The sequence below is a fragment of the Monodelphis domestica genome, chromosome 1, assembly GCF_027887165.1.
Source record: "Monodelphis domestica isolate mMonDom1 chromosome 1, mMonDom1.pri, whole genome shotgun sequence".
Classification (NCBI taxonomy): domain Eukaryota; kingdom Metazoa; phylum Chordata; class Mammalia; order Didelphimorphia; family Didelphidae; genus Monodelphis; species Monodelphis domestica.
Window position 1 is genome coordinate 101,617,800 of NC_077227.1, and position 72,089 is coordinate 101,689,888.

The 72,089-nt window shown below is 38.4% G+C and overlaps 2 protein-coding genes across 4 annotated transcripts in view; one reads left to right on the forward strand and one right to left on the reverse strand.

Moving 5' to 3' along the window:
- Nucleotides 1–3,702: 3,702 nt before the first annotated feature.
- Nucleotides 3,703–54,611, reverse strand: CASP7 (caspase 7). 2 transcript variants are annotated; one of them, XM_056803780.1, is made up of 7 exons: nucleotides 54,294–54,611; nucleotides 36,411–36,523; nucleotides 10,655–10,800; nucleotides 8,902–9,030; nucleotides 7,163–7,338; nucleotides 6,550–6,679; nucleotides 3,703–4,355 (listed from the first exon to the last, which is right to left on the reverse strand). In XM_056803780.1, exons 2-7 carry the CDS (start codon nucleotides 36,521–36,523, stop codon nucleotides 4,132–4,134), a joined length of 918 nt encoding a protein of 305 aa, XP_056659758.1. In that variant the 5' UTR covers nucleotides 54,294–54,611; the 3' UTR covers nucleotides 3,703–4,131. The 2 variants fall into 2 exon arrangements, with proteins under 2 accessions (XP_056659758.1, XP_056659763.1); XM_056803785.1 differs by lacking the exons at nucleotides 36,411–36,523; nucleotides 54,294–54,611 and adding an exon at nucleotides 25,543–25,872.
- Nucleotides 54,612–71,622: 17,011 nt separating this feature from the next.
- The window catches only part of NRAP (nebulin related anchoring protein), an 88,179-nt gene continuing 87,712 nt past the window's right edge, over nucleotides 71,623–72,089 (forward strand). For both annotated transcript variants that reach the window (XM_007478982.3, XM_007478983.2), the window contains exon 1: nucleotides 71,623–71,895. In XM_007478982.3, the coding sequence (XP_007479044.1) occupies nucleotides 71,824–71,895 (72 nt within the window). In that variant the 5' untranslated portion in view covers nucleotides 71,623–71,823. The remainder of the gene's footprint in view (nucleotides 71,896–72,089) is intronic.

The window sequence follows — 72,089 nt, forward strand, 5'->3', positions numbered from 1 at the left end:
GAATACACTGAGTCAATGGATTGAGTAAATTGATATCTGTAGGACAGGTGTTTACTATAACCAGGATGGTATTCTTTTTTGCCAGGGAACTGGAACTCTTTTGATGGCAGTAACAAATGAGAATTAATAATTTCCTTTAAGGCTTAGCTCAAATACCTCTTGCTACATTCCTCTAATTCTTTGTGTTCTCTCCATATCTAATATTACCTTATTTTTTTAAATATAATTTTGCATTTACTGGGTGAATTCCTTCCTAAAAGCATAAGCTCCTTGAGGGCAAGGACTGTTTTTGTTTTTCAATTATAATAGTTAAAATTATGAGGTTGATAGTAGCTTAATAACTTTATTAAATCAAAGTAGTCATAGTAAAGAGAGGGAAAGGTAGGAAAGAGGTAGAGAGGTACTTAGCTTCCTAATCTATTGGATGCCATGATAGATTGAAGCTAAGCACTGACAAGAGTTCCTCCAGGTTCCTTCCCTCCAGCCAGAAGACCCTAAAGACTTCCTGATCACCTCCACCCACTAGCTCTCCCACATCACATCTCAGGAAGCAACTAAAGTCTCAATTTTCCTGGACCATCCAGAGGGGCAGTGCCTGTGGGATCAGTTTCCTATTTCCTGGTTCCTTGGTTCTTTAACTTCCTTTCTCTGAGGGCTTATCTATACCTGAATTTACTCAGTTTACTAATTTTGAAATTTACTAATTTTGAATTAAATTTTATTGAATTAAATTAAAATTTACTAATTTTGAAAAAAAAGGGATGACATTAAACAAAGTGACATAACATATGTTAATCACTTAGGACTGTAGCTAGCATATAGCTGGGGCTGGATAAATTCTTGTGGGATAAATTTTTTTGCTTTCTCTTCCAGTGATTCCCAGGCATCAGTCTTCCCCTACAGAATGAGAATGTTTAAGTATTTGGGTATGATCCAAACCAGTGAGAAGACTACAATAAACCCATAGCCTGCTGACAGCAAAGCCTGTTAGCACACAATTGATTCCAATTGTCCATCATCTAGGTAGGATAAGTCATTTAAACTGTTTAGGCCTTACTTCCCTTACCTGTAAAATTAAAGTACTGGATTAGATGGTGTCTGAGTCAACTACAGCATTTTGATCTTCTAAACCACAATATTACCTTAAGGAATTGATTTTTGTCAATATGGAAACTTTATCCTACCCTCCTGCAACTTAAAAGTCTAAGAAAGGTCCCTGAGACTTAGGAAAACTAAGTAATTGGCCCCTGGTCATTCTGCTATTAAAAATCTGGTAGAATTTGAATCTTGGTCTTGCTGACTACAAATCTAGCACTCTAGTCCCTGAAACATGGAGCTGCTCATAAATATGTATTTTTTTTCCTTTCAATCAACAAACCTTCAAGTGCTTACTATGTTCTGGACACTATGCACTAGTAAGTAAACAATTTTTATTTAATTTTTAATTCTTATTTTCCATTAGAAATTCTAGCTCCCTTCACCCTCTCCCCCAGCCATTGAGAAGGCAAAAAGCACAATAACCATAATATATATGAAGTTGTGCTTATGCCCTCTTAAAAAACTATTTATTTGCTTGAGCTCTGTACCTACTTGTATTGTAGATAAATTATTCCTAATCTTAGCAAATAGAAATGATTCTAACTCTGATGTCTTAGGATAATTTTTCTGTTTACAAATATATCTTGCAAAGTACTTGAGCCCATTTTATTGTTTGTTTCCATTTATAATCCATAGAGACACATTTCTTTCTGTACAAGAGGGAAATTTAATAGGAGATCCTAATATCCAAGGAGGAACGCTGTGTGAATTCTCAGAATGGTAGGTCAGATGTTTTTGGAGTCTTCATTTATTTTCATCTAAGCTTTAACAGTCAGTATATTTTAGATGGCAGCCAACCAGGGATGGTGTAATAAAGTGAGCCTATTAATTTTTTTTTTTATTGAAAAAGGCTACCTGCCAGTATCTGATACCACTGACATCCTCAAATATGGCTGTTCATTACAAACAGCCTTATGAGCTAGTTAACTCTGTAGGTGGACAACCTCATTTCCCCAGTGAGTTCTTACTTTCTCATTTTATGAGGCTCCTATTTACTCTATATTGGATGCAAGTCATCAGTAGGGTCTTCTCAATTCCTTGGAATGATAAAATGCACATTCAATTAAAGGGGAAAGGAGGGAAGGGCAAATAGAAAGGAAGGATAGGCAAGAGAACAGGGTGGGTTGAGGGAATTAAACTACTCAAATTTATTTTTCCAAGTGTGAAAATTTGCTTGATAGTCAATTACTTAAGGCAGGAGTGATTCAGTATCCAGACAAAACTTCCTCAGAAATCACATGGAAAATACTTACAGATTCTTTACTAACTTCCAGAATTAGAGAGACCAAAATTTACTTCAAATCAAGGAAGTTGCTATGATACGTTTTTAGGAACTGAAGGTTATTTCAGCCAGCGAAGAGACTTAATTGGGGATATCATGGCTGTCTCCAAGTATTTAAAGAGTTAGTATAAGGAAGAATTAAATTTGTGCAGCTGTCACTAGCAGTAAAAGTAGAAACAATGTTTGGAAGTTGTACAGGTACATTTAAGTTCAATAAAAAGGAAAGACTTCCTAATAGGAAAGGATGCCTTAGGGGTTAATGGTCCCATTGACTATGCAAAGCATGGAAGACCATTTGTCATGGAAAATGGAATTATGGTGTTGGATGGAATCTCAGAGGGTTCCCTATCCAGTTTGTATCTAGCACAATTTCCTTCAAAAAGAGAGAAAAACTGATCAATGCAATAAGCAACCATGATTCCAGAGGACCAAAGATGATGAATGCTGCCCACTTCCTGATCGAGAGGTAAACAGATTAAATATACAAAATGAGAAATGCACATTTTGGAAATAATAATGTGGGGACTTGTGTTGAGTAAGTATGTGTGTGACTCCATATTCATTTCAAAAATCCAGTTATTATTTTTTTTTCCTAACAGAAGGCAGAGTGGGAAGAAGGGAAAATAAGTGCTTGTTAATTGAAAAAAAATTAATATAAACTATTTAATGAACATTGGTACATACTGAAGGGAAAAACCATGCCCAACAAGTCTTCTAGGCATTACTTGAAAACAGAAGATATAAAAACCAGAAATTCTTTTGTGGGTAGAGGCTAAACTGGATGGCCAAAAAAACAGCACCTGTTTAGGCATTTTATCCTATCTGCCTCTTCATGACCTTATTTGGGGTTTTCTTGGCAAAAATACTGGAGTGGTTTGCCATTTCCTTCTTCATCTCATTTAACAAATAAGGAAAATGCGGAAACAGGGTTAAGTGACTTATTCACGGTCACATAGCTAAAAAAACGCTGGGACCGTATTTGAATTTATGAGGATGAGTCTTCCTGATCCACTGCAATATTTAGCTGCCTTTCTCTAGTTGTGGACCCTTTTAACTCTTAAATTCTGTAGCTTGGATGCTGTGCTTCCAACATAAGGGCTGCTTAGTATATATTAGTCAACCAATTGTCTGGAGTGAGGGCATTCAGAGAATTGCAAGGGAGGGGAGAATTCTTTTTTTAAACCCATATTAAAACCACTTTCTAGAAGTTTCTCTTATCTCTTAGACAAATAAATATATGTGTGAAAATTGTTTTGAACCAACATTAAATGCTAAGTGCTTCTATCCATCTCAGATAAACACAAATGAATGATTCTTTCCAAGACTGCCAGCAGTAATTTTATTTGGTAATATAGACATGTTTTTTTTTTCCTGTGTCCATTTACAATCAAGAGGCACATGTTGTGAGCAGTAAACAGTGAGGTCTCTTGTGTAATTTGCATCCCATTCTAGAATGGTTCAAAAGAAATCATCAACAAACCCTTTGCCCCATATTTCTGAATCCTGAGATGATTATAAACAGTCATTGAAACAAAACTATAATTTAAATATTATAGTCCCTTTGAAAATTGATGAAAGCACCAAGGATCACTGAACAGGTACTGCGCCAGGTTGATGGTTTTCCCTGCAATTCAACACTTCTGGAATTTAAGATCACAAGTTGTGACATTAAAACAAATTAAAATTAAAAAAAAAAAAAGAAAGATCCATAGCTCCCAATTGAACTGTCCTTAGTGTAGTTGGCTATATTGTCAAAAGTAGAGTTCTTTGGTGAGCATGGAGACCATGCATGGAATCTGTTTCTTCTCATTGAAACACGGGTTGTCGGACTGAGATTCAAAGTCCATGGCCACCATATAGTTCACTCTCGTTAGAATTTGCATGATCTCCAGGCTTTTTCCATGTTCATTCAGGACTGAGCAAAGGGCCTGCACAAACCAAGAGCCCTTTGCCTGACTCCTCCAAGAATAATAACCTACAAAGAGGGGAGAAAGTAGATCAAAGGGGCTGATTTTTGCAGCTAGTTCCCAAATAGCCATTGGGAAGAGAGAAGCTTTCATGGATCAGAACAGTCTTTTGAATCTGCCTTTTGGAAATAATCTGAAGCGGTTCTAATGATGCTCTTGTGAGTTACTGATGATTCTATAATCCCAGATTTAGAACTGGAAAGGATTTCAGAGATTATCGAGGACAACCTCCTTATTTTACAGATAAGGAAATGGAGAGCAACCTTCTTATTTTAATTATAAGGAAATAAGAGTCCCAGAGATGACAAAGCTAGTAAGGATTTGGGGTGGGATTTGAACCCAAGACTCCCTGACTTCAGTTTAGTGGTGTATTATATTGTGTTAGACTTAGAATCAAGAAGAAATGAGCTCAAATCCTGCTGAAGATACTTTTAAGATGTGTATCCTGGGGAAATCCCTAAACTTTTTGACCCAGGTAAAAGCCTTGGCTCCATAGCTAACTGCCCCAAAATCTCACCTATCTAGGACTCTTTTTCCATCTGTAAAATAACTACATGATCCCTAAGACCATTCCAATCCTAAATTTTGAAGAGGCAGAGGAGGCTACTACTGAAGACGGATTACTTTCCCTCAACCTTCTCTCACTGTGGATCAGTTTCAATGAATGTGTTCCAGAATCTCTACTTCCAACTTTAAAGAGGGTAGGGGGTAGGTGACAGAGACAGAAACAACACTGATCTAGAGATAATTTTATAATATGGGTGGAGTGAGAAAGTAGTATGGTTGAGTGGAAGGACTTCTTAACTCAAGTATTCTTAACCTTTTTGGTTTCAGGACTCCCCAAAGAGCTTTTGTTTATTTGGGTTATCTCAATAGATATTTATTGTATTAGAAATTAAAACCAATAAATTAAAAATATTTATTTTAAAATAATACTAACAAACCCATTAGATTGAAATATATTTATAGAACTATAGAACTACATTTTCCAAAATAAAAAAATCTAGTGAGAAGAGTATAAGTTTTATTTTTTTTAAATCTCTTAAATATTTGGCTTAATAAAAAGCAAGTGGATTCTTGTACCTGCTTCTGCATTTAATCTGTTACAGTAGGTTGTTTTGGTTGAAGTACCTCTGGAGAAAATTTAGTCTTTCAGAGATATAGAGTTATGGCTTAGTATGATTAAAAAAATAGTTTTGCTCTTGTAAGACCCCCAGAAAGGGTCTTGAGGAACCCTAGGTCCACAGACAACACAAATAATAGGGAGTTCAGAAGAAGAGAGGTTTTTTAGAGGGGAGAAATGAGTTCTATTTATGATACGTTGAGTTGATATGGGACATCAGTCTAAACATTTTGTAGACAGCTAGTGATGAGAGGCTAGACTTCAAAAGGAACTCCAACTAGATCCGGCTATATCTAGAGATATATAGAAATGATAGTTGGCGAGGTGACCACACGTGAGAGGATATGGAATGACCAGAGGACGGAGGACAGAGATTTGAGGTAAGCCCAAAGTTCTTGGAACTCTGCATCTGATGATAAAGTAATCTTGTGATGTGATCACCTCCTCCTCCCTCTCCCCACTGGCCATAAAGGATGAAAGAAGACATGGTAGGGCAGGTGTGATACAGACAGATCCCTCCAGAGTAGTCAGACTACAGAAGAATTAGGAAAGAAAGGGCAATGTTTATGAAAACCCAGAGAAGAAGGAGAATCTGGGACAGAGCCGTCCACCATACAATACTAGAGAGACTGCCCTCAGAGTTATAAGAACTTAACTCAGATGATGTTTTTACTAGAAACAAAATAAGGGCTTTCATTCCACAAGACCAAGACAAGTTCTCTTAACTGACAAATAACAAGTGGGCTTGCAGATTGCTGGAGTTTGAGTTTTTTTCCCCCATACTTGTTGTTATTGTTCTTGGTTATTTTTGTCCCCAGTTAAGTGAGAAGTGGCAGTAAAGGGTGATGAACACCAGTGGGGAACTAAGAATGGGAACCCTGCTCTTTTTTATCCATCATAAATTCTGACAAATGCATCTGAGCAAATGTTACCTAAATCTCTGTACTGGATGCTCACAAATCGTAAAAAATAAAAGTGTTTCTACTCGTGTAAATATTAATAGAATTGGGTGAAAATACTTTTGAACCTGACATTTTGGCCTGAATAGTACATTTAGTGGAATTCAGTTAGCTTTATACCTGGAACTGTGGAATAGGCAAAAAGAAAATCAGCTTCAACCGGTATTTTGCATCCAGGATTGGCATTTGTATCATTGATAGGTCCAGAGTCCGTCTGGATCCCATCATCAAACTCAGTACCTCGGCAAGCCTGAAAACCAAAGCAGAATCCAATCAACAGAGTTAGAAATTAAAACTAATATGCTGATCCCTTATCCAGTTATGATAAGGATAGAAAATGGAAGTGTTAGCTATTTCCACAAAGTCCACAGTGAGGAAGCAAATGCATTATCACTTCAAAAAAGGGGGCAGAAAAACCCCAACCACCTTTTTAAAGAAACAAACAGAACAACCCCTTCCCTTCTATCTTAAACTCCATACTAACTATTGGTTCCAAGGCAGAAGAGTGATAAGGGCTAGGCAACTGAGGTTAAGTGACTTGCTCAGGATCTTATCTGAGGCCAGATTTGAACCCCAAAAGTCTGGCTCTCTATTCACAGCGCCACCTACCTGTCCCTCCCAACTACCTTTTAAAACTCAAAGAGAATAAATACGTGAATACACGAATATAATACAGTCCAAATGTCTCTATAGGCAGTCAGTCTTTTTTCTGTTACCTTTAACCAGTCATTACCTGAATGAAAAATAATTTAGGTTTCCCTAAAAGGCTCTTGCATTTATCTCCCCTGAAGTGGCCAGTCAAATCTTTTATTGGGGTCACTCCATCTGTCCCATAAATTAAGTCCTCTTCCCCATGGCTCAGAAGGATACAGGCAAAGCAGGCCGACTCAGTATGGTCCTCTTGAGAAACTATAATCAACAAATATTTCATAATTAGAAGACGAATGAGTCCTCAGGCTTGCCTTTCTTCCCTCCCTAGCCCCACATTCTATAACATTTCCTCAGGTTTGATATTTATTTTGGGGTGGGTGGGCACCCTCAAAGGGCAGCTCCAGTGAAAAACATTGAAACAAGGGAGCAGCTGGCTTTTCTTCATGCTCATTCTCTCCTCTGTGTCCAGGCTCTTCCTGGAAGGACCGAGTACTGACTGACAGATATGGGTATGGACAAAAGGGGAAGGGTCTTTCCCATTAAAATTACCTGAAACCTTAAGACTCTCAAAGCTCTTTGTATAGCTGGAGGAAAAGGGGGGGGTAGAGGGTGGTAGTGAGACGATAGCACTTAGAACAGTGATGCTTTCCAACATCATTTTAAGATTAAAGTAAGATGATTTAAGTAAGTTTGGGGACATCTTGCCCTCAATTGCTGCCACCAAAGCAGTTAAAATTCATAGCAGAAACACTGTCGATCTGAGATGCCAATAGGAGAAAACTCTGTAACTAATATCTGTTCCAGTTTTTTTTTCTGGGATGATACCACACTGGTCTGAATAAATAACAGATTTTTCTCCCGAAATATGACTTGCCTAAAACCTGAATGTGGCCTATCATTCCATTGGTCATAACCAATAAATGAACTTTGATGGTTTTCCCAATAGCTCCAAAAACAGCAGCAGTGATTTCCCTACCAGTCCATATATATTTATATGTATATATTTAAATATCATATAAACATAAACAAATATATTAAAATAGATATTAAAATTTTTAATTTATTTATTTTCAATTAATTTTATAATGTATAATTATGTATATATATATATATTTTTTTTTTGCTAGATATGGGAAAAAGTTTAATAGGATTGCTGCAAGGTGTGAAAGAGGCTGATTCTTCTGACTTGTAAGCTCCCAATGTATGCCTTAATCCCTTCCCCACATCCATAAAAGAGGCATTCCACATTCAGCAATTTTTGTTTGTTTGTTTTCTCCATATCCCCCAATTTCTCTCAGAAAGATCATTTGAAAATAGGGTGAATTTTCTTATTTCTTACTTTGAGTCTATATCACAGTTTCTCTGCTGGTCCCTAACCCATATCAAGATTTCCAAAAGAGGCAGAAATGCCCTGTGGGTATATACAATGAACCCAGGTATTGCTGACTTTAAATCCAGCTCTCTATTATGTTAGTCAGTCAGGCAACCTAATAGGAGGAAAAGGTCTGAAGTGCATCACTCCCTCTGCTCCGCTAAGGGCTCTTTTTTTTTTTTTTGTTAAATAGTTCCCAATTAGATTTTTAAAGTTTCTAATGTTCATCTTTTAAAATTGAGCTTCAAATTCTCTCCTGCTTCTACCTGTTGAAAAGGCAAGCAATATGGAGTAAATTATCCATGTAAAGTCACACAAAATCTATTTCTATAAAAGTTCTGTTGCAAAAACACCCACAAATTGGGCAGAGACTTTAAACACTTCTCATGCTTGGTACCATTTACTTGCATTAATATTCCCTCACTGGAGAAAAAGACACTCGGGCTCACCTTGTTTGAGCAGGTTCCGCATGTCGGAACAAGAGCGGTTGTTATAGACTATCACATCAAAACCTAAGCTTCTGAAGCATTTGGTTAGTCCTTCCGCATCTTTATCAGTGCCATTTCTTGTGCCCATGCCTGGTGTTGGAAGGGAACCAATCAATAATTAACAAATCTGATACACATAAAACCTAGTGGAATTGCTCATCGGCTCTGGGATGGGGGAGAGAAAGAACATGAATCATGTAGCCATGGAAAAATATTCTAAATTAATTAATTAAAAAATAATTAGCAAATCTATTTTAACCAACATATCAATTTTATTGAATCAGTAAATTAGTTAACTAACAAATCTATTTCACAGAATCAATAAATCAGTTAACCTACAAATATTTCCTGTAAGTCCCAAGTCTGGCAGGAATATTAAATCAAGCCAAAGGCTATCTAACACTCATTCATTTATAATTTCATTTCCTCATTTTGGGGCCTTTGAAGGTTCAACTTTTAAAGGAACAGCAAAACCAAAACCAAACTGAATGGATCAAAACACGTTCAAATGAACAAAGGTCAGATAATCTTTTTGCATCAATATTCTGGTCAAAGTTGAGTAGTTCCTGTAATAAAAACCTGTTTGTACCAGTCTTTTGGGTAATCTCACATCTTCTATTAGAGGGAGTTTTGTAAGAAGCTAGATGTTGATTGTTGGGTATCTTAATCTAAGACCTTATCCTGTGAATAACTGTTAATTTATAAGAAGCAGCATGACATAATGGATAAAATATTTGACTTGAGAGTCAGAAGATGTGAACTTAAGTTCTTACATTATCATCCACCAGCTATATAGAATCTTGGGCAAATTGCTGAAACTGCTTCTTCATCTGCAAAAATGGATATATTCACATTTGCACAAAACAACTTCCTGGATTGTTTTGAGGACCAAAGAAGTTAATATATGCAAAGCAATTTAGAAATCTTAAAAGTACTCTATGCCAGGGGCAGGGAGGTGGCTAAAGTGGATAGAGCCAGGTCTAGAGTCCAGTGGTCCTGGGTTCAAATTGGACGTCAGACATTTTCTAGTTGTATGACCCTGGGCAGGTCGCTTAACTGCAATTGCCTAGTTTGTAGCATTTTTGCCTTAGAACTAATACTTAGTACTGATTCTAAGACAGAAGGAAAGAAGAAGGGGGGAGGAGGAGGAGGAGGAGGAGGAAGAAGAAGAAAAAGAACTACTAGAACTACATGTCAATTGCTGGCTATTAGATGGGGTTAGGACCACAAGCTGGAATCTCCAGTTTGTCAGGTCTCTCTCTTGTGCTCTCTCTTTTTTTTTTCCTTTCAATTTTTTTTCAATTTTATTTTATTTTCAATTTTTTAATTTTAGTAAAAAATTTCCATATAAGTTTTCCAAAGTTGTCTGATCCATAGGGTCTCCTCCATCCTCCTAAGGCTGTTTGTCAGATCTCTTTACAGAGTTCTTGCATCTGGATTCAAAAGATACCTTAGAGGATATCTAGTCCAACCCCCTTGTGGTACAGATGAGGAACTGAGCCCCAGAGAAATTGAGTCCTGTCTAGAAGTCATAAAGCTAGTAAATGTCTGAATTGTATTTTAAAATTTATTATTTACATAGTGCTTTCAGGCTTGCAAAGTGCTTTATAAATTTAAGTCATTTAATATTATCTTTATTATTTCTTTTAAGTTTTCTGAAGATTAGATATTCCCAGTTTCTTTATTCAATTTTCTGACTTCAAGTAATACTTACCAGTTTTACTGTCAAACTGTTTGTTATTTATTATGATACATTTGCCAACCTTCTTGTAATCCATATTATATTGGAATGTGGGCATAACAATTCGCTTATATTCAGGCTGGGGTTGGTTTGATTTCTCCGGAACATTTTTCTTTTTCCTAGGGAAAAACAAAAAAACCAATTACAGGCTATGAAAGGAAAAAAGACATACTTTGTGGTTCTCTACTTTACCGTGTACCTATGTAAAGGGCTTTTCAGCACACCTACCTGTTTATTTGTACAGAAAAATTAGCTAGGGTATGAAGATGGCTGTACCACCTGAGAGTCAAAAAGCACCTACCAAGTGCCAGGCATTGTGTTAAACTCTGAGGATACAAAAAAGACAGTCCAGTCCCTGTTCTCAAGGGACTCACTGTTTCATGTTTTATTTTTGGTTTTGTATCCTTAACATCTTGCATATTGCCTAGAAAACAGGAGGAGCTTAATAGTTGTTGATTGATGCCTAATTAATATATTAAAATTAAATAAAAATAAAATTATATAAATACAATATAAATAAAAATAAAATTACATAAAATTATTATAGAAAATTATATTTTAAAATATAAAATTCTATAAATAATATATAAATATTAAAATTAATATATTAAAAGGATAAAAGATATTACAAATGAAATAGGGACAAGTTCCAAAACCCAGGATGCTATCTGGGTCTATAAACATTTGAAACATAGTATAGTCATGGATGCATGAGAAATGTTACCTTATGCTCTAAGCCTTTGATACTGTGTACCACCCCCTCCTTCCTCTGGGATAAACTTTTCCCTTGGCTTTCATGAAACTGCTCTCTTCTCATTCTCCTACCTTACATAAAATTTGCTATTTTATATCGTCAATCTTGATTGATTGAGCTTGACAGTTTCTGTTCTTTTTATATTTAATTTTGTCAGTTTTGACAATCCCATAACAGTTTAGATCTGGCTAAATTCAGTATAGATTTTTGTATGATCCTATTTATTTAACACCTTTTTATGGGATGCCCAACAAACACCACCACCTAACCATTTAGATAAGCGAATAAAGAATATGCTCTCTTTAAGAGAAAAGAAACAAATTCATTTGCACATCTGGCCTTCTCTTTCCTATTGTTTCTTTATGTCATGTGTTAGGATATTTTTGGTTTTCAGCGCAATTGTTTTCTTTGCCTAACATTAAAAACATCAGTCAGGATTATAAACTCAGCAACCCACTGTGCTTACAGCAGTAGAGAATATTCAATCCTTCAGCTCAAGACTCAAATCTGACAGTAGCAAAAGTCACAAGAATATTTTCAATAGAGGGGCAGCTAGGTGGCTCAAAGGAGAGCCTGGAGTTGAGGCAACCTGGGTTCAAATTTGACCTCAGACACTTCGTAGCTAGGTGAGCCTGGGCAAGTCCTTGAATCCCATTTGCTTAGCGCTAGCCCTGCTGACCCAGAGTTGTTACTAGGTCATAAAGTAAAAAGTTGGGGGGGGGAAAGAGAACACATAGCAACAAATCAAGGATTATATTGCTATGGACCAGGGCAAAGAGGAGAAGAAGCAAAAATCTATTTCCTCGCAACTACTTGGCCAATAAACTAATTTTTCCTGAATGACTGCTGTTCTGGTGTTGGTGGTGATCCCAGGTACTATTTCAGCCTAGCCTTTCCAGGTAGCATAGTACACTGAAGAAAGTCCTGGTCCTGAAGCCAATGTGACCTCAAATTCTAAATCTGGCAATGCCATTCATTTTATCTCTTAGATATTAGACAGCTCATTCTACTTCTGGGTCTCTTGGTTTGGACCTTGTGATTTCCAAAGTTCCTTTAAGTGCTAACATTTTATATACTCTAATTGATAAATGGTCAAAGAATACAAAGTCAGTCTCCAAAGGAGGACATCTAAGCTATGAATAACCATATGAAAAAAAAAAAGTATGCTCTTAAAAACCAGAAAAATGCTCTTTGAGGTTCTGCCTCTCATATCCATCAGATTAGTAAATTGACAAAAAAAAGGAGAAAGGCAATTATTGAAGGAACTGTGGGAAAATGGGCACACTGGAGCATTATAAGAGGAGCTCTGAATTGGTCCAGTCATCCTAGAAAGAATTTGGAACCATACCTTCAAAATGTCTAAATTGTATACCCCTTTGACTCAGCAATGATACTATGATATGATACTTAATTTTTCTTTAGATTTGAAAATTTTTGTTTTATTTAGAATATTTTTCCATGGTTACATGATTCATGTTCTTCTTCCCCCAACCCCCCACCATTACCAGCTAAGGGTTCAAGATATACAAAATTTATTTGTGTAGGAGAGCGGAGAGAATTCAGAACTGAAAATAAAATACAACTGAATTAATACCCCAAGCCCCCAAATTTATTTGCTAACTAGATTTTTTAAATTAAGTTTATTTAATGACTTTAGAATATTTTCCCATGGTTATGATTCATGTTCTTCCCTCCACTCCTTCCAACCCCCTCAAATAGTCAACAAGCAATTCCACTTGGTTTTACATGTGTCATTGATCAAGACCTATTACCATATTATTAATATTTGCATTAGGATGATCTCTTAGTCTATATCCCCAATCATATCCCCATCGACCCATGTGATCAAGCAGTTGTTTTTCTTCTGTTTCTACTTCCATAGTTATGATATGATACTTTAAAAAAATCAAAAAAAGAGAAAAGGACCCACAAACCCCAAAATATTTATAGTATCTTTTCTTTATGTAGTGGTAAATAACTGGGACCAAGGGCTTGCCCATCAATTGGAGAATAGCTGAACAAATTACAGTATATGAATATAATTTGTATGAACTGATATAGAGCAAAGTGAATAGAACCAGGAGAATAATCTGTACAATAGCAATAATATAAAAACAAATAACTCTGAAAGACTTGAGAACTCTGAGGAATGCAATGATAAACCATGATTCTGGAGGACCCATGATAAAACATGTGTCCTATCTCCCGAGAGAGCTACAGATTGAGATATATATTATGTATAATTATTTAAAAGGGGGATATTTTTCTCCTTTATTTTTTAACGGGTAAGGGAGACAGAGAAGAAAGGTGGGAGGGAAAGAAAACACTGAATGTTTATTAATGGAAAAAACTATAATGTATAATCTGTCCCTAACCTCTTTGCAAAAACATTTTGATAAATCTGTGTTCTCAATGATGTGGGTAATTTTCCTGGAGATGATGCAGGTCATCCATGTTCTTTCATTCTGTGCGACATTCATCTATGTTCTCCCCCAAAAACTTCCTCGGGAGATGGGGGGTTCACCCAATGTGCTAGTTCTCTGTAAGGGTCTCATTCTGAATGATGGGGATACTATTCCATTATTAACTGCTGGCTGAATATTTCATTCTGGATATCCCATTGGCATTGCAAACTCAAGATTTCCAACAGAGAACTCACTGTCTCCTCTCAAGAAGCCGACCATTCTCTCAATTTGTCTATTTTTGTGGAGAGCATCACTATCTTCCCACTATCCTCCCAATTATCTCATATTTGTAACCTCAGACTCATTCTTGAGTCCTTTCTCCTTCAAGATATGGAGATCCAATCAGCTGCCATTTTGCCACTTAGTTATTCTAGTACATCCCTAAAATAATATGGTGGTTACATGAATGGAGAGAAGAGTATGGATATAAGAGATTTTGTGGAGGCTGAAATGACAAAACGAGAACCAAGGGTTTGCCCATTCTTTGGGGAACAGCTGAACAAATGATGGCAAATGAATGTAACCTGTATGAACTGATACAGAGTGAAGTGAGCATTTGTCATATCATATCATTTGAAAGCCACCAGAGGCTCTTCACTGGGCTTATCAGATAAAATAATAATGGCTACAATATGAGTTAACACTGGCAGAGCATGTTAAGCAATTTGCATTATATGTTTATTTCTAATTTGATCCTCATTTTCATTTGAGCCTATCCTGTGATATAAATGCTAATATTATGCCTGTTTTATCAATGAGGAAGGTGAGCCTGATCTCTCAGTAGTATAAATATTTTTATTTAAGTAGGTCCTTTCCCATTTTTTTTAAACCCTTACCTTCCATCTTGGAGTCAATACTGTGTATTGGCTCCAAGGCAGAAGAGTGGTAAGGGCTAGGCAATGGGGGTTAAGTGACTTGCCCAGGGTCACACAGCTGGGAAGTGTCTGAGGTCAGATTTGAACCCAGGACCTCCCATCTCTAGGCCTGACTCTCAATCCACTTAGCTACCCAGCTGCCCCCCTTTCTCATTTTCTAAAAACAGACCTAGTCACATACCTGGGAATTTTAAAGTAACAAGCAGATTTTTAAAGAGTCTTCCCCTATGCCTGAAACACATTCCTCCCTCAAACAACACATTTCTAAATTTGGGTCTTCCTTCAAGGCTCCTTCATCAAACCTTCCACAATATACATATTATGGAAGGTTTGAGATATATATAGATATAGACATATATAGATATAGATATATATAGATATAGATATATAGAGAGATACACACACATAAAAATTAATTTATTAAATATTTAATATTTTTAATTTAATTTAATTTAATTTATATTATATTATTATAAATTAATTAAATAATTTAATGAATATATATAATATATTTAAATATTTAATAAATTAATTAAATATATATATATATATGTGTGTGTGTGTGTGTTCATGTTGTGACCCCTAGTAGAATGCAAGTTCCTTGAGAGCAGGAGCTCTTTCATTTTTATCCTTGTAAGCCCATTTCCTAACCCAATGCCTTACACATCATAGACATTTAAAATCAATTGCTGTTAAACTGGACTGGATGGAAACAAACATGGAACACTGGAGAAGTGAGTTAGTGTTTGCTAATGAGAGCCAATTTTGTTTGCCAAACTGGGCTTGAAGCCATCAAGTCTGGCCCTTCCTAGGGCACCATTGGGCCCCTGTGGCTGACCAGAACCATTCCTAGATTCTCCAAAGGAGAAGCTGTTCCAATTTTCCAACCCTAGCATAGTATATGGAAGGATATAATTATGCAACAAACTGACAGCCATAGCATTTTAGGGGCTCTGAGTTAAGGAAAAGGAGTTTTGTATGGGAAGGAGTCTTTTTGCAACAAGGTTCATTTTTTAAACAAACTGCTTTGGGTATTTGAGTAGCACCTGATTTGTGATGAAAAGGAAGCTGCCATTAGTATCCACTGAAAGACAACTTCAACGAAACCCCAAAGCATGTGCCATTAGAACAACATGCTCAGACATGATTAACATGATAAAGAAAAGGCTTTGCTTTTGATTAGACTTATTTAATCAAGTGGCTGGAAATAAATATATTGGGGAAAGAATTACTGGTACTGTTTAAGGAAATAGCTTAAGAAAAATTCCACTATTACAAAAAGGGTATTTTTTGAGGAGGAGGAGGAAAGGCCCCAAAAGGATATATATTTTTTAAAGTTGAAACATAATGTTCTTCCTTGGGTGAGTCAAAAAACAGATAAAGGGAACTTTCTCTGCCTATCCTGCCCCCAAACAAAACTCCTACTCTTTAAACAGGAACCTAATATCTATTTCCTCATTACAGAATTAAGAAGTCAAAGACCTTAAAACAAATGAAATCTCAGTCAACAACCATTTCTCCAAGTCTATAGGTATGTGCCGGGAAGGAGCGGTGGTCAGAAATTATTTGCTTAGTCCTTACTAATGAATCCTTTCTTAAGGACAAAAGTTATGAAGAGATACACCATTTATAACTGGGAGAGGAACTCCTGAAGGGAAGAGTCACACAGGTAGTCAGGGAGAATGGAATGGAAAAGTATACATTATGTGTCAGTTATGTGTCAAGTATTTGGAGATTTAGCCAGAAGATCAAGACATCCCCTACTCTCAAGGAGCTCACATTCTACTGGCAGGAAGATAACACAAAAAGAAAGGTTCATTTTATAGCAGATGGTCCACAGCATTTCAGGGAGTAATGACCAATAACAAATTTTGCTCAGTACGTACTGGGCTAGGATTAAGAAAATCTAAGGGGGACAGCTAAGTGGCTCAAGGGAATAGAGAGCCAAGATGGAAACAAGAGGTTCTGGGTTCAATTCTAGTCTCAGATACTGCCTAGCTATGGCACCGTGGGCAAGTCACTTGACCCCAATTGTCTAGCCTTTACCATTCATCTTCCTGTGAACCAATAATTAGTACTAAAATATTTAATTTAAAAGAAAAGAAAAAAAAGAAGACCTGAGAACTAGCTTTACTACTTGCTGATCAATATGACCTTTCAGGTCAATTCCCCTTTCTTTTATTCCAATTTCCTCCTCTGTCAAAGTGGGGAGTTGGAAAAAATGATCTCTAAACCTTTTCTAAGTAAATTCTTTACTTTCTGAAATGAATACTTTGAAGCACAAAAAGTAGAAACAAATGAAAAGATCTCCAAGTGTAAAGACTTAATATACTAAATCAAGATCCATTCCACATGGAAGCAGCCCCAGTGACATACAATGGCTGTGTGAAACTGGGTAGCCCCCCCTAACCTCTAAGAGCTTTAGGCAAATCTTTAAGACTAAATTGCAGGGCAGGTGCTGACCTATAAGGGTAGAGGGAATTTTCTCATTTCAAACAGGATTTCCAAAACCAATGAAATCACAGAACAAGTCCCTATCCCTAGGAAAATCACTAGATTACAGGCAAAGAACCCCAGTGTTGGATGGGAGTCAAGGAAACCTAGTTTTAATCAATTACTTCTTTAATGTACTCTTCATTCAAACCAGATTGGCCTGGAATAAAATGGTCTCTGATGTCCCTTCTAACTTTAAAATCTATGATTCTGTGGATGTTTCCCTAAACTCAACATGCTATCTCCCAAAGATCCTTCCCTCCCTCCCTTTCCTCCTTCCTTTTTTTCTTTCTTTTCTCCTTCCTTCCTTTTTCTCTTTCCTTTCTTTTTTCTTTCCTTCCTTCTCTTCTTTTTTTCCTCCTTCCTCTCTTCCTTCCTTCCTTTCCTAGGATCACAACTAGGAAGTGTGAGGACAGACCTGAACCTAGATTCTCCCAACTCCAGGCTGGCATTCAACTCACAGTCCTTCCTAGCTGCCTGAGCCTATGCTCTTTCAACTGATTTTCCTTTGCTCTGATTTCTACTCCCTTCACCACCCTCTGGATGCATTTCATCTTGTCAATGTTTTCCTTAGGCTCAGAACTAAATATAATAATACTCCAGAGCATACACACAATTCCTTTGTTTTAGGCACAATGCTTCCAAGATCTCACTAGTTTTTTTGTTTTAAAGTGGACATTTTTCACTGTTAAGTCATGCTAGGTTAGTGGCCTAATAAGACCATCAGAACTTTTTATACAAATTATTGTTTAGTCATGCCTCCCCTTCATCCTATACTTGAACAGTTTATTTTCTGAACCCAAGTGTAGGAGTTGACATTTGTTATTAGTATTACTAAATTTCATCTTATTAGATCTGGTTATTCTAGTCTTTTTTAAAAGAGTCCCAGTTCTAGAAGCCATGAGCTATATAATTTTGAGGAGGTCCCTTAGTATCTCTAAATATTAGTTATCTCATCTTTAAATTGGCTAAAATAATGTTTTTACTATCTCCTTCCAGGATTACAGCAAAGCAGCATGGTACAATGGAAATAGGACCATATTTGAAATCGGAAAAACTGGGTTTGAATCTTTGCTTTGCCTTTTATTACCCATATGATTGACCCTGGACAAAGGACTTAACCCTTCTGGGCCTCAAGTTCCTCATGGGTTGAATGGTATCTAATTCAAATAGAAATGGGGGCCCCTAATCCACATATAGAGAATCCCTGCAGGCCACACACTGACTTTAGTTTTAAATTTTAATATGAACTATTTTTTATTGTATTTCATGTTTTATTTTATTTTGTCATATTTTTATTTATTTGGTTAAATATTTCTTTTAATCTGCACTCAGGAATATTTGATACTCTATGGACTAGAGATCTATGGAAGCTTCTAGCTCTAAATCTATGACTCAATGCTTTGTAAGCCATAAAACATTATAAAAATGTGAGTAACTTATTACTGTATCCATAGTCTGTCATTTTCACTGTATCTCTTTAGCCTGAGATCCTGGGCAGATTTGCTTATTTGTGCTCTACTTACCTTCACTGATAAAACCAGGAAAAAGACAGTCTAAAAAGAGATCCAGGAAACACTTTAACAGGAGGTGTGTTGTGGTTCCATTAATGGATCTTCTTTGGGTCAGGTCATTTCAACCCTCTCAACCCTCCTATGAATTTTAATTTCCCTGAGGGCAGGAATATCTTCTGTTCTTCCAAGAGTACCCTACTACATTCCCTGAGGGTAGGCATCTGATAAAGTCTTATTGACTGACAAAAGATTCTATTCTGGAGGAATGGAGTTTAGAATAGGTGGAATAAGTTTAGAAATTTTAATATAAAACTTGAAATAATATAATCCTATTATTTTATAGAAAAAAAGTTACATAGCAATCCAAGCTGTTTCACTAAATTTTTTCTGTTCCTAGAAACAATTTCTGGGGGGGGGAATGCCCCCCTCTGAATACCATCAGCACATTGACCTGTTCCTTGATAGTTTGGACCAGGGTCATTCAGCTTAACGTGGAGATCTAGCCTTCCTGTGTTAAATGGAATACAAAGAAGAGCTATTTGTTGAGTCTGAATTCAAGGGGGGGAGGGGGGGGAAAAGCCACTCCTTTACTTTTTCACTATAGTATATATTAGAGTTCATTTTAGAAAGAAAAAAGAGACATCTTATAACTAAGTCCACTTAGGATTTCTAGCTCAGGAAAAGTTTTCAAGGATCCCTCCAAGATGACCCAACTTGAAAAGATGCAATCTGATGGATTTATTGGACAAGACCATTCCTTATCTCACTGATACTTGAGTTGGCCCAAATGCAGGGCCTGGTTTAACATATTTTGGATACACCCAGGCCAGGCTTGTAAATTTTTCCTTAGCATAAAACCTCAAATGCTCATTTCAAAGACATTTTCCTTTTTAAAGTAAGTGGGACCATAATTAGACAACTGCTCTTCAGAGAAAGAAGGGAGCGGCCACATCACTGTCAAGAAGCTGCCAGGTAATAAAAGGAGAGCTAGCCCAGGCTGCTGGGTCAGTCTTCATACCCTGAGCCACGGCAGAACCGACTATATTGATAAGAAATGAGAACAAGATAGATTGGGGCACCCTGCTTTTGTGGCGCATCAATACAACTCTGGAGGACTTTCTGTGGTGTGCCCATGCTTGCTTTCCCTTGTCTCCCTCTCAGCCCTCTGCATGAAGTTTGTAGGAATGGCTGATGGATGTCTTAAGGCACAAGCCATAACAAAAGACTGGATAGTAGAGACACTGTCCAAGCACAGTGACAGCTGCAGCCTTCCCACCACCTTCTAATTCCTTCTTGAGACTCTCTTGTGAGCCTCTGTCAGAGGTCTGACAGTCAGAGTTCCTACAGTGAAATCTGCATGGAATCATAGAAAATTCACCCTGGAAGGGTCTTTTGGGATCATATCAACTAATTTTGTTAATTGTTAGCTGCAGTAATGAGACAAGATCTTTTATATAAATATTAAGCTTGATTAGGAGGAGGTTGTGGGAAAAATATTATTAGGAAGTCACTCGATAAAAATCACAGAAATAATTGTTTCTTCTTTTAATTAAAAGGCATGAGGGCTATTTGGATTTTGAATTTTTTTCCTCCCTAAAATACACTATTTGGAAGCATTTTTTTGTAATTAGCTTTCTCTTTTTTCCTCCTCCCTCTTTAATCTTCTGTTTTCATTTAATCCAATTAGCAGGGCACCTCTAGGATACAGAATTTTAAAAACAGGTGTCAAATCATCATTTACATAATATCTTGGCAGCTTTGGCACAGAGTGACAATATGTTTGTTTTTCTGTGGGAGACAGGGAGGTAGAAGGACTAAGAGGGGGAGAAAAGGGACTTTTTGCTAAAATACCTAATTAGTGGTTACAAAAATAAAATGAAAGATCCTGGACTCTACCATTTTTTATTTGCAAGTATCTCAAACAAACCCAGAGAACACCCATTCTCAATCACTTTACTTTGTTTTTCTACTTCCTTTTTCCTCCTCACACCTCAGAGTACTCTTTGTTCTCTTCTACTTCAATAACTACTATTTAAGAAAATAGCAGGGTGGTACAGGGATAATGGCACTAGATTGGGAATTTGGAGATGTTGGTTGGGAAGAAACTCCAAATGGGGTCATGAAGAGGAGGGCCCAAGTGAATGACAAGAGTTGGAAGGAAAGAAGGTACCTGGTGTAAAAATGATAAAGTCCTGTAGAGATGAATCAGCAGTGCAGCCTGGGGAGAGAAGAAAATCATATTGCCCAGCCACCCTTAGTCAATCCCACAAATCCATCAATCAAGAAGGTTGTTTTGGAGAACTCCTGGGACAGTGAGTCTAGAAGGAATTAATGAAAGAGAATATTCTATACTCAGTATATATTCAATACACAGTACTGTGTATTGGTTCTAAGACAGAAGAGTGGTGAGTGCTAGGAATAAGGGTCACACATTTAGGAAGTGTCTGAGGCCACATTTGAACCCAAGATCTCCCATCTCTAGGTCTGACTCTCAATCCACTGAGCCACCCAGCTGCTCCCTAGACAGAGGTTTAATGATGCTGTTAACCATCCTACAACTATACCACCTGGAGCTTCCCTTAGATGCATGGCAGGTCATCTTTAGTGATAAGGAACAATTCTCTCTTTCCTTCCTTCCTTTCCTCTCTTCTCTCCCTCACTCCCTCCTTCTTTTTCTTTCCTTCTTTCTTTTTCTTTCTTCCTATTCTTTCTCTTTCTTTCTCCCTTTCTCTCTTCCTTCCTTCCTTCCTTCTTTTCTTCCTCCCTCCTTTCCTTATCTGTCTTAGAATTATAGTGAGTATTGGTTCCAAAGCAGACAAACATTAAGGGCCAGGCAACTGGGATTAAGTGACTTGCCTGGGTCCACCTATCTAGAAAGTGTCTGAGGCTACATTTGAACCCCAGACCTCCCATCAACAGTCCTGGCTCTCAATCCCCTGAACCCCCTCACTCCCCTGGTACAATTCATTTTCACTAAGGCTCATTGTTCAGGCATTTTTACATCTGACTCTTTATGACCCCATTTGGGGTTTTCTTGGCAGAGATAGTGAAGTCGATTGCCGCTCTCCAGCTCCTTTTATAGATGAAGGAACCGAGGCAAACAGGGTTAAGTGGCTTGCCCAGGGTCACCCAGATTTGTACCCAGGCTGTCCTGACTGCAGGCCTGGCATTGTCCGTGCACTCTTTCTGTGGTCAGTAGGATGGAGAATGGGCCATTCCTATTTTCTAATAAAGAAGGACTATCATTTTGGTAATTAATTAGAGTTGTCAAGCAGATAATCAGCTAAACTCTCCAGACTGGTCAAGAATAGCCTCAGAGATTTCCAAGGAGCGAGCATGAGAGATTTCCAAGGAGCGAGCATGGATTAATTAGCCTACTACAGAATGATGGCGATGTTCTGAACCACAGGGCCCAGCAGGGTTCTGACGGCAGGAAATAAGCAGCTTTCAAAGACCTGGGTAATAACCTTCAGACATAGAAGTCTGTCCTCTAGGACCGGCAGGGTTTAAAACAAAAACAAAAACAGGGCTCCTGGCCCGCATCGGTGTTTGGATTTCCTGCCCAAGGTGGAAGGGCTCCCCGAGCTAACCTCCTAAAACAAGGGCTGGGTTTACCTCTCCAATGCTGCTACAGATAGACAGGCTGTCTGCTTTCTCACCTTTTCATTACGGCATTTCCTAAAGTTTTATTTCCACTGCTTCATCCTTATCCCTAATGTTGGTAGAACAATTTAAAATCATCCTTGCAAGCATTCCAAGAGCCATCGTCAGCCAGGAAAAATATAAGTGGGGCAAAGTTGTCCTTAGTCCTGGGGTAGATTTGATCTCAATTCGGATTTCCCTGGCCAGGCCACCTCTTTTCTGCCTGGGACAACTTTCTATCTGTAAAACTAGCTTGTATCTTGCCTGCCCTACATTTTGAAAGAAAAACCTTTGCCAAGGTCATTGCATTGAGGTGGGAGAGAGAAGGGAACAATCCAAAGATTAATTTAGGAATCATAATAAAAAAGAGCTTCCTGTTTACAGCTCTGGGTCCTTCCCAGGGTTATGCACTTTGGAGTTGCTTGCTATTAATTTTTTTTTTTAAAGGAAAGAAATTTTCTTGATACTTTACGAATTTTTCTTTACACCAAACTATATGTTAAATGGTAAAATATTGGGGCTGGACCTTTGATTTGAATGTAAGGGTTAGGATTTCCTATTAAAAATGGAATAGCTCTGAAACTTACTTTGTGATGCCCCAGTTAAGCTCATACACCTCTATCAATAGAGGCCGGGCACCTTCCTTACTACCCAGAGAGTTACAAAGAATTGGAACTCAGGTCTTCTTTGGTAAGAAGGTATACTCCCTCTGCCGTGCTACTTCTCAAGCAAGATTCCCCTCCAATTATGATTTCTTAGTGCATTTATATAATGGATCTTATTTAAACAGTTTTGAATTCATTCTAAAGGCATGTTAACAAATACTAGTTATTGAACAAAAACTTCTTGTATTACCCAATACCTACAGTTTCCTGACTTCTAAATGAATGAGATTAATTTAGATTGGGATGATAATATTAATACTAATAATGGCTAACATTTACAAAATGCTTTATGTTTTGCAAAGATCTTTATGAATATTACTATATAATTATTTTTATGTTAAATAGAATTAATATAAATATAATCTCAGTTCAAATCTGGCCTCAAACACTTCCCAGCTGTGTGACCCTGAGCAAGTCACTTAAGCCCCTTTGCCTAGCCCTTATCACTCTTCTGCCTTGGAACCAATACACAGTACTGGTTCCAAGACAGAAGGTAAGGGTCCCTAAATAAATAAATAAACAAACAAAAAATAAATAAATGAATAAATTTTTAAAATGAATAAACAAATAAACAAATAAATGAACAAATCAATCAATAAAATCTCATAACACATTCCCAGTGGAATTGCTTATCAACTCTGGGAGGGGGGAAGGGAGACGATAAGAATCATGTAATTATGGGAAAGTATTTTTTTCTTTTTTAATTTTTATTTAGAATATTTTTCCATGGTTATATGATTCATGATCCCCCCTCCCCTGCTCTTTCCTCCCCATTCCCAAAGTTGACAAGCAGTTCCACTGGGTTATACATGTATCATTGTTCAAAACCTATTCATGGAAAAAAATTAAAAATAAATAAAAATAAATATTATCTAACTCTATCCACAAAACAACCCTTGGAAGTTGGGAGCGAGTATTATCTTCATTTTGTAGATAAGGAAAATGAGACAAAAAGAGGTTAAATAACCCAGGATCCTACAACCAATAAATGTCTAAAGCTGGTCAAATCTTCCTGATCCCAGATCCAGTGTTTTCTATCCACAAAGCCTCCCAGCTGTCTTAAAGATCATATAATCACAAGATTGTTGACTGCAGAACTTCAAGGGATCTGGGAGGCCATCTAGACCAGCCTCCTTCATTTTACGGAAAAGGAAACTAAGTTCTAGGGGGGATTAGGCAAGTTGTGGCCTCCACGGTCATAGAAATGGCGAGGGGTGGTTGGATTGGAAGTAAGAATTAAGAGTATTTTCCCCTAAGGACCTGCTCTAATTTAATTAGAGGGAAGGCTTCAATAGTATTATGTGGATGCTTTTCCAAGCTCACCTTGAGCATACGTGTGGGTCCCTGGCCCCTAGAAGCTATCAGAGGAACTGAAAGACTGCATAGAAAACATCTGACATGACCAAAAAATGACTGAACACCACAGAGGTCCAGTTTGAGGCATGTAGGATGTCTTCTTCCAGGCTGGTCTCCTTTCCAGAAATGTCACGGTGTTTCTGACCCCTGAAGGTTTGTGTGTTGAACAGATTCAGTCACATGGGAGATGAATCACAGAAACTAATCAAGAACCTGGGAGAACGATAAAAAAAAATCTCTGACCTAGGAAGACTCTAGGAAGACCTAGGAAGACTCTCACAATCCCTTCCTGGCTCATAGAAGAATCATGCCAGAATACATCATCGTAGAAGTACAACACACGGTCCCTTTCCAAAGGATAAGACCAAGATGGCACCTGCCACTTCCTTGGAATAAGGAGTTTCCAGAAGAGGAAATGTCTTCTGCTAATTATAGTGGAGAACCCACAGTTGTGGGCTTCTTGCCTAGAGCACTGAGATGCTGTGGCTTGCCCAAGGCCATTCCTTCTATATGTCAGAAGCAGGACCCAAACCCAAGCCTTTCTGGCTTTGACTAGAGCATCTATCCACCATACTGTAGAAGGTGCAAAAAAAAAAATAAAAATAAAAATAAAAAAACAAACAACAACAACAAAAAGAAATCAGGCTCTTCCTGGATGCTCAGCAAAATGCATTTAGAGATATAAAATTCCAGTCCTGAGTGTCATTTCCTCATAAAAGATGATCGATAGATTTTATCCTCTTACAGAGTCTGCTGCGTTCTTCAGTGAGTGCTGTGCTGCCTACGGGATGCTTTTCTGAATCAGGCTGTAGAGTAAATCCTCCAGGTAAATTCCCATTTATCCTCTACCGCTCCTTCCCAGAAGCCACGTCTGTTTTCTGCCTTTCACTGGAGTGAAAGTAGTAAGTGCAGGACCAGGCATGCTTCCCCCCAGAATTATTCCACATGGAACCAAGTCTCTGGTTTTCCAACTCAGCCTTTTATCCACATTCTTAGGGGATGATTCATTCCTGGCAGCTGACATTCCCACAGGCCTACTACCTTCCCACCCGAAGGGAAGAAAGGGCAAGAGAGAAAGAGGGTTACTGATTCGGTACCTTGGCTCTTCATCGAAAAACACTCCACTCTGCATCGGAAACAGATTCCGCCCCGCGTTAGATGGCGCGTAGCTGCTTCTTCCCTAGTATCAGAGACCGCATATTCGGGGTTAGGCCTAGCCAGGAAGCCTGACGCTGTACATCCAGGCCTGGCAAAGTAACTGAGTCAGCGAGTGGATGTGTGTGAGAAAGAGAGAGAGAAAGGGAGATGCTGGAGTTTTCCATAGGATTAGCCTCACTATCAGGCCTAGTGACCTAGCGGGGTCACAAAGGGCTGGGCAGCTACTTCTGCTGACAAGCAGAAACTTCACAGAGCGGCATCCCCCAGCACTGGCCCACATAAAAAGAAAGCTGGTCTTTAAGAGGGCCAGATAGGAGAGGCTTCCTGAATCCTTTCATGTTCACATGGTTTTAGATGTTGGAATCTACAAGGCAAAAGGATTCTTAATCGGGGGTCTATGAACTGGTTTTTAAATGTTTCGATAATTAGCATCGCTGGTTTCCTTTGTAATTCTGTGTTTTAAAAAAAACACATTATTTTATTTTTATAAACTATAAATATTATTTTGTAGAACATAAATAGGATGTTTATTTTATGGATAATATATTATATCCTAGACTATAAATAATGTTTATATTTATGTGATAACTCATGAATATTATATTATGGAATGTAAATATTTTTATATTTGATACAGAATATAAATATTATATTACAGATTATAAATATGACATTTATATTTATTTATAGGCTATAAATATATAATGGAATATAAATATGTTTGTATTTGTTACAGAATATAAATATTATATTGTAGACTATAAACATTATATTTACATTTGTTACAGAATATAAATATTATAGACTATAAATATTATGTTCATATTTATTTTATAGACTATAAATATTATGTTCATATTTATTTTATAGACTATAAATATTATATTATAGACTATACTATGTTTATATTTGTTACTGAAAATAAATATTATATTCTTATTTATTTTATAGATTAATCAATATTATATTATAGATAGAATATTAAATATAAATATTATGTTTATATTTGTTATAGAATATAAATATATTATAGACCATAAATATATTTATATTTGTTACAAAATATAAATATTATATAGAACATAAGCATTATGTTTATGTTTGTTACAGGATATAATTATATTATAGAATATAAATATCATGATTACATTTGTTATAAACAGTAAACAATCTTATAGAATATAATATTATGTTTATATTTGTTACAGAATATAAATGATATTATAGACTATACATATTATGTTCATATTTATTTTAAAGACTGTAAAATATAGACTATAAATATTATATTTATATTTGTTATAGAATATGTTAAACTATAAATATTATGTTCGTATTTATTTTAAAGACTATAAATATTATATTATATAAATATTATGTTTATAATTGTTGTATAATATAAATATTTATATGTATTTAGAATATATAATATTGATTAATATGAAATATACAACATAAATATTGTATTTATATAAGATAAAGATATTTTAGAAATACTATATTTTTATTTTCATAAAATGTTATAGAATATAAGACAAATATTCTTACATAAATATATTTATATAATATGGTATGTTGCTATATAACAAATATGTTATTACATAAGATAAATAGTTTATACAATATGAACATCACATGATAGATATGATAGAAATATTATATTTATATTGAAAACATTATTCTGAGAAGGGGTCCACAAGATCATCAGATTGCCAAAAGGATACATAACACACACAAAAATTAAGAAGCCCATCATTTAAAATAAAAGTAATGCAAAAAAAATTTTTTTAAGGCAGCTAGGGGGTACAAAGAATAGAATATGTGGTTTGAAGTCAGGAAGACAGCTTCCTGAGTTCAAATCTGTCCTCGGATACTTACTAGCTATGTGAACCTGGGTAAGTCACTTACACCTGTTTTGCATCAGTTGCCCCATCTGTAAAATGAGTTGGAGAAAGGAATGGCAAACCACTTCAATATCTTTACCAAAAACTAAATAAATATATAAAATAAAATACCCAAATGTGGTGAAGAGTCAAACACGCCTGAAATGACTGAACAAAAAGCAATGTGAATAGCCCCAAAGGAAGGAAATCAGCCCACTCACTCCTTCCTTGATTTCTTTACACAAGAAACAATGTTGCCTTTCTTAAATTTTTGCACAGCACCTGGCACAGAGGGCAAGCACTTAATAAATGTTTATTGACTCATAGCCCTTTCATCATTAAGCACTTAAGTACCACAGCATCTCTCCTCTAATCCATCCTCCCTACAATTGAGGAGCTGATATTCCTAAAGCACAGGGCACAGTCACACCCCAAGGAGCTGTTATCTCTAGGATAGTATACAAAGTCCCTTAAGTCTGGTACTCAAAGCTCTTTTAAATCCGGCCCCTTTCTATCTTTTCTAACTTCTTACAAAGGACTCCCCTCCAATAATCCTCCAGAACTCACAAACAACCCCCCATCCTCCTTCTTTGTGCCTCTGTGTTGGCAGTCTCTTGTGTCCAGAATGCTCTCCTCCTTGCTTCTACCTTATAGAAACCCTTGTTTCCTCCAAAACTTAGCCCTTTCCTGTTTCCCCCATCTGCTGGGCTCTCCCCTCTAAAATGACTTTTTCTAGAACAAGGCATATCTCATGAACGACGTCTCCCTCATCAGAGCATAAGCTTGTTGAGGGCGGAGACTTTTTAGGCTCCATTTACTTGACTTTTCCTATAACAGTTTATAGATGAGTAAACCAAGGCCCAGAAAAGTTAAATAACATTTCCAAGGCCATGTAGGTAGTGACCATGAGAGCTGGGATTTAAACTCAAGTCCTCTAAGTCTAGAAATATTTTTAAATTTTTAAATAACATATATATTTATTATATTTATAATTATTTTACTTATTGTTCTATATAAAACATTGTTATAATTTCATTTTTATGAACATTATTTCAAATTTTCATTTCATATTCATTTTTATTATTTCATTTCTAATCCTAGAAATTAGCATGATGCATTCAGTAGACAGTGAAATTAAATGGAATCTACCCTGCTAGACTGGCATAGTGCCTTATATTATTAGTACTTGATTAATTTTTTTAAACCCTTACCTTCCATCTTAGAATCAATACTGTGTATTGGTTCCAAAGCAGAAGACACTTCCTGTGTGACCCCAATTGCTTAGTCCTTATCACTCTCCCTGTCCTTAGTTACAAAGACTCTTATGTTATGTTATGTTATGTTATAAGGAAATTTAGTAAGAATCAGAGCTGCTATTGTTTTTTAAAATTACTTCTCCATTAAATCAGACATAGTTCAGTTTTGAGATGGGGGGGGGTTGTTTGGTGTGGCTCAATCTTGTGATTTCATCATGGGGTGGGGATTTCTGGTGTGGAAAGTTCTTGGACTCATTTGGATATGACCCAAGTCTTCAAGAATTGCCTGGGGGCAGTGAGGAGGCCCAGTGGATATAAACTGCCTGGAATCAGAAAGACTCATCTTCCCGAGTTCAAATCTGGCCTCATACACTTACTAGCTGTGTACCCCTGGGTAAGTCACTTAACCCCACTTGCCTCAGTTTCCTCATCTGTAAAAAAGAGCTAGAGAAGGAAATGGCAAACCACTCCAGTATCTTTGACAAGAAGACCCTAGATGGGGTCATTAAAGAGTCAGACATGACTGAAAAACTACTGAATTGAGCCAAAGTCATACAAATAATTGGCATCAGAGAGAGGATTTAAATCTGGAACCTCCAGACTCCAAGTACAACCTTCCTTTGATGCCCACTTTCACTCTCAGGTAAATCATTATCAACTAGTATTTTTAAAAAATACACTCGAACTTCCAGGATGTTTTTCTCCATAATAACTGCAATAAAATTTACTTTTATATTCACTTTTCCTTTGAGAGAATGAAAATGGCCACTTATCAAGCACTAGTCAGCTTATTGCAAATCAGCACTGACACTCTCAGATATATTTCCACAACTAGATTTAGGAAACTGCCTAATATCACTGCTTGCAAAAGGTTCATATCGTCTGATCTCTTTGTTTTCCTTTGCCCCAACTCTAATAGTATTATTTCTTCATAAAAGTTAATTCTTTTTTGCCAAAGGAAAAGGTAGACCACCTGGATCTCTCTCATAATTACACAAATAACACATTTTCTATAGGGACTTGTTTACATATAACACATCCTAGCTGTGAAAATAAAAATCACAGCACACAAGAAAAATGAAATAGCATTTCTTAAACAACCTGGGGGGCAGGTAGTAGAACAAAGGACCCCCCCAAAGAAAAGATACTGATGACAAAGAAAGAGTTCTTGATTTGAAACAGGGCCTGCAAAATAGGGGGTTTACCCGTTATAGAAATGAACCTTCTTTGTCCTCTCACTTTTCTTCCTGTGGTTGTATGAGAGGGTCAAACCCCTGATTTCATGAAATCCCTCCATTTTTTTAATCTGTTTTGCTTCTTTCTGACCTTGAGCTAAGGCTTAGATGGGATAATTCTGATTTCCTGGCTTTCTCTGCCTGTTTCATCTTCTACTGGTTTGTCTCTAGAATAATGATTTTTGAAGTCCCTCCTAATTTAACAAAAAACAAACAAAAAAGCCTGTCTAGTCAATCTTATTCTTCTCTGTTCTGTGATATCCATCCCCTGTTCTAATTAGTTTTTTTACTCCAAAACATGCCAGGATGAACCCAACTTTCTTCACAGGATCAAAGATTTAGAGGTAAAAGACAGCTTAGAGACTATTAGGTTCAACCCTTTTGTTTTATAAGAAAAGGAAACTGAAGGAGGGAAGTGAAAAGAAAGAAATAAGCATTTAGCCATTATTAGCTAGCAGTCAAGAAGACTCAAGTTTAAATCCAGCTGTGTCATTCTGGGAAAAGACATTTCATTTTTGTTTGCCTCAGTTTCTTCAATTGTCAAATAGAGTAATAACAGCTCCTGTCCCCCATGGTTGTTATGAGGATGACATGAGATAGTTGGAAAATGCTTAGCATAGTGCCTGGCACACAGTTGGTGCTATATTAATGCTATTATTATAATTATTATGCCTAAGGTCTTTATTTCTCTCATCCAGGATTCAGACCCAATTCTTCTTGACTCCAAGTCCAGCATCTTATCCATCACACCATGGACTGTCCTTTCCATGTTTTTCTAACCTAAACGAACCCATTCTTCAAGTCACCATACCACCCAGGAAGTCTTCCTGATTGGCGAAAACTGGCTCCCTTCCCCGGCCTCTCATCACCTTTAGAGACTTCTGAACAGTTTTTCCCCTTTTGGGATCCAAACGTGTGATTTCCCTGATATAGAGAGCTTTGGGCACTTCCTCCACAGACACAGAGCAACAAGTCTGTCATTTATAGCCCAGTGAAATGCCTGAAGGACTGACAGCTTGTGACCGGTGACAGGACCAGGCACACCCTGGCATTTGGGTCTTCCTGCCTAGTCACGCAGTTTCTCTAGCCACTAAACGGGTTTGACCATGAAAGGTCCTGACGAGGGAAAGAGGTGCCTCCTTCCAGAAGTGCAGCGGCCACACCGAGAAAGCAAGCACACAGGATCACACATGCCCTAGAAGGGCATGCAGAACAAAATCATGTCAATGCCGCCACTAGTCACAGCACTGCGTTCATTATTCAAAGGACATGTGCAGAATTTTAAAAAATCATTCAAGTTATCTGTCCAGGGTTAACCTCACTAATACTACACACACCCACACCCACACCCACACCCACACCCACAATATGGATATGTATGTGTATAGACATGTACCCACACTCTGTATACAGACAATTTTAAACCTACACACTATATAAACATATACACACAACACATGTATGTATGTGTTTATGTATTATAATTTATACATGATAGAAAGATAAAGATTGGCAGGCATTGAAAGATAGAAAGATATAGACAGACACAAATAGGTAGATAGACAGACAGATAGACATAGATGTAGGTAGACAGAAAGAGTAGATAGACAAACAGAAAGAAATTGACAGATATAGAAAGATATAGATAGACACACAGATAGATATAGATGTAGATAGACAGACAGATAGACAGGATAGACAAACAGATAGAAAGAAACTGACAGACATAGAAAGATAGACAGACATACAGATAGATATAGATGTATAGACAGGCAGAGAGACAAGATAGACAGACATAGAAAGAAATTGACAGACATAGAAAGATATAGACACACAGAAACACAGACACACAAATAAAGAGATAGATACATAGAAAGAAATTGACAGACAAAGATATAGACACACAGATAAAGAGATAGATACATAGATAGAAAGAAATTGACAGACATAGAAAGATACAGACACACAGAAACAGACACACAGGTAGGTAGGTAAGTAGGTAGGTAGGTAGGTAGATAGATAGGTAGATAGATAGGTAGATAGATAGATGGATAGATAGATAATGAGATAGATAGATGAGAGAGAGGTAGATTGATATAGAAAGATAGACTGACAAATAAAGATAGATATAAAGAGAGATAGAGATGGATTTATATATACATACATGTATATATAAATATATAGTATTAGTAAGCTTAATCCTGGACCAACACTATATACACACACAGTATACATGTATACATGCATGTGTGTACATATATAACCCAGATTTCAGAAATCAGACTTTACTTTTAGAACCCACAGGTCTATGACTAAGCCCAATTATAAGCACATTTATTATTTCTAAGTTGTTGGTTTAAAGCTCAAATACTCAAGTAACTATAAAAAGATCTTCCCAAATGATTCAGTTCCTACTACCAAATAAGTTGGAAATAAAATGATGTTTTTCTGCCACCTAGTGGAAATGAGACCAAAAAGCTATTAGGATCTCAGACTGAGATTTCTTGCTGGAAGTGATCTCCTTTTATAAACAGATCCAAAAGTGAGAGTGTTTGTTCCAAGTCACAAAAGTTCTCCTTAGGTGATCTGGGATCTGAATTCAGGTCCTGCCTCTGATTTTGAAGCAAATGCTCCTTGCCCACCTGTGCCCATCTTCTCAACTGTGGGAAACAGGGCTCTTTCTAAACGGTTGAGTGCCTTTCTTCCCAGGCTTTGCACATTCTTTTTTTGAGAAGCTACTTTTTACCTAGAATCTGGTTGGAGAAGGGGGTGGAGGTGGGGGGAGGGCTTGCAGCAAAGTCCCAGAGGGAAGAGGAAAAATGGTCTCTGACGCTGCTGGCTGACCCAGCTCTCCCTAATGGGAATCCTCGCAAAGGGAACAGACTTAAGCAAGGTAGGTAGGGCTGTGGGAGCTCAGGGACCTTGGCGAGCTACCAAACAAGGCTCAGGGTCCACTAGATGATCCCAATTTCTACTTTTCTTTACAAGCAGGATGCCATTTTAAACTCCGGAGAGAATGCCCCAAGAGAATGGAAAAAGAACTCATTCATTTGTAGATCAGACTGGGCAATAAACAAGGAAATTGGAAAAAAAAAAGTATAGTAATTTCACACAAAACAGATAAATGTTATTAGCAAGATCAAAAATTCCAAATAATGGTAAAAAATATGAAGAGAGTCTTTGATTCATCATTGGATGGGCACCATGAAGGATGTATGCTTCAAATGAGAAATGAACGACTCTTATTCTACAATCTGTGACCCCAAGTTCCCATTGAATAAAAATCCATAGGAAAATGCCAAGTCAGCATGGGTTTACAGTTCAGTTAAACAACAAGCATTTATCAAGTGTCCAGGCAGGCAGAGAATATTTGTTTAGCTACTATCTGATAGAACAGATAAGCCAGGACTAGAGCTTTGGGAATCACCTCCAAAGAAATCATAGTTGAATTTATGGGAGTTGGTGAGTCAATAAGAAGAATGAGAAGGGAAGAGGGTCCAGGGGAGAGACCTGAAGGAAAGTCATACTTGGGAGGTGAAAGATGGATGATGAAATAGCAAGCAAAAAGTGAAGGAATTTATTTATAGAGGAGAACCAGGAAAAAACACATTATGGAAATCAAGACGGGGGAAACTATCCAGGAAGGAGCTGACAGGAAGGGCTGAACAAACTGTGGTACATGAATGTAATGGAATCATAACAGACTGTAAGAAAGAAACACAGTTATGTTAATTAATATTATTGTTATAGGTGAACTAGAATTAATAAGTTAACTTAAGTTAATATTATTTATATGAACTTGTAGAAACTAAACCATATTAAGAAAAACCAGGAAAAGAAAATAAGACTATAATAAAGTAAATGAAAATTAAGTTACGATGAACACTTAATAACAATAATAACAACTTATTATTTTGGATGAATTTCATTATTTACCTGGCAAGGGAACAATTAGTGAGGAAAATTCCTCTACCCATAGAGGTCTACAGGAGAAAGAGTTGCCTCTGGCACAAAGAAATTATTAAGTGACTCAATCACAGTCATAATCATTAGGTGTCAGAAGAGGCAATATTTGAAGTTATATCTTTCTCAATCAGAGCCTGGCTTTCTATCCACTATGGCATATCGCCTCTATCTCTGCCAAATTATAATGACTAACCAGCCGATCTCAACCCCACCAGGAAGAAATAAATGCATCCCCATTTTTCCATGGAGAAGTAATATAGACAGTGCTGGATTTAGAGTCAAGGACCCATTTCAAATCCCGACTCTGATACTTGTACTCCTTGAGTGGTTGAGGGTAGGCCATTAACCTCTCTGAGATTCTGTTTCTTCATCTATATCTATAAAACTAAGAAGTTGGACCAGATAACACCTAAAGTCCCTTGCAACTCTAAGTCTAGGACTCTGGGTGGAATGTTGCCTATCCAGAAATGACGATCACCTAGGAGAAAGTAGTTTGAGTAGAGTAGTGAGTAGGCAGGATAAAAGGGCTGATAAATAAATGGGTGGTAAGGAAGCAAGGCTAGTGGGAATGCACAAAGTCTAGAAAACTCTTTCTTAGGGAAAATGATGGGGACAACCCAGGCTTGAAGATGAGCCAAATGTGAAGGACAACAAGACAAGGAGGGCATGGGATTCAGAGGTGGAAAGCAGTGTATAATTGGTCTGGTCCACTTTGTTAAGACCAAAGAGAGAAAAATGGCGCCAGGGAAAGGGTGATGGATTGAGAGGGCAGAGAGGGATGAGATGGAGGACCGTGGTGAAGAGGAAGGAAAGGAGAAGGGATTAGATGGTGAGAGAGAGGGTTAGGATTAGAAAGGGAATTTTCAGAGTCTGAGGTCATGGAGGGAACACCATAGGGATGATGATGAGATCCACAATATGATCCCTGCCTGTGGGGTATTAAAGAAGGAGCTGAGGAGGGTAAAGTGAGAAACTCTGCCTGAAGTTTCAGAGGAAATGAACATGTCTACAAAAGGTTCCAATAATGAAGGTGGAAAGACTGTGAGCTAGGCTCTGAACAAAGGAAGAAGACACCAACCAGGGGATATCCAAGATAAGTAGAGAACTTTTGGCACCTTGTTTCTGAGACACTGAACATGGCAGCCCTCCAATATTTCTGGATCTCTAAGGCTCAGGTCTCTGACAAATCTCCCTCAAGATCTATGAAGAGGAGTCTCTTTTGTTACAGACCTACTTCTATCTCTGGCTACCTAAGGCTCAGTACTCCCAATGCATGCATCTTTAGAAAAGATCTAATGACAGAATCCACTTGGGGGCCATCACAGTCTCATACCAGATCTAATGCATACTGGTTGGAGGTGATACTGCTGGGTGTTCACTGTGATTTTTAGATTTTCTCCATCTCGCTTGGTCTAGCACCCAGGAATGTGCACACCCACACTATACAGGCATGTGCTAGCTAATGACAAATCAGAAACAATTAACTCCCCCCCTGGGCTGTCCTAAGCCAAGCTTGAGCCACCATTGGCACATGTGAGACATAGGAAGTGAGGTAGAGAACTGCCTCTGGAGTTTTGTCACTTCCTGTGGAGAGAGCTGAGCGCCAGTTCAATCCTGGAACTTGAGTTTGGAGGAGCCCCACAGACAGCTTTCCTTCAATTGGTCACGTGGGTGAGTGATAAGGACTGACTTCCCTTCTCAGAGGAAGGCCCCACTTGGCCAAAAACTTCCGCCTTGGCTCAGCCTGAGCCAGAGCGGTTTTGAGTTAACTCCTTTCCTTTCCTTCCTCTCCCTCTTCCTTTCCGCTCTTCCCCCTCTCCCCCTCTCTCTCCCTCCTGCTGTAAGTAAATCACAAAAAACTCCATTATGACTTGAGTGTTTTATTTAAGATTTTATAAATAAATCCTTGGCGACCAATAATTACTATATTTAGTCTCAACCCTAAATTTAACCCTTGTGTGTGTGTGTGTGTGTATGTGTGTGTGTGTGTGTATTGCTAGATTGATGTGACATGTGAGGAAGCATATTATTCTGTCTGTATGTCAGAACCAGATTTGGCAACTAATTGGATGTGTGGGTAGAAGAGAAAGTTGAAGGTGGTTTCCAAGTCCGAACCATTGTTGTGCCAGTGACAAATCATGGAAGTATGAAGGATGATGGAATGAGGAGGAAAAGATGATGAGTTTTACTTCAGCCATGTTGACTTCATAAGAAAAGAGGTTTGGAGGAAGGAGGAAACTTATTTAGAGGTCTAACCTCTTCATTTGAGAAGCCTAAGGGACACTCAATTGGCTTTATACAACGGGCAGTAGGTGATGTGGGGGTGTAGCTCGAGAGAGATCAGAGCAAATATAGAGATGTGAGAGTCATCTTCCTAGAGATAACTGAACTCAGGGGAGCCAGGGAGATCCCCGAGAGAAACAGTAGAGAATGCCTTCTGTGGCCTAGAACGAAAGAAACACTTTACCTGAGTACCGCTAGGAAGGAAGACCGATCGGGCTTTGCATCCATGATGTCATCATTTTCTGCATCCCCTGCGTCACCTGCAACTTGTTTCACCGAAGGTGATTCGTCTGCCATCTATGAGGACACATAAGTGTAGATACTAAATCAAAATCACAGTAACATGTAATTAATAGCTCACATTTATAGACTGCTGAGGTTTGCAATAAATTTTCTTACACACTCTGGGATGGAGGTAGTTTATTTTTATCTCATTTTATAAATGGGCAGTTAAGTGATGGGGGATAGAGTGTCAGGCCTTGAGTCAGGAAGACATTTCCCAAATTCAGACATGGCCTCAGACATTTATTGGCTGTGTGTGACCCTGAATAAGTGATTTAACAATGTGCCTCAGTTTCCTCATCTGTAAAAATGAGCTGGAAAAGAAAATAGCAAAAACCATTCCAATATTTTTACCACGATGGGGCTGCAAAGAGGCAGACAGGACTAAAACAACTGAACAACAATCAACAAATGAAGAAGCTGAAGCACAATGGCAGTGACTTGCCACAGGTCATATAGCCAGTAAATATCAGAATTAGAATCCAGCCTTCTGATTCTCGTGATTAAATTAAGCTCTCAGTATTGAGTATAGACCATCTCCACTCAATTCCAGTTCAGAATCAGTAAGCAGAGGAATAAGTGACTTTCTGTTACTACCAACCAAACCACCCCTCAACACTACTTTTATCATGTTGCTTTTCTACACAAGAACCTCCAATGGCTCCCTATTGACTAAAGAATCCAGTTTAAATCCCTCTCCCTGGCTTTCGGGGTACTCTGTAGTCTGGCTCTGAAGTGAGCCCTAAGCCAAATCCTCCAGCCCAGGATAGGGGTGGGGGAGGGAATCAAGGGTGGAAAATAGTGTAAAATCCAATTAGTTCATTAAAGAGTAAGACAGGGAAGGGAGGAGAGTGTAGCTGGAACACATGTGACAGTCTGGGGAAAAACTATGGGATAGAAGGAATGGAAGTCAAGATGAGGGCAAAAGACAGAGCTGGGGTTGTTAGTAGTAGTCTCTCGGTGACCGAGAATGACTATTGTCTTTGTGCATTATCATCTATTGATGTACCCTCATGTGTCTTTGGAGCCCAAAGGCTGAGGCGCACAGTGTGTGGCACATGGGGCCTGGGACGCCAGTTGTTACGGGAGGTGCGGTTGTGGCCTGGTGTCGGGCGCAGTGGCAAGACCGACGTCGCTCATCTTCAAAGGTGGTGGCGGCTGGTTAATGTGGGTTCGCCAGCTGCTTCTGTCAGAGGCAGCGAGTTCTAGTTGCTTTGGTGTAATGCCAGCCCACTTCAAGTTGGACTTTAGCTGATCCTTGAATCTTTTCTTTGGTCGGCCTTGTTTCCTGAGTCCAGCTGACAGTTCACCATAGAATACCTGTCTTGGTATTCGCTGTGGGTCGATGCGGATGCCGTGTCCAGACCATCGTAGCTGGGTTTTAAGGACCAGGACTTCCATGCTGGTGGAGTTGGCTCTGTCGAGGACTTCCTGGTTGGTGATTCGGTCCTGCCATCGGATCCTCATGATTGACCGGAGGGAGCATTGGTGGAGTTGCTCCAGCTGTTTCATGTGCTTCCGGTACAGTGTCCATGTCTCACAACTGTACAGGAGCGAGCTGAGGATCACTGCGTTGTACACTTTGAGCTTCATCGCAATGCTTACACCTCTGTGTTGGAGGACTTTGCAGCGCAGCCGCCCGAGTGCTTAGCTGGCCTTTTGGATCCTGGCATTGATCTCGTGGTCTAGGGACCCGTCGTTGGCGATGGTGCTGCCCAGGTACTTGAAAGTGTTGATGTTGGAAAGCTGCGTGCCATCGATTGTAATGCACGGCTGGTTCGTTGGCCTCCCTGGTGCAGGTTGGAACAGCACCTCTGTTTTGCTGAGGCTGATACTCAGGCCAAACAGTTTTGTTGTGGTGGAGAACCCGTCCACAATGGTTTGGAGGTGATTTTCTTGGTGGGCCATGAGAGCACAGTCATCTGCAAAGAGAGCTTCCAGGATGAGTCTCTCTGTTGTCTTTGTTTTTGCAGTCAGGCAGCGAAGGTTGAATAATGAGCCATCCAGTCAGTATTTGATGTAGACGCCCAGGTCTAGATCCATCACAGCATGTCGTAATACTTGGGTAAAGTATAGGTTGAATAGTACCAGAGCGAGGACACAGCCTTGTTTCACGCCACTGGAGATGTTGAAGCAATCGGAAGTCTCTCCACCAGATAGGACTTCCCCTGTCATGTCGACATGAAAGAGCTGGATCAGTTTGACGCATTTTGCTGGGCAACTGAGCTTGCTGAGGATCACCCACAATGTGTCCCTGTTCACTGTGTTGAACGCCTTCGTCAGGTCTATGAAGACAATGTAGAGACTCAGGTTCTGCTCAAGGCATTTTTCCTGCATTTGCCTCACCGTGAAGACCATGTCGATGGTGCTGTGATCTGGTCGGAAGCCACATTGTGACTCAGGCAGGTTCTGCTCTGAAACAGACGACAGGAGTCTGTTGAGTATAACACGGGCGAGGATCTTTCCAGCAGTGGAGAGTAGTGAGATGCCTCTGTAGTTGTCACAGGCTGCTCGTGAGCCTTTGTTCTTGTATAGGGCTACTATGAAGGCATCTCTGAGTTCTGGGGGCATGTCTTCCTCTTCCCATATGCTGGTCAGTACTATGTGGAATGCCTGGAGCGCCTTTCCATTTAAGGCCTTGTACACCTCGGTTGGGATCCCATCGTTACCAGGTGCCTTGCCTGCACTCATTTACTTTTTGGACTTCCTCTATTGAAGGAGGGACGTCAAGTTGTTCAATGGTGCGGTTTTGGGGGATCTGGTCAAGGGCGCTTTGGTCGACTGAAGAGGGTCGGTTGAGAAGCTGACTGAAGTGTTCTTTCCACCTGTTGCTGATGCCTTTTTTATCTTTTATGAGAGTGTCACCGTCAGAGGATAGCAAGGGAGTGGTGGTGGGATTTAATGGCCCATAGACAGTCTTGAGGGCACTGAAAAATTGTTTGTAGTTTTTTGTATCAGCAAAGCGCTGGATTTCTTCTGCCTTTTTTTCCCACCATCAGTCTTGCATCTTCCTGATCTCACATTACGCCATGGCTTGGAGAGACTTGAATCTGTCCTTTTTAGGAGCAGAGTTTGGGTTATTTTGCCACTCCATAAAGGCTTTGTTCTTCTTGCTCAATAGGTCTTCAATAGCAGTGTTGTTCTCATCGAACCAGTCCTGGTAGTTGCGTTGTTTGGGGCATAGGACTGCCTTTGGTGTTTCCTTCACTGCGTCTCTGAACTGGTTCCATTTCTTGGTTGAGCTTCCAGTGAGTGGTCTCTTGGCAGACAGCTTGTTGCCCGGGCAGGACTGGAATGTTTGCAAATAAGATGGATCTCTAAGACAACTCACGTTGTAAAATGCACGAACTGTCTGGGCTCGTTTTGGATGGCGAGGCACAATGCTCATTTGAAGAGTCACTCTAACCAATCGGTGGTCTGTCCAGCATTCAGCTCCTCTCATGGCTCTGGTGATCTGTACATCCTGGATGTCTCGCCGGCGTACAATGATGTAGTCAATGAGATGCCACTGTTTTGATCTTGGGTGCATCCACGTTGTTTTATATTTGTTCGCCATTCTGAACACAGTGTTCATGATGGTGAGTTCGAACTCTGAGCATTTGCTGAGTAGCAGTAGGCCGTTGTTGTTCATTTTGCCCATGCTGTGTTTGCCGAGCATTCCTTTCCATCTTTCATGGTCCTGGCCAACGCGGGCGTTGAAGTCTCCCAGTAGTATCAGCTTGTCATTTGTGGGCACTGAGTGCAGGACGGTACTCAGGTCAGAGTAGAACTGCTCGATGGTCTCCTCTGTGCTGGTCAGTGTTGGGGCATATGCGCTGATGATTGTGGCATACCGGTCTTTGCTGAGAGGCAAACGGATCTTCATGAGCCTCTCACTGATGCCCACAGGCAAGTCTGGCAGCTGTTTGAGCAAACTGGTCTTGATGGCCAGGCCAACACAGTGGATTCTGTCTTCATTTGAGTCTCTACCTTTCCAGAAGAAGGTGTATCCAGTGCTGGGTTCGCTAAGTGATCCCTCTTCTGGTAAGCGTGTTTCACTTAAGGCTGTGATGTCGATGTTATATCGCGCCAGTTCTTTGCTGATTAGAGCTGTTCTTCTCTCAGGTCTTGGGGTATTCTCTCTATCAAGTAATGTCCTGATGTTCCATGCTCCTAGTAGGAGTTTCTTTGTATTATGTTTTCTTTGATTTCAACCACTTAAAGGGATGACCCGCCAGCCGCGGTGTGCTGATGGGGTGTTTGTAGGGCAGGCAATGTTTGGGACACCTTTTCTAGTCCCCTCCCTTGATTAGGGTGAGCAGTGCTGTCCTAGAGAGGGCTGCTCAGTTACCTAGGATGCTGCCAAACATCCCTGCTGCCCTACAGGGCCGCGCGACCACTGGTCCGTGGGCCGGCTATGTGCAGGATCATGACTACAACTGCCAGTGGTCACCTCCACCTGTTGCGTTGACACTCCCCCATCACCGCAGGTCTTGAAGAGGGTGGACGGGGTTAGGATAGATGAGTGTGCACAAAGATAATTGTGTGTGAAGGAGATTCAAGTGGAAAAGTAGATGCACAGAGACAGTCCCACTCTCTTGGCGTTGGAAGCCTGGGTCCAGTGGCATGAAAAGTCGTTACATCTGGAGACTTCCTCAGCTGCATTGGATGGCCGTGTTGTCCTTTGTGCTCCAACACGCCCTAAGCACTCCACAGTGCTTTGCTACGTCGCCCTCTCAGCCGTTGAACCTTCTTATTGGTTTCTTCCGTCTGTTCAGCCGAAGCAGTCTTCACATGCTGGGTGAGCAAAGCCCTGGTTCACCAGGGGTCAACGTCAACCCGATGGCTACCCTCACAAGGTTTGGCCGGCCTGTCGAAGCCGTTGTCCGGGGTGTGGCCGCTGCCACATGCTAGCAGCTACTGGGAGCCACAAGTGAAAGCTGGGTGTCAGGTGGGGGTCAGAGGCTGGAGAGCTGCCTTAGAGGGCGCGGCAAGCCCTCCATACCAGAGATACTACCCCTCCCCGAACACCCCATACACCTCAGCTGGGGTTGTAAGGCACTGGTAAAGATGTAATGATAAAAGACAATGATTAGATACAAACAGCCAAGTGGCACGGTGGATAGATAGAACCCTGGACCTGAAATCAGGAAGATCTGAGTTAAAATGCAGTTTCAGACACTAATTAACTGTCTGACCTTGAGCAAGTCACTTAACCACTCCCTGCCTCAGTTTCTTCATCTGTAAAAGGGGAATGATAATAGCACCTACTTACAATATGGATTGTTGTCAAGGTAAAATGAAATATTTGTAAAGTATTCTGCCAGCTTTAAAGCACTATAGAGATACTAGCGATTAGTAAAGGAATTTTGGAGTCCAACATTGAATTCCAAATTTAGCTAAATGCAAAAAACAACTTTCTAATTATTAAAGCTATCCAACAGTGGCTGGTTCATGAGATAATGAGTTTCCTGTAACTGGAAGGGTTTAAGAGGAGACTGAATGGGCCATTTTGGGGGTATATCAGAGAGAACATGCTTGTGTGGCATAGGTCAAGTAGGTCCCTTCTTATGCTAAGATTCTATAATTCTAAGACAATTCTTGAGTGATAAAAGAGATTTTACCCAAGACAAAATCATGTTCCCTTTTTCCCACATCATGACCAAATCCTTCCACACTCTTGAAGCAGCCCAAAAATGCAAATCCTGGCAGAAGAAATAAAGAATGGATCCAGGTCCTGACCATGCTAGATTCTCTCTCTGCAATTTCAAGGACAACTCTGAGGACAGGAACTTTGGGGAACCCCCCTTTGGGCAGGGGGGTATACATCTGGCACTTGCCAGAAAAATCCCCCTCTCTTTTGAAAATATACTCTGCTAATAGGAGATCCTTTGCAAATGACAGTTTATACAGGAAACTTTTCAATGGTTAAATGATTTCGCAGGAGGGAATGACTGGTCTTGTTAAATAAGAGATGGGTGAGTGGGTCAAAGGCTTCAGAGCAGGGAGGAAGAAAGCATCCAGGAACAATGCAGTCAGTAGATGTGGACTGAGATCTGGACCTAATCAATGGGTCATGCCTACTAATGAATCAGTGAACAAGTATTTATTGTCACAATTCAAACAAGTCAAAACTAACATTTACCTCTTTTACCTTAGACACCTATTTTCTTTCCCTATTTCTTTTTCCTCCTAAATCTATTCTTTACTGGCACAATCCCTACAATCCCCCTAACCTTTCACTACTTTGTCAGGTGATTATTATCCTTTCTCTGGCTTTATATTCCTCCCTTCCCAGGGTTAACTAATTTGCCCACAAATTGTTGAGTCACTTGCCTTTTGTCCCTGCCAAACCCTTACCTAGGGGATTTCTCTCACTCCCCCTGCCGTCTTTCCTCCAGGTGCAGCTGGACATTTTATTTCTCTCACTCAGGGGGTCCCCAAATACAGCAAGGAAATCCCTTTATTTCTCCCTAAATGATTCTCTATCCCATCGCCCAATTCCTTAAGGTTTCCTCACCCACTTCCCCACACATTTTCTCAGGACTTTCTCTCTTACTTTATGAAGAAAACTGAAACCATTTAGTATAAGTTTCCCATTGCCATCACCTTCCACTCTCTTTTCTCCTTCAGCCTCTGATAAGGGGACATGTCTTACCATGGAAGGTCCTTCTACATATCCCAATAATACCATTTTATCCTTTCTTCTTTGGCAAAATGCTCCTCAATCATCTCTTCTTTCTCTCCATTTTTACCCCCTAAAACCCTTACTTTTTGTCTTTGTAAGAACTTTGACAGAATGGTACTTATCTAGGGTCACACAAGCTATCTGAGGCTACATTTGAACCCAGGTCCTCCCAACTCCAAGCCTGGCTCTCTATCCACTGTGCCACCTAGCTGTCCCCCTTCTCTCTACAATTTTAATTTCTACCATCCATTGGTCCTTTCCCTATAGTCTTCAATTCCCCCCATCTTAAAAAAATCTTTCAGTAGACCCCACTATCTATTCAATCTTTCTCATCCAAACTCTTGAAAAAGCTACCAATGCTTCTGAGCTCAGCTTCCTCACCTTTTACCCCCTTCTCAACCCTTTGCCATCATGGCACTCAAATGGAACAGCTCTCTCCAAACTTATCAATAACCTCTCCATTGCCAAATCTGATAGTTTTTCCTCCAGCCCCTTCTTTCTGGATCCTTCTATTGAATTTGACCACCTTCCTTCTTCCCAGTTTTCTTTCTATTGTCTAGCTGATCCTCAGTCACAGAAAACAATCCATGATGGGTACAACTCAAGGATGCTTGGTAGGGGCAACTAGGTGGTGCAGCAGATAGCACCAAGCCTAGAATCTGGAGGATCTGAGTCACTTAACCTGCCAGTCTCACTTTCCTCAACTGTAAGATGTGGGTAATTAGAACACCTACCTCTCAGGATTAAGTATTTAGCAGTGCCTGGCACATAGTAGGCTTAATAGTGGGAAGGGAATAAGCATTTCTATAGATCTCACTAATAAACACTTGTTTCTTCCTTCCTTCCTTCCTTCTCTCTCTCTTCTCTTAGTGACCTTCTCAGGCCCTATAGGTTTAATTCCCATTTCTACGGGAAAATATCCTGCATCTCTAATCATCTTGCCTTTGCACTAGCAATTTTCCATGCCTGGAATTAACTCCCTTCTCACCAAAACCCCTCAGAATCCCTTACATTTTCCAAGACTCAGCTCATAAACATTAAAACCTTTCTGACAAATCCCTACCTTGTTTTTATTCTACATATGATTGTATATGTGGCATCTTCTGACCAAATGTAAACTTCATGAAAAAAAAGGTTTTCTTTTTGTCTCTGTATTGCCAATGCTTAGGACAGCGTCTGGCACAATGTATCCATTTAATAAGTGCTTGGTGATTGCTTTTCATCTATAAAATAATGAAGCTGAACTAGAGAACCTCTAAGATTTCTTCCAGAATGAATACTGCAGACCGCTTTGTTACAGCCTGTAAATGTTTTAACTTTGAGCATCCATGAAGGCAAAGGCAAATTCAGAAGTGACCTTCCAACATTGTTTTTAGACACTTTTTTGGGGAATGATGGCAGCTGTGGGTATGTCTTAGGGATGCTGCTGCTTAATGTTTAACATGGGGCTCTCCAGGAAAAAAACAAAGTAGTTCCTTGAGGACAAGGAACTGTCTTTTGTCTCTTTTTAAAGACCTAGCACAGTGCTAAGGACAGAGTAAGTACCTAAAAATGTTTAATGAATTAAATTGAATTGAAATTTACTCTCTTTGCTTAAATCTACATGATCAAAATTTTCTCTATCACTTTTTAAGTCTCCAAAACCAATGAAACAATAAGCCCAATTGGTAGCCTTTGAGGATTTCTGAACAATGGGCTCTTTTAGGCTCTCCTGCTATAGTCACTTCCTATATGGAAATACACAAAAGATCTGGGATTCTGTCATATCAGGGAACTTTCCAAATGGGAACTCTCTCCACCAAGAGATCCCAACCAGTCTATAACTCAGACTGGCAAATCTTAGGGAATTACTTAAGGCACATGGAAAATAAGTGACTTGTCCAAGGTCACACAGACTACAGGTACATGTCAGAGGTAGCTTTCTTGATGCCAATCCCAGCATTATATTCACTTTGCCTGCTTATTTTACATTTTAAATACTAGACTAATTACATGCTGATTGTTTTAAAGCTACTTTGGGAGCTCAAATTAACATCCAAAGTGATTAAGTTGTACTAAAAACCACTATTAAAATATGTTCATTTTGGGGGGTAGCTAATTTAAATGGGGAAGGAAAAAGAGCTAATTCACAACTTGGGCTAATGCTTATCAATGTCCTAGACTTAGCCATTCCATCTAGCCTTCAGAGTCATAGAGGTAGAAATTTGGGAAGTATGTTATGGAATTATCTAGCTGTTATTTTCACCACATGCAGAACTTGCTGGGGTAGCAATTCACTACTGCTGCTGGACAACTCATCTGTAAGTCTCTTTTTTTTCCTTTCTAATTTTCTACAAGCATACAGTGACCTCCCATAGTGTTCCCTGAACCAATATAGGAGACAAGGATATCAAGGAAAAATAAGGTCCAAGTATCTGCAGAACATAAAATCTATATATAGATATAAAAATGCACATAGGAAATACAGCAACGTAGCAGGTGGTAACAATGTCTGTGCACCTCAGCAGTTGGCTCTTGACTCCAGATTCATACAAAACAAATCTATTTAGTTCTGATAGGAAAAAAAGTCCATGCATCCATCCAAGTACAACAAGTAGACATGGTAACAATGAGAAAACAATGAGTCTCCAAAATGCTGAGGCATCAAAGGGGGCAGGTGAGAAAGGCACCAAGTAGGAACTTCTTGAGAGAAAGATGAAGGGGAAGGTCAGAGAGATGGAGAAATAGAGGGAGGCTGGTTTAGAAGAGGGAATAAAATAATCTGTGCATGATGATGGGAGTTGCATTCAGGGATGCAGTGAAATGGAGGTGACTAACAGGAGCAGCATCAACATTGGTAGTTGGGCCACCATATGAGACTTCTTGAGTCAAGGTGGGATCTGCAGAAGATGCCACTACTAGAATGGACTCTACAGATAAGCAGAAATGACACACAAATAGGGAGATATTCCAAGAGAAGAGAAACTGCTTAGTTAAGAGGGGAGCTACTGATGTGCTCTTCCCTGTGTAAGGGTAAATTTAGGGTTGAGACTGAATATAAATTTAATTTGTTTCCAGGGATTTAAATAGAAATCCCAAATAAAATACTCAAGTCAGTTGGAAATTTTATGGTGGTTTAATTAATATAGAGGGAAGGAATTAAGAAGAGAGAGGGTAAAGGGTCTAGGATTTCTCTGACCTAACCTGTGCCAGGGGAGTTCAAAGACCTCTGCCATGAGGCCTCCTCAGAAGATTAGGGGCTTCCCAAGAGGATAGTGTTTTGGAGGGTAAAGGAGGAAAAAGGAATCAGCCTAAACTCCGAGAGAGCTCAGAGAAGATGCCTCACCTGACCTACGATATTAAGCTCTTCCCAGTTACTGTATCAAGGACACTCACCACCAAAACCCGACAATAGCTGCAGCCATGCTAAGATACCCAGCATGCTGACACCAATCACCTCTCTGCCACCAGAGCCACCTCTCCACGAAAAGAGCCCAGAGAGAGGAAGTGACGTGAAATATATAGACCATTTTTATATCACTTCCTGCATCTCACATGTACCAATGGTAGCTTAAGCTTGACTTAGGACAGCCCAGGGGGTCTGTCAGTTGTTTCTGATTTGTCATTTGCTAACACATGTCTGTCACAGTCCATCCTTCTCAACACTTAATCCTTAAGTAGGGGTGTAGACATTCCTGTTTTATTAGACTAAGCAGGGTGGAGTAAATATAAAATTCACACCTGAAGAAACATTAATGTTGTTAAGCTAGTTTCTGGTGCAGCTTATATAAGAGACAGACTCCTAGATGCTAACTAGATCCAAGTCTGCATTCCTTAGTACAGCTCTAGAATCCAGAGTTCTTTCTTCCACATTGTTGGTCCTTTTCAAAGGATGATTCAAAGTCTTCCTTTTTATTACTGACCAAGTTTTGTGTATGAGTGTGAATGCATGGGCTCCCAGTGAATATCCTTTTTGTTCCAATATGATATTCCAGTTTTTTCTTTTATTTATTTTATACAGAGAATAACCATGTGATCTTTCAAGGATTTCTCCTTGGAATTTAGAGGGTTTGGGGGGAGGGGTTCAGTTGCTGTTTTGTTTTTGCTTTACCCACTACAAGGTCTGTTTTCTAATTATGTAGTTTTTAATGTAACTGTAATTTTTCTTTATCATTTAAATCTAATAATCAAAGAAATCAATAAACATTTTTTAAAACCCTTACCTTCCATCTTGGAATCAATACTGTGTTTATAGTATTGAATGAACCTGTGCTCCAAGGCAGAAGAGTGGTAAGGGGGCTATAGGATTAAGAGATTTGCCCAAGGTCACACAGCTGGGAAGTGTCTGAGGCTACATTTGAATCCAGGATTTCCTATCTCTGGGCCTGGCTCTCAATCCACTGAGTCACTATTTGCCCCCAATCAATAAACATTTATTAAGTGCCTCTTTTATGCTAAGCTCTGTACTAAACACTAAAAAAAAACAGGAAGTTGAAGGTCCCTGCCCTCAAGAAGATTATAATCTAATGGACTATCCATGAAAAAAAAAATCAGCTGGTTGTGTTCAGGGCACCAGAAGTTAAGCAAATCTATTTCCTTCCAACAACCATGATACTCCAGAATGAAATGGAAGTACTTTAGAAGTCCTTTCTATTTCAACACACAGAATATTAAAAAAAAAGATGTGAGTGTTAAGATTTAATAAAATTAAAACTCTGATGTCCCAAAATAGTTATAGCAGCTTTCTTTTTTTTTTAATTTTATTTACTATATTCCAATAACAAATTTACACGTAAGTTTTTCATGGTTCCATGATTCAAGTTGTCCCTGCCCTTCCCAGAGTTGACAAGCAATTCCATTGGGAATTGTATGTATTATCATTCAAAACCTATTTCCATATTATTCATATTTGTAATAGAGAAATCTTTTAAAACCCAAACCTTAAATCATATACCCAAATAAACAAGTGATAAATCATGTTTTTTTTTCAATAGTCACTTTCTTTGTGATAGCAAAGAACTGGAAATTCAGGGGATATCTATCAATTGGGAAATGGATGAACAAATTGTAGATATATGATTTCTGATGGAATACTACTGCACCATAAGAAATGACAAGTAGGTTATTTTTTTTAACTTGGAAAGAACTACATGAGATAATGAGTAAAACGAGTAGAACCAAGGGAACTTTATACACAGCTACAGAATTAATATTTGAAGAATACTTGTGAATGTCTGCCTACAGAAAAAGAACTGATAAGCAGAAACATGAAAAGACACTATATATACATATACACAGACACATCTTTTTGTGGGGTGATGCCTTCTGTACTGTGGAATGGGAGAAAAGGGTTGAGATACTTGGCAATAAATTCTATTAAATTTTTTTTAAAAGATTTACTAAAACCAATCACTTTTACTGCTTCATCTGAAACTCTCTTTAAGTGGAACTGGATAGTTTGTTTTTAAACTGCCTGTTTTAAAATGACTCATCTAGTCTAGTACCACTGTCATGAATGCAAATTATCAACACAGTTGTTTCAGGATAACTCATGAGATTCAAAAAAGTTATTCAGCACTTTGAATACTTTAGCAACACTTATGTTTGTGGCCAAACATTTTCCTAAGAAAAAAAGATCTTCGATGATAAGCTGATGCTGACATCGGACACATCTGGGCAATATTGCAAGCCCAGTCATTTCTGCAGATTTATCCATTTGTAAGGCAAAAGTGAAATACTCCAGATGAGATATTAACTCAGTTTTTATGTTTGCAGCTAAATCTTTAAATTTTCAGGTCACATAGTGTCAGGAAAATTCCACTGTACAATCATGAGAGAATGAAGGTAAAAAAAAAAAAGATGAATAAGTGGAACTCCACTCAATTTATCCTGTCTACCTCAGCATGTAACAACAGAAAGTGAGTGGGGTTCTGGGAATCATAGTTTTTAGGGTAACAGATTCCAATTTCACTTCTTAGTATTATTATGAAAATAGCTTTTGACTTCATGGACCCCCTGAAAGGGTCTGCAGTCCATACTTGGATAATATTGACTGAAGCATTGAGAATTTAAGTTATCTGCCATTGTTTTGCATATTTAAAACATGTCACTAACTCCAAACTGCTTCTCTAGGAAGTAATTAGCAATTACAGTATTCTCACAAGTCATCTTCTTTAAGGAACTAACCTCAGGATAAAAAATGCTAATCCCAGGTCCTTTAGGACTCAACTGGCCACAATGCAGAATTTATAAACAGGATCCCAGCATTATAAGGAATTTCACCCTAGCCAGATGGAGCCAGAACCAAGGTATTCCAGGCCAGGTTTTAAAAAGAAACTGTAACATAGAGACCTTGGCTTTCATGACCTTAAACATCCGTATACCAAGGGCAATCCATTCCTGCTGTGTTCAAATGTGTTTCTCAAATATTACAAAGTGTCCCTCAGAAACAGTACCATTCCCTAGGCGGCAGCTAATCTTGCCTATTTCTTGCTCAGGACCCATTCGGAGGAGATAATATTGGCACACTTACAAGATCCTCTGAAATGAATGAACCTTGTGCCTAAGAAGTCATCCGCCATTTTTGTGTGTGTCTATTTATCTCATTCCCTAGACCCATGAGCACTTTGTTCTGAGCTATTCTGAAGCTCTGGGGCTACAACAGACCTCCGGGTTCACCACTCCCTTACTGAATTAATTTGCCCAGACAGAGAAAGCACTATAGACAAGGTATGCCACCTCCTCTATAGTGCTCTGTCTCTTTTGTGTTTAATAAATGTTTGCTGAACTGGACTCAAATCCATCTAGGACACCACCATTGGGTTACTGCTTAGGCACATGGTGGGGGGAAAAATCAATTTTCCTATTTTTCATTAGGGAAAGAAAATTTCCAAACAGAGGAAAGACCAGTGACTAAAGAATAAACTTCTGGGAAAATAAATAACAAATCATCAGTGTTTGCCCCAAGAAGGAAAAGGAAGTCCCAGTTGGGTAAGACTCTTTCCCCAGAAGAACTGAACCAATTCCCTCCACTATAAATTGTTCCTACACAAAGAAGAGGAAGCAGACTATTTCTCCTAACTAAATCCAAAAACCAGGCTCCTAGATTCCTAATCTTGAGCTTGGCTTCCTGGGGAGTTACTCATGAATAAGATTTAAATCTTGGCTCTGTAAATTACTAGCTAAGTGACTGGGTGTTTGCCTCTGCCTCCAAGCCTCAGTTTCCCCCTCTGTAAAATAAAGATATATGTCCTAGTTATTTTACAGGGCTATCATGATAGAGGAACTATGTAAATAGCCTTCATAATGATGATCTACAACCTAAAAGTGATTTGCTATTTTGTGGGGGGGGGGGTTAGACATGCTTCAAAACATGAAGGTTTTATGATTTTATTTGCATGATATTTATATTCCATCTCCACAGATTTTAGTCCTATCTTATTCCAACTCCACCTTGCTTGATAACTATGGTCAAAAAATCTATCTACTGATAAGTCATCTTGAATTGTGGCTTCTAGAAGCAGACATACAGCCATCCCTAGGGCTCCCGTTCAAAGTCTGTCTGAAAGAATCCTACCATAATGTGTCCTGGTCTGGTGTGGTCTTTGGGAACCCAGATGAAGTTCTATACTACTAGGAGGCACTAGGGTACAGTGAGCTAAGAGTACTTGGCTTTTAAATCATAGGATTTGACTTTGGGTAGAATGTTTAATCTTGCTTCATTGATCTGTAAAATGAAGCAGCAGGGCTAGATCTCTCAAGTCCTATTCAAGTGTGCAACCCTAAATGAGGAGAAAGCTGGACACAAAAAAACATGAACAACTTCCTCTTTCCTTTGTTTCATCCCTCAAATTAGGAGCTTCTTCAACTCTTCAATTAATCCTTCTTCCTTTACTAGTTAAATTGAGGGCAACTGTGAGAGCAGAAACATGAAAGAAAAACAACTGCTTGACTACATGGGTCGATGGGGATATGGTTGGGGATGTAGACTCTAAATGAACATCCTAATGCAAACACCAACAACACGAAAATAGGTTCTGATCAAGGACACAAGTAATACCCAGTGGAATTGTGAGTCAGCTATGGGAAGGGTGGGGAAGGAAGGGAAAGAATATGATTCTTATAACCAAGGAATAATGTTATAAATGGACTAAATAAAATTAAAAAAAATAAATTGAGGGCAAACCAGGTTATTTTTAGGGAGTGCCCTGAGCTGAAAAAAGAAAGAAAAGCAATTCTAGGAGAAGAACAGGGGTGAACTTTAATAAATAAAAATCGATGGTTCTTTCAATTCTCCATTCCCATGAACAGACAAGTAGATTAAAGCAGACCTGGGTGAGTTTGTGTTGGTAATACTTTATAAAGGAATGTGCCAGTGGGAAAGGTGGGTTAGTAACCTTCCATCTTGAATCTCATATTCTCAAACAGACCAACGTTGCAGTGGGCTTACAGGCTGAGTTACAGCTGTGTAGTTTTGGGAAAATCACTTTGCCCCAGAAGGAAGCAACATCATGGGAAAGAAACACCAGCTTTGGAGTCAGAAGCCCTGGATGGGATGCTGGATCTGCCACCCAAATTACTTAAGCTTGTGTAAAATGGTGGTGCTGACCTCTCTCTTGGTGTTCCTCCTCTCTATTTCTTCTTAGTCTCCTTCAATGAAACAGCATCATCCAGTTCTTTTATGCCTTCCATCTCCTTAACCCTGAATTTCAAACAGCTCCCCAAGAAGGTAAGATGGTGGATCTCACATCTGTGCCAACCCTCTCCTCTATCCCCTTTTCTTCACCATCAAAACACTTTATCATCCTAGCACAGACCCTGGTCACAGCTAACCTCAACTATGCAGTTAAGGTTACCTACCCTTTCTTCTCCAATTCATCCTTCCACTCAGTTGTCCAACGCTATTCCCAAATGATGAACAGGATAATATCAGCAAGAGCCGGAAAGACTTCCATGAACCAATGTGGAGTGAAATAAGCAGAACCAGGAGAACATGGCACACCGTCACAGAAATCCTGTACCATGATCAACTGTGAAAGACTTGGCTACTCTCAGCAATTGAAAGATCCAGGACCATGCTGAGGGACTTAGGACAAAGAATGCTCTCTACCTCCAGAGAAAGAACTATTGGAGTCGGAACGCAGATGAAAGCATACAATTTTTCACTTTAATTTGGGTTTTTGTTTCAGGGTTTTGGTTTTATGTGTTGTTCACTTATAAAAAATGAACAGTACAAATATATGCCTTGCATAATAATATAGGTATAACCCAGATCAAAATGCTTGTCAGTACTGGGAGGAGGGAAGGAAGGGAAGACAAGTTGGATCATTTAACTTCAGAAAACTTCCATGGAAATTTGTTGTTACGTGTAACAACACGCACTTCCCATCATCTACCCATACCATATATATATATATATATATATATATATATGTATATTTATGTAATCCCTCCTGGATCACTGCCTCATCATGGCCGAAGGACCTCCATAGCTCAATGAAACTATGAACAATACCATGCACAGTTAGTTACCCAAAGTAATAGTGGAGAGTTCAGATAAAAGGTGAGGAAGAGGAGGAAGTAGTAAACCACTCTAATATCTTTGCTAATAAAACTCCAAGAAGAGTATAAATTGCAGAGACATGCCAGCCTGCATTGGTAGAATCTCCTTAAAGAGGAATTCCCTGAGGGATGAAATCCCAGGTCCAGTACCATCCAGTACTATCCCCACTTCTTGTCCAGTCTCCGTGTTCTTGTTGGGGAAAGACTATTAGGGGGTAAAGAGGGTAAGGGTGGTCTTTGGGTCCCTAACACATAGCTCGGTGCCTGGCTTAGTACAAAGCAGATACTTATATGAGTTAAAAAAAAAATAAATGAAGAGACAGAACAGATCCTTTCATTCTAAATCCAATATTTTTGTCATATCTAAAAAATTCAGTCCTAAAACTTCTAAGGCTTTTTATGTCTCAGTTTTCTCTTCTATAAGTGAAATGATGAAGACAAATCATTTGTAAAGGCTGAGTGGGAAGGGGACTATATTTCTTATTTGTATAACATTTACTAGTTGTGTGCCCTGGGTAAATTACTTAACTCTCTTTGCCTCCATTTCCTCATCTGTAAAATGAGTTGGAGAAAGAAATGGCAAACCACACCAGTCTTTGCCAAGAAAATCCCAAATGAGGTCTCAAAGAGTCAGACAAAACTGGAAAAACTGAACAGCAAAATAGAGGGGAATTCTTATTTATGAGAAATAAGGAGCTGGGTCTTCTCCATGTCCAAGCTTCTTCCCAGCTTTGAATCTTTTATCCTGAGATCTCTAACATCCCTTCTGGTTTAAAGTTTCAATCATCCTTCCTTCTCTCCCTAACCCCGGCTAGCTAAATAAACTGCCTCATCCTGGTTTGAGTTAGAATTCTGCCAGACACCACCTGTGGGTCCAATCACTTAACTTTTGTGGGCTTCATTTTCCTGGTCTATAAAAGGAGGACAATAATGGCGCCCACCCCTAGAGTTATAGTAGGGATCAACTGAAGTTTGTAAAGTCCTTGGAAACCAGAAAGAACCCTATGAATAAATGCTAGGAATTGTCTTCAAAATGGGGATAATAGCACCTACCTCCCAGGGTTGTGGTGAGGTGGAAGCACTTTACAAACCTTAGCGAACAACATAAATAACTGCTATCTACTATTCTATGTAAAATGGGGATAATAATAGTAAGCGTCCCAAAGTTGTTGTGAGGGTGAAATACCATACATAAAGCGCTTTGCAGGTCTTAAAAACTGTATAAAAATGCTGGTTATTATTACATTTTCTTATAAATTAATCAAAAGTATTTCCAGTCCTATGCAAAACGTATTTCCTGGGAAGGTATGCAATATCAAAGCCACACCAACCCAAACCCTCCACACTCCACGAATATCCCAATGCCAATGAGCAAGTTAACTCCTCTCCCTCCAGTCAAACAGCCCCAGAAAAGAGAATGAAGGCCAGCCAGTGAGACGGAGTAGGGGCTGCCACGAAAGAAGGGTGAATTGGGGTGGGAGACGACAACGAGGATGTAGGGACCGACAGGCAAGGAGGCCGGCCAGCAGGGAGAAGAGAAAGTCGGGGGAGGGGCGGGGAAGGAGCAGCTGGGGTTACCGTGTCCACTGTGGATCCCAGAGGAGGCGGAGGGAAACACTGCAAACAGACAAGCCTCTTCTGCCAGCCGGCTCCGAGTATGCTGGCACTCAGGAAGCGAAAACAAAAATACAAAGGGGGCGGACCCGAAGGCGGAGGGGGAGGATGTGTGTGTGTGGGGGTCGTGCATCCCAAAGGTCCGAGCCCTGACCCCGCCTCGACAGCGTGTAGCCCGGGGGTTCAGCAGCTGCTGCACTCTCAGCCCTGGGGCTTGGAAGGGCGGAGCGAACGCGCCCTAGCTTGGACTCTTAACTTTGCTGAGCTCCAGACACCACCCCTATCCCGTGCACGCGGGGAGGTGCCAGCTCCAGCCGCTACCCAGCTTTTCCGGGTCCTGGGGCTCCGCTGTCGGGGAGGAGCCTGCCTAATTTCCTTGCTTTCCTGTTACCCGTCCATTTCCCGAAAGAGGCGGAGGTCCTCTTAATCTCTTGAATTTACCGCCTTTGGATTCTAGAGCTTGGTGTTCCGTTGAGTTTTATAGACGGTTAAGAGCAGGAACCTAAATCCTCCTGGCAGTGCCCTTTAATCTCCAATCCCCCGCACCCCACAACCAGGAAAGCAACCCATTTAAATTCCATCCAGTACGTGTTTATAGGTGTGAGAAGGTGGAGACCCAGGCTCAGCCTTTCTGAGAAAGTACTTTTCAGCAGGATACACACACACACAGGTAGAATAAAATTTAAAACCTGAGAAAGTGAAAGAAGGAAAAAAAAAACAACACGGAAATTAATCTCTCTGAGTGACAAATGCCGAAAGCATATCTAGAATCCGTAACACATTCCCCATTTTGATGTGAAAACTCCTTGCTATGGGAGGACCTCTACTCCACCCGTACTTAAGACTGCTTTAGGGGAGAAAACTCCTTGCTAAACAATGAAAGTACTTGGACCCATGCTTATAATAAGGCAAAGAGTTCTTTGAGCCATGCCTGTTTTTTAGAATTGATACAATGAGATGCTAGGTACCTAAAAGGGTTGGGCAAGTTTTCTCTTAATGAGATTAGTTGACTCAGCTGTGTTTTCACTGTTTCAGACTTACTGAGGAGATTAGTCAACACAGCAGCATTTTTTCTGGTTCAGATTTACTGAGGAGATTTGTTGACTTAGCAAGAATTCAGATGGGCAGTCCTTTGGAAACCGTCTACAGTGATTGGTAGATGTAAGGACTTAGGGGAGGTGACATAGGAGAAAAACCCCTACATAAGAAAAAGCAGAATCTCTTGAGAGGAATCCTTTTGGAGGATCTCTGATGAGGATCACTTGGGAAGAATCTCTTGAGAGAGGCTCTGGAGAGGGGAAGCTCTTGGAGGACAATCTCTAAGGAGATCTCGCTGGAGCTCCTCTGAGGGGACTCTGTCCCTCTGGAGGCTCTGGAGAGAGGCCCTTTGGAACAGTCTCTGGCTGGAAGGCTCTTTAAGGAGGACTCTGGCTAGAACTCTCTCTGGAGAAGTCAGCTGAGATGGAGCTGGCCTGGTGTCACTAGAATCCTTGCTTAGGCAGACCTTGTGGTGAGTGTTAAAAGATTGACTGACTGATCTCTCTCTCTTAAGACTCAGGTCTAGGCCATGTTGGCTTAAGGCCCTTCATACTTATTTCCTTTTTCTCTCTTTCTCTCTTTTCTTTAATTCCCCATTTGTATTAATTAAAATCTCTATAAACCCAGTTGACTTGGGTATTTGAATAATTGGGAATATTTCCCTGGTGACCACCTTATATTTGATTTAAAAACCAAGACACTGTAGTGAAACATATTTCTGTGGACAAATTTACTCATCCTCTCTTATATCTATCAAAATTTATATCTTCCACTATTTTAATCACTACAGTTTAAGACCTCAACCATTTTGAATCTAACATATAAGAACCGGAAAGAACAAAATGAGTAGAACTAGGAGAACATTATACACAGTAACTGAAACATTGGGGGGAGGAGAGTTCTGGAGGTGGAGCCAAGATGGCAAAGTAACCCTCAACAGCTCTGTGCCACCATGATAATCCTGAGAATGACCAAGATTCACCACAAGATAATATTATCACCACAAAACGAATACAGGACTGAAAGAACCAACAAGGAAACAGGGTAAAACATCTTTCAAAAAAAGAAAAACCCAAAAGATATGTATTAAACATCTGAGGCACTGTAATGAGAGGAGAACAGACCCAGCAAGAAGCTTTAGCAAAGAGGGAAGAGAAAGCCAAGAGTGAGCCATACACCCTAAACCCATATCTGCTGTCCAAGGTTCAAGAAACTATGCCAGAGCCAACATTCAGACCCCGAGACTATGCCTGAGCAAATAGAGGCACAAGCCATCCCAAACCCCTTAAAATTTCAAACTTGTAGAGAAGTTTGGAGCCCCAGACCAGGGAATTGTAATCTAGGCTTGGTACAAGAACTCAATTCACATTTTGGGGTGGATGATAGTACCAAGTACTAAGTACTAATCTTTTTACCTAAATCTCAGGGTGGAACTCCAGGACAGGACAATAAAGGGTGTGCCTGATTGGATCAAGTGCATAGTGAGACCAAAAGCTTGAGATTCAGCCTGAGGTTAGAATTTACCAGCCCCTGACCTTATCAAGATCAGAGATCAAAAGTTTAAACCTAAGCCTGAGGCAAGTCTTTAAGCTATCAGTATCACTAGGGCCAATTGAATCAGCAGAGGGAGTGGGCTATCAGAGCTCTCAACCCTCAGACCATCACATCATTCCACCAAACCTACCTATAATTATATAGGAAAAATGAGCAAACAACAAAAAAAGCACCTAACTCTAAAGAATTATTATGGAGACAAAGAACAAGGTACAGAACCAGAAGGGGACAGTGAAAACAAAGGAAGTACACCCAAAGTTCAAAAGAAAAATATGGATTGAACACAGATTCTGGAAGAACTCAAAAAGGATATCCAAAAACAATTATGAGAAGCAGGGAAAAATTGAGAAATAGAAATGAAAGTGATGCAAGGAGAAATGAAATTGATGCAAGAAGAAATGAAAATAATGAAAGAAGAAATGGGCCAATTGAAAAAGGAGAACCAAAAACTGACAGAGGAAACCAGGCCTTAAAAATCAGACTTAATCATCTAGAAACTAATGATTTAATGAAAAATCAAGAAACAATAATGCAGAATCAAAGAAATGAAAAAATAGAAATTGAAAACATGAAATGATCTTATTTAAAAAAAAAAACAACTGACCACGAAAATAGGAGAGACAACTTAAGAATTACTAAACTACCTGAAAGCCATGATCAAGAAAAACTTTGGATATCATATTATATGAAATTTTCATAGATAACTACCCAGAGATACTAGAACAAGAAAATAAAATTGAAATAGAAAGAATTCACAGATCATCTCCAGAAAGAAATCCTCAAATGACAACTTTCAGGAATATAATAGCTAAATTCAAGACCAATCAAGCCAAGAGAAAAATAATTTAAGCAGTCAGAAATAAACCATTCAAATATCATGGAGTTACAATCAGGATCACACAGGACTGAGCAGCTTCTACATTAAAGGATTGAAAGAAATGGAATATGATATTCAGGAAGGCAAAAAATCTGCCAGAGACACCTATCCAGCAAAATGGAATATATTCTTTTAGGGTTAAAAACAGACATTCAATAAGATAGGATATTTTTAAGCATTCTTGAGGGATAAGCTAGACCTAAACAAAAAATTTGAAGTCCAAACATGAGACACAAGAGAAGCCCAAAAAGGTAAATAAGAAAGAAAAAATTTAAGGGACTCATTAATGTCCAAATGCTTATAAGTCTACATGGAAATAGGTTTTCTGTAATTCTCAAAAATTAATCTTAATAGCAGAGAAGATAGAAGGAATGTATTCAGCAAGAGGGTGGAGCAGTAAGCTGATTATGATGATGTTATATGTGTAAATATGATGATATGGAATGATATGTATGTATGATATTATTTATGCATATGAATGATATATAAAAAATCAATCAAGGGCTGAAAGAGAGGGTTGCACTGAGAGAAAAGGAAAGGGAGAGATAGAATATAGTAATTATATAACATAAAGAAGCATGAAAAATCATTATAGAGAGGGGAGGACAAGGGTGGTGATGGGCAAAGCTTAAACTTTACTCTCATCATAAAAGGCTCAGAGAGGGTAAAACAAGTATATTTTGTGGGGGAGAAAATTCTTTCTTACCACACAGAGAAGTAGAGGGGAATAAGACAAGGGAAGAAGGAGGTAATTGGAGGGAGGAGGAAGTGTTGGGGGGTGACAAAAAGCAAAATGCTAGTGAGAAAGAACAGAAAGAAAGGGAACAGAACAGGATCTAAAGGGGATAATATGATGGAGGGCAATCTACAGTTAGTAATCATAATGCTGAATGTGAATTGGAGGAGCTCACTCATTAAAAGGAAGCAGATAGCAGAGTGGAGTAAAAATCAGAATCCTACTATATGTTGTTTACAAGAAACTGATCTGAGGCAGGGTGACACACAGATTGAAGGTAAAAGGCAAGAACAGAATTAATTATGCGTCATCTAAAGTAAAAACTGAAAGAGTAGCAATCATGATACCAGATAAAGTTAAAGTAGAAATTGATCTGATTAAAAGAGATAAGGAAGGAAATTACATTTTGTTAAAGGATACTATAAACAATGAAGTAATATCATTACTCAATATTTGTGCACCAAATGGCATAGCATCCAGATTTCTAAAGAACAATTAAAGGAGCTCAAGGAGGAAATAGATAGTAAGACCATATTAGTGGGGGATCTCAACCTTCCCCTTTCAGAACTAGATAAATATAACCAAAAATAAATAAGAAAGAAGTAAGGGAATTAGAAAAATTAGAGTTAATAAATATATGGAGAAAACTGAATAGGAATAAAAAGGAATATGCCTTCTTCTCAGCCATACATGGTTCATATACAAAGATAGACCATGTGCTAGGGCATAGAAATGTTGCAAACAAATGCAGAAAAGAAGAAATAATAAATGCAATTTTTTAAAAATCATAATGAGATAATAGTTATACTTAACAAAGGTCCATGGAGAGGCAAATTTAAAATTAAGTGGAAACTAAATAATCTAATTCTTTAAAACTGCTAAGTCAAAAAAATAGAAATAATTACAGACTTCATTAAAGAGAATGACAATGAGGAGACATCATATCAAAACCTATGGGATACAGCCAAAGCAGTGTCAAGAGGAAAATTTATATCTCTTAATGCCTATAGCAACAAAATAAAGAGGTAGGAGATCAATTAATTGGGCTTGTAACTTAAAAATTAGAAAGATATCAAATTAAAAATCTCAGATCAAAACATTGTGGGACAATCAAATGTAATAGACTTTGCTACTAATAGCAATGCAATGATTCAGACAATTCTGAGAGACTTATGAAAAAGAATGTTCTCCATATCTAGAGAAAGAACTGTGGGAATAGAAATGCAGAAGAAAAACATATGATTTATCACTGGTTTATATAGGTATATGATTTGGGATTTTGGTTTTAAAAGATTATTCATTTACAAAAATGAGTAATATGGAAATGGGTTTTGAGTGATAATACAATTCCCCATGGAATTACTTATTAGCCCCTAGAGTGGGAAGGAAAAGGGGAGGGAGAGAACATGAATCATGTTGTCATGGAAAAATATTTTTTAAAATAAAATTATATTTAAAAATAAACAAATTTCTACTTTTTTCTCTTTCTCTCTTCTTAAGTTCTTATACACCAGCTTGACCCCATCATTCCATTGAAACTACTCTCTCCAAAGTTACTAATGATCTTCTAATTACCAAATCCAAACACCTTTTTTCAATCCTTATTCTTCTCAACCTCCTCGTAGCCTTTGACATGATTGATTACTCTCTCTTCCTTGATACTTTCTATTTTCTGAGTTTTAGGGATGCCAATCTCTCCTAACTTCCCTCATACCTATTTTACTCTTCCTACTCTGTCTCTTTTGCTGGATACTCCTTCAGATCATGTTCTCTACTTGTAGGTGTCCTTCAGGATTTGGTCCTAGTCCCTCTTCTCTTCTCCCTCTATATTACTTTACTTAATGATCTCATCAAATCTCGGATTTAATTCTCATCTCTATGCCGATGATTCTCAAATTTACCTATCCTGCCCTAACCTCTCAACTCCAATCTTGAATCTCCAACTGCCTTTCAGACATCTTGCATTGGATTTTCCAATAGATATCTTAAAATCAATGTCTCTGAAACAGAACTCATCTTTTTTTTTCTGTAAACCTTCCCTATGCTCTACCTTTCCTATTTCTGTAGCAAGTAACATTGCCCTCCCAGTCCAAGGTTCACAATCTATGACTCCTAATTATCTTTAACCCTGCCCCCCTGAATCTGTTGCCAAGGTCTACTTATTTTACTTTTGTAGCATCTCTTGAATATGCTCCCTTTCTCTTCTCCAAGACTGCCACCATTGGTGTTGTCCTTCATCACTTCACTCTTGGACTATTGAAAGGGCCAACTGGTGGGTCTGCTATTCTCAAGTTTCTCTCTACTTCAATCCATCCTCCACTGAACTTCCTAAAGCACAGTCCTGATCTGTCTGCTTCTTATTCAGAAAACTCCAGTGGATCTCTATTACCTCCAGGATCAGATACAAAATCTCCTTTTTGGCGTTTAAAGCCCTTTATAATCTAGCTTTCTTGTACCTTTCCAGTCGCTTATACTTCATCCCTCTCACATAATCTTTAATATAGTGACACTGGCTTCCTTGGTGTTCTACAATCGATCCATTCCATCTCTTAGATCCAAGTATTTCTCTGTTCAGTCTTCATCCCTGGAATGGTCTCCTTCTGGCATTCTTGAAGTTCCAACTAAAACCCTACCTTCTATAGTAGCCTTTCTCAATCCATCAATGTTAGTGCCTTCTCCCTGTTAATTATTTCTTATTTATACTGTGCATAGCTTACTTTTGTAGCGGTTAAAATTAGTTCTCTTCTAGAAGTATTATATTTTTATGAGGTCTATTAAGATTAAAATTAAAGAAAATACAAAATAAGAAAGCATGTGCCTAGGAGGGCCAAATGGCCCATTCACTTACACTACATCATGAGAGACACTTCTGCTTGGAAGTGGAAGCAGGAAGAGAGACTCATGAGGCTTTACAGCCAGTTTAAATAGAAATTTTGATCTCGCCCAGATAGGGATCTCAGTGAGATTAGAGGACATCTCGGGAACTAGAGCAAAGACTTCTGGGGATTGAAGCCTGGGGTTCAAAACTCCATTTTTACACTTTGTATATTTTGGTTTGTTTGTTGTCTTTCTCCTAATAGATTGTTGACTTTTTAGGGAAGTAATTGTTTTTTCCTGTTTTTTGTATCTCTAGGACCTACGGATAGTGAGGCAGCTGTTAAGGGTAAAATTATAGTTGGACTACATATATAAGAGTGTGGTCGCCAAAATAAATTACTCAGGTCAGAATGACTTTTATGGTAGTTTATTTACAAATAGAAGGAGTGTAAGTAAGGAAAATGAGAAGAGAGAGAGAGAGAGAGAGAGAGAGAGAGAGAGAGAGAGAGAGAGAGAGAGAGAGAGAGAGAGAGAGAGAGAGAGAGAGAGAGAGAGAGAGAGAATTACTCTGGCTTGATCTGAACCAGGCAAGGCTTCAGAGGCCCCAGCAAAGGGGTGAGGGCAGAGTTAATTAAATAAATATTGTAGCCACAAGGCCTTCTCCAAAATGAGGGACCTCTCCAGAGGATAGTCCTTCCAGAAAAAAGGGAGTCGGCCTTTTCATTCACCCAAGTGGCAGTCCAAAGGGAAGCAGTCTGAGTCTCAGACCTGAGCTCTTCCAAGGCCAAGTTCAAAGGGGAAAAACCTCCTTACAGGAAGTTACCACCAATTTTAAAGGCAGTTCTTTGTGTTACTTCCTGTGCCTTCCTTCCAATTTTTATGTGGATCAATGGCAGCTTTAATTTTGCTTTGGACTGCCCAGGGAACAGTCAGCTATTTTTTGATTTGTCACTCCCTAGTGTAAAAATGGAGATTTGAACCCCAGACTTCAATCCCCAGAAGTCCTTGCTACTTCCCAGATTGCCCTCTAATCTCCCTGAATCTCACTTGAATTCGAGAACACAATAGGTATTTAAACTGACTGTTTCTGCCTACTTGCTCTCTTGACGTCCTTGTCTGGGCACACGCGACTCTACTAGGCAGGATGTAGAGTGAGTGATTGTGAATGGGCTCTCTGGGCCTAGATATGTGCTTTCTTATATTGTTTTCTTTAATTCTTAACCTTTAATAAATCTCTAAAAATATAATACTTCTAGCTGAGAAACTAATTTTAACGGCTACAGTTTGGCTAACCATTTCGGGAAAATGAAATACCCTCAAACTTCTGATCTACTGCAACTAAGTTCAACCTTTAATAGCTAGTGCCTAGTTTGTTTTTTTTAAGCCATGTTTCTCCAAGATGCTTTTTTAGAAAACCATCTTGATCAGCTCTGGCCTGCAGCCATCTGCTTCAGACTTTCTTGAACCCTTCCTGCCATCCCAGCTGGCTCAGCTCCTGTTCCCAGCATCCAGACCTGTTTGACCCAGATCTCAATCACCTGTTGACCCACTTGCCTGCCCAGCAAACTCTAGCCTCGGAGCAGACTTCTCATCGCCCCAGGCCCATCCCCGGCCGCCTGCCCTGCTGGCTGCAATTTCAACCCAGATGGACTACCTGGCCCAGCAATTCTGACTCATCACCCCATGCCCAGGACTCATTTCTATCAGCTAGTAAAAACAGGGGTAATTTTCCCTTAGGCTACGATTCGCCTCCATATGGACTGGGGGCAGGGGATCACAGGAGGGGAGAAAGAAAGGGAAAGAAGGAAGAGACTTTTCCAAACAGGAATTTAAACATGGCTACTTTAAAAGGATATCTTTTAACTATATTGATCCTTTCATTTACCTCACATGTGATCCAGGGGCAAAATTCAGCTCCCTGCAACTCTCTAGCCAACTTTGGGGAGGCAGCTCAGTGGCTCAATGAATTGAGAGCCAGGCCTAGAGTCAGGAGGTCCTTGGTTGAAATCAGGTCATTTAAACCCCATTGCCTTACCATTACCAATCTGCCTTCTGACAATAGGCATCTAAATGGATTAAAAAAAAAAAACAAGGAACTTTAAAGAGACTGGAGGTTATATTTTTAAGGCATTTCAGGCTCCAACGTTTTATAAAAATCTCTGTATTTCTATTGCATTTTTCTGATTGTTTTGTTTAAGGTTTAACTTTGTGATTTTAAGTTCATATATTACTGCATTCCATACTATTCTGTTATACTGAATCATTTTAATGTACTGGGTTGTAACTACTATTATATTCTGTTGCTTTTCCCCTATAACCATACTGAACAAATATTATTGAATAAGCCCATATAAAAAAAAAACTTTTCTATTTTTGACTTTGTAAATTGTCACATAGAGGATAGATGGACTCCATCAGAACATTAATATAACAACCTTTGGAAAATGTAATGAGCTACATATCTCAATTTGATTTTAAGGGTTCTTTAGACATGATTTTTAGAATTTTTCTTAACAATCTCTGGTCATTTTTGCCTGCCCCTAATACAAGGTAAGGCCCATTCTAGTAGCTGAAGTGAAATAGAAATTAAACCCCCAACCTTCCCGCATTCCTAAAAATGTGAATGGAAGCTGGGCAGTTAATCCCAGGGCATGTACCCCTAGAAGCCTCCAAAAAAAAAGGAGCATCTCTCATTTATAACTCTTCAGCTCACTACTTAATTTCAGAATGATATCTAGTTTCTTGATGATGTTCTAAATCCAAAATGAGTTTTACTTTGTTTAAAAATATGTTTACCAAGGTTGAAAGATTTGCTATGTTTGTAAAAAATTGTGACAAATATCATAGGCTTTTAAAAATGCCATACAGCAACTTATGTGAAAGTATGATAGTGTGTTTACCTGTTATTGTAATTAATTGGGCTATTGAGAATTTTGGGGATACTGATATCTACATATTTATATTACTATTCTTTATTTAAAAAAAACTGTTACCTTGTGAAATTCACAGGGGATCATGGCCAGATATGAAGAGGAAATTGATCACATTTTTGGTGAGAAAGCCTTGTATTCTATATTTTCTTAGCTGACACAGTGTGTCAATGATTATAAGCTATATTTTTGAATTTTAAAACTCTTTTATTATAATATTTTTTCACATGTGCAACATGCTATTTCAGTCTTATTTTTTCTCTCCTTTTTATATTTGAAGCACATGCCACCAGTATTCAGATTTTCTTTAATTTTTTTTTACTTTGCAGTGCTATAAGTTTAAAATACATTTGCTAATGCATGCCCCAAAAGCTTGAGACTATAAAAATGATGCCACTAATTTAAAAAAAAATTTATGGGACCTTGCTTAATGATTCTGTCTGATTTCAGGACAAGATATACACAAAAGAGCCATTGCATAGGGTCAAAGATAAACCAATCCAGGATGGATTGATGCACTTCCAAGCCAATCCAAAGACTTGAACCTAGTGTGAAGACTCAGGGTTGCTATGTTTAACATTTGTTAAGACATAGGGCTTCCTTGTGTCCACACTCACTCTGAAAATACTTACAGATGAGTATCCCCAAACTTGGCTCCTACTTGGCTCCTATAATCTGGTCCCTTTTCTGTCTTTCACAGTGTGGCAAACTTTCTTTAGTCCTGGCTACTGACTGGGTAAATGCATCATTGCTTAGATCATTTTAATTGGGCCCTGATTCAAGGACCTGTTATGGATTTTTTTCCCTTTACTTGGAATTTTTACACATAAGACTTTGATAGTCTATATTTTCATCCAGTAATTTTCTTTTTTATTTGGATTTTTTTGATGTCTTTTTAATTTCTCTTGCCAATTGATTCATATACCTCATAACTCAGCCATGCATCCCTAAGTGATCCTGTGTTTTTCAATCACCCTTTTAATGGGGAAATGTAAAAAATATTATTTTAAATTGCAAAGTTTAAATTCCTTTTAAGAAGAATTTTAGGTAAAGAAAGATGATACCTCTCCAAATACAGAAACTGAACTGTTGGAGAATACACCACAAAGATGCCTCCAGACCACAAGCTGCACGAGAAAATAAAAAATGAACTTTGGGTGTGGTTGATTGAACATTTATTTGTATCTGTACTTTCATGCCAAAGGGGACTTCCCTCTAACTGGCTTTTTGTCAATGCATCCAGCAAATATTGGTTTTGTTCTTTTTTCCTCTTATCCTCAAATTATTGTAATCCTTAAGTTGATTATGTTTTCAATGATCCTTTTGGGGAAAATTTTTTTCCCATCAAGGATCATATGGAGAAATGTAAAAATGCATATTTGAACCCTGGACTTCAATCCCCAGAAGTCCTTGCTACTTCCCAGATTGCCCTCTAATCTTCCTGAATCTCACTTGAGTTCTAGAACATAATGGCTATTTAAACTGACTGTTTCTGCCTACCTGCTCTCTTGGCTTCCGTGTCTGGGCACACGTGACTCTACCAGGCAGGATGTAGAGTGAGTGATTGTGAATGGGATCGTAGTAGACACTTAAATGTTTATTTACTATAAATGGGAATATTTTAAAAACAAGAATGACATCGTTTGATTTATTTTATTTATAGGTAGAATTTGGAGTTGAGCTGTCCTCACTTCCCTCTTACACTTCCCTCTTGAATGACCTTTTTTTCTTGAAAAGGTTAGACGAGATAAAGATTGTGACCATGGAGCAGAATAAAGCTATATATAGTTTGAACCCAGCACTTCCTGTAGGTATACTAAACCTACTTCTCCAAGCTAATAGTTGTCAGTTTTTTTAAAGGATTTCATGACTCTCTTCCCATTCCAACTACTATTTTTGTGCATACACACATAGAAATCATAGAAATCTCATTGCTCCTCTCACAGACTTCCCTTCTCATAAACAGCCCTCAGTAATGCAACAAGACTATTGGCTGGGAGTGGGATGACCTTGGATGTATCACTTCATCTCTATAGTTTCCTTACCTGTAAAATGAAACAATTGGATTAAAAGATCTCTAAGATTCTTCTCATTTTTCCCAGGTCTAAAATTCCATCATCTGGGAGGAATTGGAGTGAGAAGCTCTTCGAATTGAAAGAACCAGTCAAGTTCCATATTACCAAACACCTGCTCAGAACTCTCTGTAACTCCATTCTTCCCTACAGATCCTTGGAAAAACTGACAGATTAAGAATGGGGTGCTTTCAAGAAGAATCCTAAAACAACCCAACAGATACAACTCTAGCCATTGTGGGTTGTAAAGTATTGTGGATCGAGGAACTACAACCCCTAGGGTGCCTCAGGGGTCCCGCCTTACTACTTCCTGATGTGGGATTGGTCTTCATTGGACCAATCCTGTGCTGGGGAGGAACCACGCCCCCTTCCTGGCATGGGATTAGTCTTGAATTGGACCAGTCTCCTACTAGAGAGGGGCCATGCCCCTTACTTCCAGGTGTGGGATTGGTCTATATAAGGACTAACTAGATTCAAAATTTAGGGAGTTAGTTAATTAAAGCCAGGGAAAACTCTGGTTTTTCTAACTTTATTAAAGTTAATAATATAAAAAGATTTTTTCTTATTTTAGTCATTTCACCATCCATGAATATTCTTTCTGTATGCCACTGGTCTTTGTTTTGCTATGTACACTCCAATCTGAAATACTATGGCTACTCTTCCAATATTAGTAGAAGAGCAGGAAGAATCTCTACTGAACTTCTTGAGTTCTAGAGGTTAGAGGTCACTTGTAGTACTCAATATGATGGGGAAATATATTAGTGTGAATTATATATTATCATATATAGATATATCATTTGGAAAATATATTAGTGAAGTTGTGCTTGGTCATCATTTGTTGAATGGCTGTCTCCAAAGAGTGTTTATCAATGGCTCCATGCAGTTCTGTAAGAATTTTCTAAATTCCATGCTACTTGTTTCTGATACTTGATTCTTTCTTATTTGATATTTTTTGTCAATAATTTGGATGAAGATGTAGAAAAATATGTTTGTCAAATTTATAGAAAAGTAAAATCTGAGGACTACTAATGACTTTGAAAGATAGAATTAAGATTGAAAGTGATTTTGATAGGCCTAATCTAAAGGCTCACAGTAATGAAGATAAAATTTATAAGTTCAACAGCTTCAAATATCAATAACTATATAAGATGGGGGAAATGTTGTAGTAATGTAGGGTTTTGAGTTAAATGGAATTTCATTATGAACCAAAAAACAAAACAACCCTAATTAAATCTTAGAATGCATCAATTAAAATATAATTTTATTATTTAAAAAAGTAATAGTTCTACTCTTCTCTATTTTGCTCAGACCACATCTAAAATATTGTTTTTAGTTTGGGATGCTCCATTTTAAAGGTTTCATTGACAAATAATATGTAGAAGAGAAGGTTACCAAAATAACAAAGGAACTATAAATCTTGATATATAAAAATATTTGAAAGAATTGAGATATTTATCCTGAAAAGAGAAATCTTAATGAGAGGGTAATTAAAGGGAACCAACCATGCAAAATATAAATTGTGACTAGATGAACTAATAAATAATAATTTGTAGGAATAAAGAATCTAGAATCTCAAAGGATATCATGAAAATAAAAAATGGGATTAAAAGGGAAATAGCATTTTTACACTTCCATCTACTAAACAATAATTTTCAAACCTTTTATTTTTTAAAAATAGAAAAATAGATAAGTGAAACTGACTAGATAAGGAAGAATTGGAAGGAATTGGATTCAATAAACGAGTATTTAGACAACTTAAAAATGTACAATATTTGTTGAACTTCCCTTTTAATGGGAATTATTGACAAATGGAAGCATTTTTTTCAATTCTACCTTTTAATTTAATTTTATTTTTTTGAAAATTGTATTTCATTAGTCAATTTAGAAAATTTCCCTTGGTTATAAGAATCATGTTCTTTCCCTCCCTTTCCCCAGTCTGTGCAAAATTCTACTGGGTTTTACATGTGTCAAATGGAAACATTTTGGCAGAAATTAGGTTTATCTTATCTTATGCCATAATAAACTCAAAATGAATTAAGGGATTGAATATTAAAAGTCACACCACAAAAAAAATTAAAAGTTTAGAAAAGAGCCAGGTCAGGTACCTGTCATTGTTCTAACTAGAGAGAGGACTTTTAACTAGATAAGGGTCATCAAAGCAAACAAAATTTCAATTACTTGAACATTTGCATGAACAAAAGTGAATCAACAAAACTGTGCAATCAAGTTAATAATGTAAGTAGTTGATTGGTGAAAGAAAAATCTTTGTGTCAGGTATTTCTAATAAGGTTCTGATCCCAGATATTTTGGAAACTGACTCAAATATATAATAGCAAAAGCCAACCAAAGGAATATATGAATTAATAGTTCTCAAAAGAAAATTATAAGTTATTAACTACCATATTAAAGATTGTTCCAAATCAGTGATGCATTTGAAAGAAATGCAAAATAACTTTGAGGTTCTTCACTTCACACTCAGAAAATTGGTAGATGTAACAAAAGATGGAAAAACTCAATGTTGAGGATGAGATTATGGAAAATATTAGGTACACTAGTGAAAAAAATTGGTATATTGGAGTTGGGAATTGGTCCAACTATTCTGGAAAGCAATTTTAATAATAAACCTTACTTTCCATGTTGAAATCAATAACAAGTATCAATTCCAAGGTAGAGGAGCAATAAGTCTAGGCAGTTGGGTTTAAGTGACTTGTCTAGAGTTACACAGCTAGGAAGTGTCTGAGGTCAGAGTTGAACCCAGGACCTCCGGTTTCCAGGCCTGGTTCTCTATCTAATGAGTCACTTAGCTGCCCCAAGTCCCACATGGTTTTGATCATTACTGCTTTATAATGTAGTTCAAAATCTGGTATTGCTAAACCTTCTTCCTTTACATTTTTTCCCCATTAAATCCTTTGATATTCTTGACCTTTTGTTTTCCCAAATTAATTTTGTTATTATTTTTTCTAGTTGAACAAGTTGTGGCTTATGATTGTGATGGAATACTACCATGCTGTAAGAAATTATAAAGAGGTTAATTCTGGAAAAACTTGGAAAAACCTACATGAAATTATGTAGCACAAAATGAGCAGAACCAAGAGAACATATATAGCAACAGAAATATTGTTTGAAGAATGACTTGTGTATGTTTACCTCTAGAGAAAGAACTGATAAGTAAAAATTAGTGAGATATAGTTTTATACATATAATGGGGAAGAGTAGGTGGGGAGGGAAGGAGTTACCTGGGTAATTAATGTAATAAATTAATTAATTATTTAAAAAATGAAATTGACCAAAATGGCCATAGCCTTCCACCCAGAGATCCCAAAGAAGTCAATGATACACAGTAAGGTAATAAAGATCCAAACATATTTATAACAGCACTTTTTATAGTAATCAAAGAACTGGGAATAAGTATAAGTCCATCAATTGGGGAATGAATAAACAAGATTTGGTTCAAACATGTTATTGAACATTACTGTGCTGTAAAAAAGGAATGAAAATGAATTAATGGAGAGTGAAATAAGAATGGAAAAAATTTACACAATGACTAACAATTTAAATAAAAAGAAAAACAATAGCAAAAATCAAAACTGAATATTGAAAAATTATAATGACCAAGCTTATCTCTAAATAAGTGTTTATAAGAATGTGCTTCATCCCTTTCTTTATAAAGATAGGAGACTATACATGTGGAACACTGCATTTAATGTTAGATCAAGTTGATATATTTTCTAGTTTTGATAAACAATTTTTTAACCTTTGAAAAAATTTCTTTAAGGCATAGCTTTCAGGGAGAGTATGGGGTGAAAGTGATATAAAAAGATATAAATATATTTTTTTAAAAAGTAAGTTGCTATTTAAATGTGTTTCAACTCTAATAATGGCAATAAGTCCTCTTAGATCATGTCTCAGGTTTGTGAAGGATTTTATCTAATTTATAACATATAATAAATAATGTGTAACAAATCTTTTCAAATCTTTTAAAAGTAGACATAATAATAGTTTAAAAACAAATATTTTTTAAGTCTCTGTTTATTTTGGTTCAATCAAAACAAACCTTTATAACAGGTTTATTATGTTCTGGGCACCTTAAGAGTCCAAAGAGAAAACAAACAAAAACTCCAATGATAAACTCATATCAGTAGCTTTTATTCTCAATACAACAATTATCCTGTTCTCCATGATACCTGAAGGATAATGAATGACACAGAAATAGGTGTTAAGGTCCAGGAATTCACCCACCACCATGGGAGACAACGGACAATGTAATCAGACATGGAAAAGGTCCTTTATTGAAAAACTGATACACGCATCAGTGGGGACCTCTGCCATCAGGGTTCCAAGTTGCTTCTGACAGGCTGGGGTTTAAATACTTTTCATGAATAACCTTTGTTGGAAAGTTGCTTTTTGCACCTGGGGTCTCGGTGCTGAAGTTTATCAGGGACCTTGGGCAGGTCCCAGCGCAAGCCCGAAGCTTATCTGTCTGTAGCGGGACCTTGGCATTTTTCCTGGCTGAATTTCTCAGGGCAAGTTTCAACTTAGATCTTCCTCATAGGCATGAAATCAGGAATAATATATATATGCATATATAGAGAGAATGTTATATATATAGTAAATATATAATATGTTAAGTAAATATATAAAAAGAGTATGTTGCATATATTATCTCAGCCTCAGAACAGCTCTGTGAGATAAATACCAGAGTATCACCATCCCTGTTTTACAGATGAGTAACCAAAAGCTTAAAAAAGAAGTGACTGGTCTATGGAGACACAGACAGTTATCAGAAGTAGGATTCAAACCCATGATGTCAAGTCCATCATTCTCCACAACAGCTCCCCTACTCTATATGACATCAGTTACAATGCAAAAATATTCCATGAGAAAGGCAGCATTCATTTGCCCTTTTGGCTTTGTGTTTCTGCCCTAATGAGTTTCTTACTAAATTGAAAGTGTCTGAGAATAGACATAAGAGTAACTTTTCTTACTCCATGGTCTTATGAAGATACAGTGTTATCTCTTTAAAGCTCTTTTCTTAGATAATGATCACAGCTAGCATTTTAAACAACTGACAGTGAATGAGGAATGATCTGCTCCTAGAATTTGGTCATCCATTCAGACAGGCATGATGCCCTTAATGAGTTCACTTTTCTATTTAGAGAACCATGTCAGCTAGAAACGCCTCTACTATCCCTTCCCCCAGCATGCATGTTGACAGAGGTGCCAAAATAGACCCTCTCCTGAGTAAGTGGCAGCTTTATAACCCGTCCAGCTGCTGATTTCAAACCAGAAAGTCAAGAAAGGAAGGGAGGCGGTTGGATTCAGAAGGTTAACACAGGCTGGTGACCACCAAGGACAGCAGGGAGAGTCAACAAGGGACCTGGATACACAGTGGAGTTGGACAGTCTGACGAAGGAGTTATCCTCAGATTTCTTGTCTGCTCTTATCTTTTTCCCCTTCTTCTGAAGCTAAGATGAATGTGCAGGCTTGTTCTCGGTGTGGGTATGGGGTTTATCCTGCTGAAAAGATCAACTGTTTAGATCAGGTCAGTAGATATTTCCTTGGTCTTTGAGGAAAATACCAGGGATGTAAAATGTATGATTTTTTTTCACTTGAGCACAAAATCCTGTACATTTTTGAAATAGTAACTTTTGAAGAGGATGGATTTCCCCATATTTTTTGCTTGTGCTTATTTCTAGGGCAGAAATATAGCTGCCTGTATCATCTTGAGGGAAGAGA

Excerpts from the sequence above, each read along its gene's own strand:
- CASP7 (XM_056803780.1), bottom strand. The coding sequence starts at position 36,523 with ATGGCAGACGAATCACCTTCGGTGAAACAAGTTGCAGGTGACGCAGGG. Across the intron at positions 7,339-8,901 it reads GCGGAACCTGCTCAAACAAG|TTTCTCAAGAGGACCATACT; the intron begins GTGAGCCCGAGT and ends TGTTGATTATAG. Across the intron at positions 4,356-6,549 it reads TGCCTATTCCACAGTTCCAG|GTTATTATTCTTGGAGGAGT; the intron begins GTATAAAGCTAA and ends CCCTCTTTGTAG.